This window comes from Sturnira hondurensis, unplaced genomic scaffold, assembly GCF_014824575.4.
Source record: "Sturnira hondurensis isolate 20B ecotype Veracruz unplaced genomic scaffold, ASM1482457v3 Scaffold0021354, whole genome shotgun sequence".
In the NCBI taxonomy this organism is placed as follows: Eukaryota; Metazoa; Chordata; class Mammalia; order Chiroptera; family Phyllostomidae; genus Sturnira; species Sturnira hondurensis.
In genome coordinates, this window is record NW_028093985.1 from 20087633 (window position 1) to 20159721 (window position 72089).

At 39.8% G+C, this 72089-nt stretch overlaps 1 protein-coding gene across 1 annotated transcript; it reads right to left on the reverse strand.

Annotated features, from left to right (window-relative positions):
• Positions 1 to 12005: 12005 nt before the first annotated feature.
• PCSK1 (proprotein convertase subtilisin/kexin type 1) lies at positions 12006 to 54305 on the reverse strand. Its single transcript, XM_037032278.1, has 14 exons — positions 53886 to 54305; positions 50435 to 50539; positions 46653 to 46763; positions 43763 to 43909; positions 42425 to 42501; positions 36187 to 36275; positions 33457 to 33629; positions 32251 to 32463; positions 29659 to 29759; positions 20844 to 21077; positions 19491 to 19648; positions 17755 to 17888; positions 15266 to 15427; positions 12006 to 14737 (listed from the first exon to the last, which is right to left on the reverse strand). The coding sequence occupies exons 1-14, from the start codon at positions 54063 to 54065 to the stop codon at positions 14360 to 14362; spliced, it is 2262 nt and encodes a 753-aa protein (XP_036888173.1). The 5' UTR covers positions 54066 to 54305; the 3' UTR covers positions 12006 to 14359.
• Positions 54306 to 72089: the final 17784 nt, after the last annotated feature.

Here is a 72089-nt window from a genome sequence, read left to right on the forward strand (position 1 = left end):
AAAACCTATTTGAAAAAATAAAGAAAACTTCCCTGATTTGGTGAAGGAAATATACATGCAAGTCCAGGAATCACATAGAGTCCTAAACAAGATAGATGTAAATAGGTCCACACTTAGGCACATCATAATTAAAATGCCAAAGGTTAAAAATAGACAATCTTAAAAGCAAGAGAAAAGCAGTTAGTTACCTACAGGGGAGTTCCCATAAGACTGTCAGCTAATTTCTCAAAAGAAACTCTGTAGGCTAGAAGGGATTGAAAAAAGATTCAGTCATAAAAAGCATAGGAAATGGAGTAGCCAAAGAATTTATATGTATGACCTGTGGACATGAACAAGGGTGGGGGATTGCCTGTGGGGAGTTGGGTGTGCTGTTTGGGGTATAATGGTGAAAATTGGGATAACTGTAACAGCACAATCAAAATATTTTAGAAAGAGAAAAACATGGGCTAAAATAACTTTCAAGTTCTACTCTCCAAGTAAGGAGAGGTAAGAATGCTGCTACCCAATGAGAATACTGTTCCAAGCCTTCTTTTTGGCCCATCATATTATCCACTTTAATCTAAATAACTCATGTGCCAGTGGGCACAGTAGGCACCTATTGATTCTCAACATAGTTTGAAAACACTCTCTTAGGTCTTCATAGTTTCCATATTTTGAGTCTTGCAGCAAGATACCATGCAAAAGACTGCGTCAGAATCCCTTGTTACTTAAGACACAAAAACTCATGACTTAGATGGACCCATTTGGAGGTCCCTGGACAAGATATGGATGAGTAAGGGAGCAATGTTAGGATGTGGTCCTGCACAAATCCTGGCAAGTGTACTGGCACAGGGGTTCTGGTTCTTCAGAGTTTGTGGTGGCGCATGTCTGGACACAGGGGTACTTGAAGATAAGCAGTGGGGATGGCAGAGCTGGTGTTTTCAATAAGACATTTCCCCACAGGTGTGTATGGGCATCGTGCTTTATTACTAGCTACTTAGCCTTTTAAGTCTAGTTCTTTGACTCTCCTTGAGATTCAGGTGAAGTTCTTAATACACTTTCATAAATATTTTGTTTAAATTAGTTAGAAATCACCTTGTGATTTACAATTAAACTCCTGACCAGAACAATGGAAACAAAACATGGTAACAGGGAAGTAGTTTAATTTCAGCTATGATGGATAAGAAGGGCATTGGAAGTAGAAGCTTCAAAATCTCCATAGAATAAAAGAATCTGATAGATTTCAGGGATCTTTAAATTTGGAATTTCTTCTTCTGATTAAATATAGGATTTCTCCCCTTAACTATCCCCATAGCTATACCAGAAAAGGCACTAAGGGGGGAAAACATGAGTATTTTCAAGAATTTGTAAAATAGTATAAAAAATAAACATTTTCCCAAATCATCATCTGGGAAAACTTATTATTAGCTCTCCCATCCCCAGGTTTATTGAGATATAATTAATATATAACACTGATTAAATTTAAAGTGTACCACGTGATCATTTAATATGTATATATTGTGAAATGCTTCCCACAATAGGGTTATTTAACACATTTATCACATTACAATGAATTATCCTTGTGTGTGTGCATCGTAAGAATTTTTAAAGTCTACTCTTCTAGCAATTCTTCACAATAAAGTACTGTTAACTATAGTAACTACTTGTGCATTCAATCCCCAAAACTTACTTATAACTGGGAATTTGTACCCATGACCCACTTTTACCTATTCCCTCCTTAACCCTTCCTCTCTCTAACTGACTTCACTTAGCATAGTGGCATCCGTGCTCATCCAGACTGTCACAAGGCTGAATGATTATGTACACACACATGCGCACACACACTTTCCTTCATCCATTCAAGTGCCAATGGATACTTAGGTAGTTTCCATGTTTTGATTACTGAGAATAATGCTGCAGTGAACATGGCAATATAGATATCTCTTCAAGGTAATGATTTTATTTCCTTAGCTATACTCAGAATTTCTAGCTATTTCTTTTAGCTATACTCAGAATTAGAATTGCTGGATCATATGATAGTTCTTTTTTTAATTTTCTGAGAAACTTCTATGCTGTTTTCCATTGTGGCTGCACCAATTTACATTCCCACCAGTAGTGAATAAGGGTTCCCTTTCCTGTATATCTTCACCAGCACTTGTTATTGCTTGTCTTTCTGACAAGTATTCTATCAGTTGTGAGGTGATATCCGATAGTGATTTTGATTTGCATTTCCCTGATGGTTAGTGATGCTGAGTATCTTATCATGTACCTGTTGGCCATCTATATATCACCTGTGGAAAAATGTCTGTTTGATTATTTTGCCTATTTTTAAGTCAAATTGTTGCTTTCCTTTTGCCTTTGAGTTGTATAAATTTCTTATATATTTTAGATATAAACACCTTAATCACATATATGATTTGCAAGTATTTTTTCTCATTCTATGGTTTGCCTTTTCAATTTGTTTATTGTTTCTTTTGTTGTACAGAAGCTTTCTAGTTAGATGTAGTTTCACTTACTGATTTTTAGTTTTCTTTCTGTGCTTTTGATGTTATGTCCAAAAAAATCATTGCCAAAGCCAATGTCAAGAGGCTTTTTTTCAAAGAGCTATTTTTTTCTAGGAGTTTATGGTTTCAGGTCTTATATTTAGGTCTTTATTTTAAGTTAGTTTTTGTGAGTGGTATAAATAGGAGTCCACTTATCAATAAATATGTTATATAACATTAATACACTGAAATATTAAATATTTAAAGCTATAATTATCTCAATAGATGCAGGAAAAACATTTGACAAAATTCAACATCCTTGCATGATAAAAACTCTGAACAAACTGGGTATACAAGGACCATACCTCAACATAATATAGACCATATACAATGAGCCCCCAGCTAAACACAAAGCCAGGGTGCCCACTCATATTACTCCTCTTCAACACAGTACTGGAAGTCCTAGGAATTCTCTCAAAGTATAGTCCACAGACACCTGGGAGTCCCCAAACTCTTGACAACCTTTAAGGATGTCCGCAAAACCAAAACTGGTTTAATAAAAAGCCTTTTCAGCTTGTTGATATTTGCAGTGATGATGCAAAAGCAGTGGTGGCACTTTGTCAAGAATCAAGGAAGTGGCACCAAACTGCACAGGTAGTCGTTGTGTGCTTCCCCATCACACACTCACAGCTGAAATAGACAAACACAAACCCAACAGCACTCAAGAATGTCTCCGGTGATGCATTAACAATTAAATGCGAACACTAGAATATGTACCTTTTAGATAATTTAGGTGGCAAAATGGGAAAACATCTATATACAGTACTTTTCTGTGTATGAAGTTATCCTTGTTGTTTTGAGGAAAAGCATTTGTGCAATTCTTTGAGTTGCAAGTTGAACTAGCTTGATTTTGGGGGGGGGTGTTTTATTTTTCATGGCATACCATTTTTACTTGAAAAAATGCCTAACAAACTACAGTTATTCTGATCTAGATATTTGGCAGAAATTTTCTTGTAAATGAATAAAGTGAGCCTGTCATTTTAAGAAAAACAACTGAGTATTTCTTGCCAATAATAAAATAATAAAATATGAGCCTGCAGGAAAATTNATGCCTAACAACCCTGACTGGTGTAGCTCAGTGCATTGAGCGCGGGCCTGCAAACCAGAGGATCGCGGTTCGATTCCCAGTCAGGGCACATGCCTGGGTTGCAGGCCGGTTCCCTTCAGGCCAACTCCCAGCAGGGGACCCACGAAAGGCAACCATACATTGATGTTTCTCTCCCTTTTCTTCCCCTCTAAAGATAAATAAATAAATAAATAAAATTTTTAAAAAATGCCTAACAAACTACAGTTATTCTGATCTAGATATTTGGCAGAAATTTTCTTGTAAATGAATAAAGTGAGCTTGTCATTTTAAGAAAAACAACTGAGTATTTCTTACCAATAATAAAATAATAAAATATGAGCCTGCAGGAAAATTAAAGTTTTGGAAAACGTATCTCTCATCATGAGCTTGACAACTTCTTAACACTTGAAGACTTTTATGAGATTGGTGATGATATTAACTAGTTTGCTTTTTAAAATAATATTGTATGATGAAATATGTCAACATTTGGATTATCTACATAACTCATTGAACCAATATTTTCCAAATAATAATGCATGCTATTACAAAGTTATGCATGGGTAAAAGTTCCACTGAAAAATTCAAGATATTTTGTCCTGGCTGGTGTGGCTCAGTTGGTTGAGTGTTGTCCCATGTACTAAAAGGCTGTGGGTTCCGTTCTTGGTCAGGACACATACCCAGGGTGTGGGTTTTATCCTGGTTGGGGTGCATACAAGAAAGCAACTGATGGCAACCAGTGGCTGTTTCTTTCTCACATCAATGTTTCTCTCCCCACCTCTCGTCGTCTTTCTCTAAAAGCAATGAAAAAAAAATGAAGTCGAGTGAGGATAAAAAATAATGAAAGAAAAATCAATGTATTTTTAACAGAACAATATTTTAATGATGTTTTGTAGCACAAAAAAATATTAAACTGAGGTAAGAGAGATGTGAGGGAATCTATAAAATCATAAATTATATTGCTTTAAATCTTGACATAACTTAGATGCTAAACTTAGATGCTGAGAATGATCAGGTCTCCTAGTAGCAGATTTTCATTGCTTTCCCAAAGGCACAGTCTGGGTGATACATCCAACAAAGATATCTTTCTTGGACTCCAGCCCCCTGACTTGTCATTTACAGTATTATAATGTTTGAGACTCCCCATATCTGTAGATCCAAATGACAGTCTGTCTGCCTGAAACTGACTTCAGTTGCTCCTCAGGCCCTATTAGGGAGGACTTCTGATTTCTTTTTTCTTTCTGACCCTGAATTCAGAAGAGCTTCTTCCTGAGGTCCTTCTGTCATTCCGTTTCTTCCTGCTGCTTCACTTTGAAATGTTTTGATTGCGCAGACGCTATTGCTCCTTGGCCTTCTTCATGTTCTTACAGTGCGCTGTACTCAGAGTAGGTCAGTGGATGATAGTTTGAGAGAGTGCACGAAGTTTATTGATACGGTTTTAGAGTCTACATTGTATCTACTCTTTAAGAAACGATTAGTTGAGCCTTTGTGTAAGTATACTCCTTCATTTTCTGACTCTGTCTATGTGAGGCTACATTTTCTTTATATGCTTTTACCAAAACATTCTGTGGCAGGTTGATGCTGAAATAGATAACGGAATCTAGCTTTTGTCTATTACGCCAGACATGAAGGATATTTGCAAAAATATAAAAGCAATGCCATTGTTCTCATTAACTTTGTTATTTATATTAGTATGCAATTGGGTTATTATTGTGATTTTGAAATAGTAGATATATATTTTTTAATTTTAAAATGTTTTAGTAAATGTAACCCACATTAACAAAAGTTCTTTAAGGTACTCAATAACATTAAATATAACATTGATTCAAAAAACTTAAGAACTGCTAACCTAATAAATTATTCTTGGAAACTGTTGCATGTGGATACCAAGCAAATTAGTATGTTCAGCAATAGATTGAAATGACCTCCTCATTTGAATGTGAAATTGGGTGTAATGACCAATGACGGTACCATAAATAATCGATTGAGAGAAGTCAGAAAAGGAAACAAAGTTTTAAGAAGCCTCTGTGGTACTCTGTTCATGTGCACAAAGACTCTGACCTTGGTTCCTGACATGTGATGGTAAGTAAACACAGGGCTGGTCTCCTAGCTGAGCTATTGGCTTTGCCATGTCACACACACACTTTTTGTTTTTTTTTATATCTCAGATATTATTCTTCTGTCTAGCTTCCTTGTGTTTAGTACATCCGACATATGGCTTGTTTCTTTGTCTGCCTTTTATTATTTTATTTCATCAGGGTACTTCGAAATTCGTGTAAGGAATAATCAACAGATTACAATTCAGTTTTAAGTGCCTTTTCTTATCAAAATACATAGAATTACATGGCAGTCTTAGGATTCAGTTCTTCAGCTGGTGACATATAATGTTGAATAAAACTGTACAGCCTGACATAGTTAAGCCTATTATTACCTGATATAGAATATAAAAACAGAAGAGAGAAAAAAGTGGAAAAAATCTTCATAGATAACTAAGCAGCTGGATGAAAAGATATTTTCCTGCTTCTTTCCTGATGCCAGTGTTTCCCTTGCTGAGCTTTGAGTGTTTCCTCATATCCCTTCACCATGGGACTTGGGATTCTCAGGCTTTGACACAACTTAAGGTGATGTCAGTATAGTGAGGTTACCCTCATTCCAATGCATTGTCACCGCCTACTAGCTGTGACCTTGATCGAACAACTTCAGCTCTTCGAACTCTGTTTTTCTTTCCATAAATTGTGATAATAATGAGTGGGTCTGCATCAGTGAATGAAGATTAAGTGAAACTATCCAAGTACCATGCTCAGCCGCCTGCCTGCCGCCCAGTGTGTCCTCCACAAACATCAGCTACAATTCCTCTCCACTTTCACTCATTGTCACTTTTATCTTAATTGGGTGCTAAACAAGTGGGAAAATAAAAAGCTGTATTGGCTAAGTCAATGAATATATATTAAACTCTTATATAGCAGGTACTGTGGCAGGACTGGGGATACAAGATGAACAAAAGAGAGTGGAGGCCGCATCCACTTAGCACATTACTCCATCCCTGGTTGAATGTACATGAATGTACATTGAATGTGAATGTACATGACCAGGGAATCCTTATCTACACACATACATGCTCCACTAATTGGTACGCTGAAGGACACACTTTGGGAAATTTAAAAAAAAGAAGAAGAATCAGACACATTGGCATGAGGCAGGAAGACCAAGCAGTGGAGGGAGAAATAAAAAGACCCAGCATCATAGGAAACTCCTGCAGTTGGTACCCACACTGCAGTGTCCTGACTCTCAATATGTTTCTGCAGCCCTGAGTCTGCCCGGCACACAAATTCATATGGGGTTGATTACCAATCCAAAGGCTGCCTGAGCTATTGGGTTGGCCTGTTGCTTCCTTAAGAGAAGAGCTTTTGTGCATTTCAAAATAATCAAGCAGCAATGACTAATGAAGACAACTGCCTCTCTTACTTTTAAATTTCAAAATTTGAAGTAAAGAAGCAGTATAAAATCTATTTTGTTGTTCCTGGAAGTGTTAATTACCTATTAAGATATCAGTTTGAAAAATTTGAGAGTGAGGCTAAAAAGTGAGGGAGTGACATAATGAAAAGACGGGGTCAGATAGACTAGTTTTGCAATCCTGGCTTAACTGTGTGACCTTGGGTAACTGACTTGACTTCTCTGAACCTCAGTTACCATATCTGTAAAAAAAAACCACTTCACTTGCAGAATAGTGCCAGCATTAGAAATAAGACATTATTGTGAATTATTATCTCATTATTATGAAAAATATGTATGCTTAATATGTAGTAAATATTCAATTAAAAAACTATTTCTGTTATTTCCATGAGCAGAAAAGAATTGGTAGTTTAAGGTAAACAGTACTCATTTGATTCTCACACTGTAAATATCTTCTAATATTAGTCATTTTTTTCATCTTGTTAATGTAAAGCATGGCCTGGGTTCCAGAATAACTCCCAGTTTAAAAATCTCAACTCTATGATGTGCTGTCTGACCTTGAACAAAACCCATTACCTCTCACTGCATCAACTTTCTAATATATAAATTGGGACAATAATATTATTTATTCCCTATTTTTTTACAGTTCTTGTGAGAATCTAGTTAAATTGTACACGATGCTGTGGATATACTTAAGAACTCATTGATTTTCGTTGTTGTTCATATCAACATTTCTCAATTCCTTATAAAATGTTTGCATTTGAAAAATGGTACCCCAACAAAAAAAGGATTGGACGTAAGACCAAACCAAACAGATGATTTTCTTTTTTATTATTTTCCTCTTCACTCACCACCTCTGGCATTCCTCGGCCCCAGGTAACTGCTCTTCGAGTCTCAGCTGTCACTCTGACTACTCCTTCCTCATTGAGTCTAGTCCACGTGAGCTACACTGAGATGATTTCCAGTGCGGCCTTAGGAGGAGAAGGCTCATGTCGGAACAACCATTCCCAAGGCAGCACCATCTTGACTAGTGACAGTTTATGGTATTTCCATCTTCTTCATTGATTGTAATATTTTCTCCTTTGTTGAATTTGTAGATAAGAGCTACCAATTCAAATCTGTTTGGCTCTAAATTCCATTTTCTTTTACAACATAACAACAGCAACAATCTCACTAATAATAAAAACTAACATTTATTGAGTATTTACTAGGTACAGAAACCGTGCCCTAAATTACCATAATCATAAGTTATTTATTTGCATTATCTTATGTAATCATCACAGCAAACCTATTAGTGGTAGACGTCAGTGTTCTAGATGAGGAAACAAGGCCCCGGAGGTGAAGTGAGCCGTTCAAGGGCACACAGCTGAGAGATGGTAGAACCAGGGTGCACATTCACTTGGGGCTGATTCAGGAACCCACACCTCTTGCCACTTTTTGTTGCTGTTATGTTTTCAGAACTTTTTTCCTCCTTAATGATTGGAACGATATAATTTATATCAACTGATAAGCCTAAATCTCATGTGTTTTTTCACCTCTGTAAGTAAAAATGGCATTATGACAAGATTGCAGCAGCTTCAGGGCCACACATTCACGTCATGAAGGCTTAGTGAATGCTGGTAAATTACAGCCAGAGCCAAGGAATGGATGTTAAGAAAAAACAAGTTGGGCTCTTTCCACTCGGGGGGAGCTCTGTGGAATGGATACACTCTCCCAGGTGGGCTTTCTTCATTCCCGCTCCCTCGGACAAGAGAACTTAAAACAACCCATACATTTCTCTTTCATTACAAATCCCCCTTATTTTAAAAATTTTGGTTCAAAATTTACACTATCCCAGAAGCATTTTGTGATGACTGTAGTCACCTCCTTGTCTACCCAATGATGACAGAGCCATGCTTATGTAATGTCTACATGGAACAACATACAGGCACTATACATTGTATAGATGTACAAATTGCAAGCCAAAACTCAGGCAAAAGTTGCTTCATTTTTTAATTTAAAAAATTATTCATTTATTTATTTTTAAAGATTTTATTTATTTATTTTTAGAAAGAGGGGAAAGGAGGGAGAAAGAGAGAGAGAGAAACATCAGTGTGTGGTTGCCTCTGACACGCCCCCTACTGGGGACCTGGCCCTCAACCCAAGCATGTGTCCTCACTGGGCATCGAACCTGTGACACTTTGGTTTGCAGGCTGGTGTTCAATTCACTGAGCCACACCAGCAAGGGCTTTAAAAAAATAATAGCAGAACTTCGTTCTGTTAAAAGTTGCCTTTCTAATAAATGTTATGAACTTGTTATCAACCAATATGTTTTCTTCCCTTACCTGCAACCAGTTAGATACAACCAGTTAGACGGTTGCATCTAACTTCTGAGAGAAGCTAATGGAAGTGTCAAGGCTTTGGATGGGGTAGAGATAGTGGAATGAGGAAAGCATGTCTGTTCTGAGTTATCTTCTATGAATGCCATCATTAGGTGAAATACCCATTCCAGTCTTTCTTAAGTCTTGTGCTGATCAAGTTACTCCATGCTACTCATGAGCGTATGTGAATCACTTCTGCTCTCTGCTGTTACTTATTAAATAGACTGCCTGTATGCAAGTCATTCATTGTCTGAGACTCTGCTTACAGGAGGAACTAAGCTAAGACAGACCTTTAAAAATAGAAATTTCAAAGCCTGGTCAGGATCTTTGTTTAGCTATAGGATCAGCATTAAGAAGTGTATGATTTAACACTGGCTCCTTTTTTTTTTTGGTATTCTAGGCTCTCAACAAGCTACAATTTGAAAGGGGTGGTATTAGTAGTGGAATGAAAAAATGGAACTTTTATTTTTTAGTGAGTTTTGTTGACATAGTAAGGCTATGTAACAAGACACTTCAACACTCAGGTGCTAACAACACGTTTGTTCTCATTCTTATAAATTGGCAAGATAATAAGTTCAGCTTATTTAGGCTGCACTTACCTGGGCAGCCCTGTTTCATGCTGTAAGTTGGCTAGGTTTAGAATGTGGATCTACTGCCTATATATCTGTTCTAGAAACAGGCTGAAGGGGCAGCAATTATCTGGGGCATACTCCTCACATAGCCCAGGGTCACTGAAAACAAGAGGCCAGCCAAACTATGCAAGCACATTTAAAGCCCTTGCCTGCATCACATCCACTGATATTCCACTGACCAAAGCAAATCACAGGGTCAAGCTCAACATCAGTGGGCCAGGAAAGTACACTCTTCCACAGGGGGAGGGGGAATGGAGTGGATAATTGTTACCATGTGCCTTAGTGCTCTCACCTTGCAAAATTATGAGGCAGTTACAAAACCGCCTTCCTCCTTATGGATTTAGATTTGTATTTAAGAATTAATATGTATCCTTGGAACATGTGTGTGTTCGTGTTTGTACTCGAAGCTTGCACATGATTTATCCAACCAGTACCAAACAGGCATTCAAGAGAAAACAGGCATATCTTGAACCATTCTGATGGGAAGACTTTGAAAATTGTTTGATGTGAAGGACAAAAGCTGCTTAGAAGTCTTTCTGGAATTCTTGGGAAAATATTTTAGTTTGAATGAACAGTTATGACTTAGGAGAAAGACGGGAGTCTGAAGGAAAACCATCCACCCTTGGTGGGAAGGTAAGATTCTGAAAAGGTGTGTTGGAAGTTCGGGGATCTAGAGATGAAGATTTGAAGCAAGAGAGAAAATTGGGCCTGAGGGCAGGTGTCAACCCTGGGAACTGGGGCTTCTGATGAGGGCCTTCCTGGAAGGATTTAGTGCTTAGCTGTTATAACCGGGCCTGTGAACAAAGTCATGTTTAACGAACTGCTGCAAATCATTTCTCTCACCTATAGTCAGTTCCTTCAGGCTTTTTTTCTCAACACTTCAGTTAAGGCTCAGTCATACTTTTTATGCTGTCAATAAGTAAATGACTGAGCTATTAGAAAAAACAAAATATATCTATTTAAGTAATTCTTAAATTGCCTTTTAAAAAGCCCATTTTTCTTTTTAAATTTATTCTTATTGTAGTTTTTCCATTACCATTTAGTCCCCTTACATTCCCTGACCCCCACAGTCACCACACTGATGTCCATGCGTCCTTTTTCATTTTTGCTCAACATCTCCACCGGCTAACCCCATCCCCCATCAGAGCTGTCATCCTGTTTTATGAGTCTCTCTCTATTTTGCTTGTTAGTTCAGTTTCCTCATTAGATTCCACATATGCGTGAAATCACATGGTATTTGTCTTTCTCTTACTTGTTTATTTCACTTAGCATAATTTTCTCCAGGTCCAATTATAAGGTTACAAAAGATAAACATTTTTTTTATTATGACTGAGTGGTATTCCATTGTGTAAATGTCCCATAGTTATTTTATCCACTCATCTGCTGATGGAACTTGGGCTGCTTCCAAATGTTGGCTATTGTAAATAACGCTGCAATGAACATAGGGGTGCTTATGTTCTTTTGAATTTGTGTTTCACATCTTTCTAAAAAGGATTTAACTTCTTAATGTAAACCTTGAAATTTTCTTTTTGGCAGTTCATTTGGGAAACACAATAACTAAGAGGAGAGCCTATTTTTGTTGGAATCATGAGCTTTTTTCTCTTTGACTTAGTGATAAATCATTTATTCTTCTGATTTATAAGCATATTTTACATATACTGATTAATACATCAAATGTATAATGTGGGAGCTCCCTTAAGAACGCTAAGACCACATATGTTAAACTCAGCTACACATTATATTTGGGATATTAGACAAATGTCAATTTAATACAATACATACATATTATGCTTTTTTTTCACTGACAGAAGAACATGCCTTTCAAAAAATATTTTATTGGATGAAACTTTCTTATTCTCATGAAACTTTTGGTTCTTGAATATAATTTATTATGCCTTTTAAAATTGTTTGATAAAAGCATTGGTACATTATAAATACCTGTAAAGAAAATATAGTTTAAAATTTTGAGGGAAACATTATATAATTTTTCTCTTTTACATTTTCACAAAAATTCACACAGGCACTAAGAAAGACTGACAAAAATAGTTTTTGTCTGAACAATATACTCCAAGGCTGGAAACATTCAAACATGACTTGATTTAAATATTAAAGCTTCTCTAGAGTGAACCTTTGGCTACAGTCCAATGAGCTGTTTGGGTTTTTAACCAGGAAAAGATACTGAAAAAGAAAGCTTCAGACAATTAGCGGTAGGGTAGGAATGAGGAAAGGGTGAGTTTTCATTTATTATTTTTATTGGGCTCTCTAGGCCTTAGCTTTGTTTTTAGTTGAAAAATTGTCTCATAACTCCCTGGTCCTTTTCAGCTTTACCACTTTGGATGTGCTGCAGTTTTCAAAATTCTATCTCACACTCCATACCAAGCAGCATGGGAAACTTCCAAGAACATTGTGATGCTAGTTCTTGGGGGAGAACATTCTGAAAGCTCCATGAGAATTGCTCTGGAATAAGCCTTATTCTGCACAAATTCGTATGGTAGAACAGGGGGTGAAAGTTCGTCTTCTAACCACATTTCAAACCAAAGCAAGTGACAGACTCTAGTGTTCTCTCCTTAGTATGTAGGAGAGAGGTGTTCTCTCTTTCGTATGTAGCCTGACAAAGTTGAGTCTTCATGGAAGAATTGCAAACAGCACATCCAATGGGAGAATGCCACTGCAGGTGACTGGAGCTTTTGTGAGCACAGAGTGGGCAGCTAGTGGGTTGGCAGTAATGAATTAGAAGAAATGGGCATCCAGGGATGGTGAGATTAAATGAACATGTCAAACTAGTTATCAGAGGTACTTTCAGGAGATGAAAATACCATTTGGGGGGCCAACAAATTAATTAAGTCATGGAAAATTCTCATAATCATACAGATCCTGTCTGAAAGAAGTTGAAGATTTTTTTAAAATGCATTTACACTTTGAGCATGTTCATTTAGTGCAACAGCAGGCAACATAAAATGTCTATAGAGTGCTCACCAGGGAGGTGGCTGCCGTAAGCGGCAGAGAGCAGAGCACATTGGGGACTAGGCATTCAAGGCTAGCTGGGCAGCTGCTATTTGGCTCCAAGCAACTGTTGCCACAAGGGAAGATGGGCCTGTGAATCAGATTTTATGTAAAATCTCACATTTTCACTAATCAGTGTTTTAAATGATTTAAAAAACATTTTACATGCCAGGCAGAAATCTACCTGAAGAACAAATGCAGCCTGTGGGCTGCCAACTCGTGTCCTCTGAGTAAAAGCTTGAAAGCAATTTGACAAGAATTTGGATACTATTCAGCTGTAAGGTTGGGGAGCAGCCTTTAGTGTCAAGGAATGATCATGAAGTTTCGAAGATCCTGAAAGACCTATTCTAATGAATACGATTTTAAAAATAAACACCACCTCCTATTGGCTCTTCCCATATGAATATTTTCCTGTTATCAGCTTGGTTCTCTGTGTTATGAGTGGCTTTCTGGTATTATTGCTAAAAAAAATATGGCTAGGAATTAGCCAAGTCCCGAGTGTAAGTCTGTTCTAAGAATGTAGTGTAAATTAATTCTCTCAGTATTTGTTAATAGTTTGTTGCTAAGACAAGTGAGGAGAACCTTGAGAAGGGGAAACAGGAAGACCAGAGCACAGAGGGTGAGCCATAGTCACCATCAGGCCCGTGCAGGCCTGCCGTGTGGCACACCAGGCAAAGGGTGTTCCAACACCACTCAAACCAGGTAACACAGACTCTGATGCCTGTTTATGGATCTAAGTAACCCAGCTCCCCCTCCCCCACAAATGACCATATGGTCGTGTTATTCAGGTCATGCCCTGAATAAGTAGTACTTTGGAATAGAAAATGTAGGGTCTTAGTCTAATTGTAAACTCTTTGATGAGACTTTCCAAAGCCTTCTGTGGCATCAAAATTCAAAGAATCAGAGGGCAAAGACAGAGGACAGCTACCAGAACACGTTCCTTACTCTTGTTCCTTGAAGATTACTTTTTAAATTAATCTATTGCCCAGATTAAGACTTCTCTTTTGAGATATGAAATGGGAGGGCCCGAGAAGGTGGTCTAATGTGGTTTGAGGACTGCGTGTGAACTGTGGCTCTATAAAGAACAAACACTTTACTTGCGTCAGCAGAGAAGAGGTGCTTTGAAAGAGCTGTGATCCATTTGGGAAGTTGGATTTACTATGTGAGCTCATCTCTTTCAAATGTCCAGTTTAAGGAGAAAAAGGAAAAGTGTCACCAAGGATATTATAAGCATAAGACTCAATGACAAAAACAACTACTTCAGGCACAGGCAAAATCTAAGGGGAAGAAGCATGAATATTTCCAACTCAGGACCCCAGACTTATTTTAATTTTCCTCCTTCAGAATGTCCACCAGAGCTTGCAGCAGGCGGTCATCTCTGTGCTTATAAGGTTTGGTGTTGTAGAAAACATCGACGTAGTCGTTATATAAACTGTCCTCAGCGTCTTTAAGTGGGGAAGGTTTGTTCAGCTTTTCCAGGGCTTCGTAGAAATTTTCATAAGGGATGTTGAGCTTTGCACTTGGAGACTTTGTTGGTGATTGCTTTGGTGGTGAGTTTTTGCTGAAAGCACTTTGTAGGAGTCGCAGCATGGCCTGGGAGGGGGCACCCTCCACCAGCTCATCCCTTCTGTTTCCCACACCACTGCTGCTGCCACTTTTTGCCGTCAGGGGCATTTCCTTCAGGTTCTCTTCCATGGGCTGCTTCTAAAACACAGAAATACACCAACACAGGGAAGAAGGCTTATTTTCAGTGCTGGGCAGGCCTGCTGCCCCTGCTGCCCCTTGAGAGGTGGTTGAGGGGCAGAGAGAGTGTGAGGCTTAGGGTCACACTAAAACTCAGGTACCCAGGGCACTTTTTAAATTGTCTTTAACCTCACTTGTAAAAGGGGAGTACAAATGCCTCCATTTCTGGTGGATTTGAAGACTAAACTTAGGTTATGAAGCGCTCCTATTTATTGGTACCCTTCTTTGATAAGTGGAGTCCAAGTTAGGGAATGTAATAACTGTGAATTGATTAGTTTTAACTTCTAAATTCTAGATGAATTAATACATGAATAAAACAGTACAGTTTTAGCCTACAGAAAATAAACAACTTACCACACCCACTCCCTTTCTTCCTTACTCATGTTTAACTCACTCTCTGCTGAAGAGTTAGGGGCAGCTTCACTCACCACATTGTCAATTTACAGGTCAAAAAAAAAAGCATGCCAAGAAGAAGGTAGCCACACAGACCTCCCCTGACTCTGTCATCTTCTCCACCCCTCTTCTGTCGTTCTGCACGGTGTTATAAGAGGTGTACACACGAGGCTGCTTCATGTGCTCTGGCTGAGAGGAGGTCCCATGCAAAATCAGCTTCCAGCTCACAATTCTTCCTTCATTTTGCATTCTCCCGGACTGATGGATAAGCATACATAACTTTAGTGTGTGTTCTGAGTAACATAAAACAAGCTCCTTCAAAATATCCATAAAGGATTTTAGAGTTAAAATCTAATTTAAAATTTCTGTGCATTCCATGTGTTGAGCTCTGTGCAAAAAGAAAGAAATCACCGGGGAGGGGATAAATGGTAGTAGAAGGAGACTTGACTTGGGGGGGTGAACTCACAATACAACATACAGATGGTGTGTTGTACAATTGTGCACCTGAAACCTATGTAATTATATTAAGAATGTCACCCCAATAAGACAGAAGAAAAAAAGAGCCCTGACCCAGTGGCTCAGTTGGTTGGCATGTCATTTCATACACCAAAAGGTTGTGGGTTCAATCCCTGGTCAGGGCACATGCCTAGGTTGCGATTCCATCCCCATGTGGGGTGTGTGCAGGAGGCAACCCATCGATGTTTCTCTCTCACATGGATGTTTCTTTCTTTCTCTCTCTCTGTCTTTCCTTTCCTCTGTCTCTAAAATCAATAAACATGTCCTCAGAAGAGGATTTTTAAAAAAGATAATAAAAAAAAAACAAAGGGAAAATAAAGAAATCACTGGATTCACTCCTGGAATGAAAATTGACAGTTGACAGGCTTGAGGATTCAAAAACCAATTAATTGCTTCATTTAATTAAAACAGCAGAACTCTCAGGGGCAGGGGTGGCTGGGGCGGGGGAGAACAATGGGGGAAACAGGGGCAACTGTAACTGAACAATAAAAAAAGTTGAATTTAAAAATTAAAAAATCACAACTATATTAACCTCCTTTTTTAAAACAAGGGTTTTATTTATTTTTAGAGAGAGGGGAAGGGAGACAGAGAGGGAGAGAAACATCAATGTGTGGTTGCCTCTCACATGCCCCCAGGGGACCTGACCCAGAAAACAAACATGTGCTCTGACTGGGAATCAAACCGGTAACCTTTGGCTGGCAGGCCAGCTCTCAATCCACTGAGCCACACCAGCCAGGGCTAACCTCCTTTTCTATATGAGATGTGCTCTTAAAAAGTTGACCATACCTTCTATAAACAGAATTATGTTTACCAATTACCAACTTGTAGAAACATTCCATTACGGAAAAAAGTCAGCCTCTACAGAGCATTACCAATAGCCTTCAACATCAATCAGCCCTTAAGAACTGTGCATTACAGGAACAGTAATACTTTTCAGAGATTCGAATGCTATAAATAATATGCTGAAATCTAAAATATCTAAAAAAAGTATTATTTAAAAGTACAGAGTCAACTTCTGCAGACTTATCTTGGTAAATAGGCTTTCTTAGTTTCCTGGTGGTGAAACTGAGTTAGAATGGAGGCCATGTTCATGAACAGGCCTGCCCACCTACGAATAACATTTTCTTGTTCTCCCTGAGAGTGGGAATTTTTACCACTTCCATTTTTAAATTACAATTTTAGCTGTCTTTAGGAGAAAGCTAGTCTCAGAGAAAAAAAGTAACAATAACTGTAAGATTTGTATTAACTTAATTGATATCTTCAGGAATTTAAAATCATCTCTTTTTTAAAAATTACTTAAACATTGAAATCTGGGGCTTCTGATACTTATAGCACATCTCTCACAGGAGAATTCAGACCAAAAAACCCTTTTATTTATATGCTCACCTATAGAAAATGCTGGAGAAGTGATGCAAAAATAAATAATTCAGCTGTGTAAGTATGTGGCTTTTTGCTTAGACACTCCTTGCTTTATTTTTAGGACTGTATGTTACAATTATAGAGTGTTAGTAAACAGAGTGAAAGAGAAATGCTTTTTACTTTGTTTCATAACTGAAGAAAAACAAGGCAAAGTCATGTTAAATGAACTGTCTTGTCTAATAAGTAAGCTACTTCTAAACAGCCACTGCAGTAAGTATCTGTAAGGGTTCCTTCATGGGACTCCAGTGGAGTGTCAAGAGCAGACCGGTCTAGCATTTAACTGTGTGTGTGAGTATAGCTCATCCTCAAGAGCAGACCGGTCTAGCATTTAACTGTGTGTGTGAGTATAGCTCATCCTGGTGAGTAGGGCGTGTGGCGGGCTACGTTCTAACATGGGAACACTTGGATCTGTCCCACAGCCTGTCACATTGTAGATCGGGGTATCTTCTCTTCCTTCTTCTGTCCCTAGTGCCTAATCTTTTTTTTTAAGTCTATGTAGCCAAGTAGGCAGGACTTGAAACACTACATCTTTTCCTTACTTCATCTAAGGGGTAGTCAAAGTTCCTTGGAGGCCTTATTAATGATGACCCCAACCTTAAAACTCCTTCAAAGTGTTTAAGCTTGTGATTCTGTAGCCTTTTCTTCCTTACCATGTCTGCAATTCGCAAAGTCCAGGTGCCTATTGGATTCTCTCCCCACGTGTGAACAGACATGAAGTCCCAATTTTTAAAGCCATTAGGAGAAGTATCCCGCTCTCTTTCAGCCAACAGAACAGTGTTCGTTCCTATTTTCATACAAAAAACACAAGTTAATAAATGTCCTAACAGTTCTGATAGCACACACTCTAGCTTCTGATAACTGAAAATGACAGCTGGGAGAGATTAGCCCTCCAAATTTTCCTGTTGAGTATAAGACCAGGAAAGAGACATTCACAAGAAAAAAAAGGTTTTTGTCTATAGGACTTTGCACATTATCTGACATATGTTCTCAATAATGTGGAAAAATAAATAATGAATGACTATATTAAAGTTTATTTGCATAAGAACTCAGAACCACATGTACAAACTATTGTACATTAAATAAGAGAATCAAAGACCGAAAATACATTTTAAGGCAACTATCATTTTGAAATTTAAGAGGAAATTTTGAAAATTAGTAGGTAACTGCATCTTGTATATACATAAAAATGAAGCTATATTAATTTAATAATCTTTTATCAAAACTAGTTTTCAAATTAAAACTTTTTGTAGATTAATAAATACTATTTCTAAGTAAAAGGGTCAAATGAAAAGGCCATCAATGAAAAATCATTACACCAATATTTCAGGCCAATTCCAAGATATCTGGAAAGTGCAACTCCAAAATTAACAGAACCTACTCCAAGCCTCTAGGAAGTTCATATCCAAGAAGATTATGGAGATAGCTCATCTTTCCTCACATATCACCTATAGACATTGAATTTAGTCAGAGATTGAATCCTACAGAAACATAAAAGTGTTGGGATAGTTTCTCCTGGCTGGATTGTGGTTTGTGTTCACCCCTTCCCATCCAAGATCTCATTGGAATTAATACCCTCTCAGGAAAAGTGAACGCCCCCCCCAAATCGTATTGTATGGCCTTAATCATATCATTATGGAAAATTTGTTAGTGTTCTCAGCCCTCTTTCATGGATCAGAATTCTCAGTTTTTCAGTTGATTCCTTGGATGTGTCTGATGTACCTGCCAGCTTTATTAATTAATTATTAGAGTAATTATCACTAACATGCTATCTGAGGGAGAAAAATGACAGATTAGTGATCTAGAAAAATGAATACAATTTGAAAATGAGTATTAAGGTATTAATTAAACTCCAGAAAGGCTTATTAATTAAAGGTATTATTTGAATAAACCTGACTCTTTGCTTATCTAAAGACCAGTGGGAATGAGCAGGGCAGGATTCTGTTGTTAAAAAAGCACTATATATATATTCACACACATATATATTGATATATTGTGTGTGTGTGTATCTTTTAATCCTCACCTGAAAACATGTTTTTATTAATTTTAGAGACAGGATAAGAGAGAGAGAGGGAAATACTGATGTGAGAGAGAAACATTGATCAGTTGTCTCCTATACATGCACCTACCAGGGATTGAACCAGCAACCTAGGTATGTACCCTGACCAGGAATTAAACCCACAACCTTTTGGTGAAGGGGATGATGCCCCAACCAAGTGAGCCACTCAGCCAGGGCATCAGCAGCAGCATTTTTTTTAAGACCTGAAAATATCTACTGGGAGATAGTTCTATAAAGAAACAAACTCATTCAACGGAAATAATTTAGTTTACAGTTACAAAGTTACAAATATGATTTAAAAGAAATTTTTGAAGATTTAAAAATCTTTACCAGCAGCAGAGGTGAGTGTGACATGAAGGTCTCCTCTTCGAGAATATTCGATTGTTGCTTCAAATTGTACATGTTCCAGGGACTTGATAGCATTTTCCTGTCCTTCACAAGCTCTTGTTGGAATCTCAATGATAACTTCTCCATTAGCTTTCAGGGCTCTAAGTATATTAATGAATCATCACTGAATAAAGTATATCTCTTCTTCCTTGTATTTTATGCAAATATGTACACATCAGCCTTGTCTAGATCTCAACTAGGCTTGATGTTTCTCCCAATTATGAGTAGAACCCAGTTCAGGACTTTAAATGCATTTTAATGCACAGAAGATGTAAGATTTTTAAAGAAATAGAAAAAAACCTCAGCAATTCTATAGTTTTTATGGAAACACAAAAGATCACAGATAAGTAAACCAATCCTGAGAAAGAAGAACAAAACTGAAGGCATCATACTTCCTAATTTCAAAATACATTAGAAAGCTACAATAATCAAAACAGCATGGTACTGGGAAAAAAAATCCCAGACATACAGGCTAGTGGAACAGAATAGAGAACCCAGTTAAGTGTACTTAACCACAATTAAATAAAAAGAAAAGAAAATGATAAGGAATACAGATACTTGAAAAAAATGCTCTTTACTATGGAATCAAGGTAGGTTTGCCTTGGACCTATCAAAAAATAGCCTATTATTGCAATAGACCCTCTTAAAATATACTTTTAAAGATGATTTTATCTTCCTAATGCATGCCCCTGGTACCTCCCATCCTTGGGTATTTTGTGTGAGTGGGTCTTCAATACAATCATGGTTGTCATGACAGAACCAACAAAACAGACGTAGCATATTCTACTTTGTGGCCAGATGTGTTGGGACAGATGTGGTCTATGTAAAAGCAGTATGATAACGGTTCCTTCATGGGAGAAAAGTCATTATTCACCTCGCACTGTGGCGTGAAGTGAGGCTCTTGAGTTCTGAATAATACTGGCTGACAAGTATTGTATTTTATCAATCTAAGATGCATATTTAAACATTTTAACATCTCTGAATCTGGTATAAATCTTAAAACTGATGATTGATAATAGTTTAATTAGCAATAATTATTCTTAGTGCTATATAAAACAATGGTCACCTTAAACTTAATGTTGGATAGTAGGTTGGCTATGAGAGGAAAATGCAAATATGCCGATACGATTTGCAGCTCTTTGATCTCAATATTCCCTCTGGACCCACAGGGAACACTAGCAAATGCTACCTCTATCTACTTCAGAAAGGTAGGTGAGAAAAAAACCAGGCAAAATGGCAAACATTATGGCAAATAATGCCATGGGAATGCTTGTTCAAAATTCCTGAGACACCTACCTGGGCTCAAAGTCATTATCTTTTACAACACACTGTTTCTTCTCAGGCACACTGTTCCAGGTTCTCGGATCAGCTAAGTCCACCAGAGCTTTGGCATTTAGCAACCCAAATCCAAATCGACTATTCACCATCAAGCCTGCTCCATTCTTTTTCCATCCAGGGTTATTAGCCAATGGATCATATTCAGAAGTCCAGACAACCAAATGCTGCATATCTCTCCAGGTGAGATTTGGGCTGGATAGAAAGTGATCCAAAATATCTTTCAGTGACAAAATGAAGTTTCCTTGTAAAAGCAAGTGCTGAAAACAAGCATCTCCATTTGGAAATTATGAAGTACCTTTTGCAACTGTACTTGTGTAATTCTATTTTGTGTTACTATGTGTATGTCTTTTCATTCAATTCAAAATATGGTGTGGAAAACTTCTCCCATACCATGTAAGTTAAGTTCTTACTGTGGGTAAAATTTTGTGTTCAGCATTGTAGAAATGCAGGACTTGGCTCATGATTTCTAATTAGTTAAAGTTAACTGGAGCAAAACTTTAAAATGAGAGCATTTCTGAGACAGGCTAGTAAGCCACCACAAGTGGAATAGGGAAACTGAGACATAGCTGAACACACTGGCCAAGCAATTTACAGCCAGATATAAAAGTTTACCTCCCTAGAGATAGCATCTGGGCCTCAGTTGTATTTCAGCTGCAAGCCCAGAAAAGCAGCAAAACCTGGTGAGTGATGCCAGGACCAGCTGCAATGACCAAGACCCCCTTCCCTGGCACTGATCAATCAGTGGAGACAGTGGCCCTGAAAGGGCCCACCTGAAGAACTGAGGAATATTCTACTGAAGCCTTCCCCTGAGACCTCCCCTAAGATTCCCACCTACAAGAGAAAAATAGAAACTAAAGATGAAGGACCCTGGACAAGCTCACCCTCTGGGGAGTAGCCTGCACCAGTCCCTTCCCCTCTCCTTCCTCCTCTCCTTCCCCTACAGGCACACATCTAAACTCTAAGGTTCCCCACCAGACTGAAGCCAGGGGAGTAATGGGCAGTGACAGTTGGTCCCAGGCTGATTCTGTGAACTCGTCTCCAAGGTCCCCTTTCCTCTGACTGTCCAGGGAGCTAAGGCAGCCCAGCCTAGGCTCTCCTGTTGATTCTTCTATGCTAGGGCCTTCCTTTTTCACCGTCCTCAGCTTCAGTAAATGCACTTTTATAGTCAAGACTTGCGCTGTGAAATTTTTCTGTCATGACATCAAGAACCTGAACACTTCTGGCTGGCCCTGGGCAGATGCACTCAAGGCCAGGTGTCCTGTCTGGTAACACTTCTTTTGTGCCTCCTAGTCCTCAGCTGTAGGCTCTGATTTCCTTAAGAAGACTCAAATTTTAAAGACACGGGCTGGCTTCCTACTCAAATACTTTTTGTCTTTTTTCTTCATGTATCAAAAGTGTCGAGAAACTCTTAGCTGCTTGAGATCACTCTCGCAAGGCACTATGCTGAATACTAGAAGTATATTTGAGGAGGTGTTTATTGTTTTTAAGAAGCTTGCAATCCAGTAAAAGAACTAAGTTTTTTTGTAATTATAATGTAGCTATCGAATGCTGTGTTTATGGCATAATGCATTGCAGAAATTTAGAGGAGAGAGAATTCTTTGGGGATAGGAAGATCTAGGGAGGCTTTGCTGGAAGGAAATAGTTGAGCTGGACTTTGAAAAATGGGCAGAATTCCACCACTTTGTCAAGTGGTGGAATGCGAGGAAAGAGGGCGAGGCAACAGCAAAACCCGTGAGCGGGGGGGAAAGTACAGGATGTGGCCTAAGTACTGTGGCGGTCTGGTTTGCTGGAGCAGGAAGAGGAGATGAGGGAGGCGTAGGGGCCCAGACAGTGAGGGCCTTGACTGCCATGAGAGGGGCTCACACGTTATCGTCTGGGCAATGGGGAATCAGCGAGAAATTTTGGGCAAGGAAATGGTATAATCAGAAGTCTTAATAAAATTAATTTAACAACAATATAAAGATACATCAGAGGAGCACAGGAGTGTTGGATCTATTATAATGCATATGAAACCTTTCCTGATGACCCTGTTTAAAATTTCCATTCTTCCCACATGCTCCTGAGCTCTCTGATCTTGCCATACTTTTTTCTTTAGATAGTATTTATCACCTTCAAACATACAGGGCAATTCACTTGTTTTGTATATTATTAGTGTCTGTCTCCCTGCTAGGATTAGGCATGAGAAGGGCTGAGATTTTAATCAATCTTTTTGTCTGCTGTGTGCCTAGCACTCAGACGAATTCCAGGCACAGAGTACCTGCTGAGTAAATATTGGTTGGTTGAATGATTGAATGTGACCATGTGTTAACAAGCCCCAGATATAATTTAAAAACTAATTGTTATTAGTCATTAGAGTTATTAAAGATCTCAAGCTTTCCCTTATCTTTGAGACCTGCACTGTTTCTAGTAAGCCAATGAAACATAATTTAATAAATAAATGCCGGAGTCTTTAGTCCTCAAGGTTTCTATCTTATCACTATGTTGTGAAGCAACCCTCAAGGGATTATGGCTCAACTTACTATTTTCTCCCTAGAGCAGTAATATATTGGTTAAGTTGCCCCTGGTATGTACTGCAAAGGCTACCTGGCAGGCCTCACAGGGAAGCTCCTTCTCCACACCAGCCCAGGTACACAGCCTACCTCTAGGGAGTCGCAGTCAAGGACTCAGCCCCCTTCCTTGGTCAAGCTCTCCCCATATGTATGTTCCTAGCCCCTCACACCTTCATTCTTAGGTCTCCTTATCTGAGGCCTTGGGCAGCGATCTGCTCTGGTGAGGCCTCCTTGTGGGGGGAGTGGGAGAAACCTTGAGGTCATTTTCCCCACTCTGACCACCCAGAACTTCTCCACTCCTAGCCTTCCTCCAGGCCCCACCCCACTGCAGAGTCCATAAAACTGCCAGAGCCTTTTGTTGGGGCTCCCTCAACAATGAAAAGATGCCCATGAATGTGGTGCTCCACTCGACACTTGACTGGTGCATTATTCCATGGAGGGAAATGGATCGGAAGGAGTCAGGGTTTCCTCTTGTTTTAGACTCTGGCTTATACCATCACAGTAAGCAACTAAAGCCTTAACTCTTTCATTTTTGGTTTGTTGCTTTAATCGGCTATTGTGACATCCAGCAGCTCAGTAAGCTCTCAGCTCAGCTGAGCACCTAACAAACACACCACCCAGAGAGCGACTGATGGAGGCCTTGGATAGACTACAGGCTGACGATTCCCACGGGGCCCAGAATGCACCATAATCACCTGGTACACTAGTAAATACTGATAATTCCTGAGTCCCATCCTAAACCTATGGAATCAAAATATCTGAAGGTAGGGCATGGTTTTACATTTATATTTGAAAAAGCTGTCTGACCAGTTTTATATTATAGCTAAAACAAGAATTGGAAGAAAGAATACAAGCATATCACTAAGACAGTTAGAAATCAATTCAAATCATGGAGGTCAGAATAGGGAGTAATAAAAGGTATATTATACTATATTCTACTACCAAAGACCTGTGTGACCTTAAGCAAGTCACTTCATCTCCCTGGGCCTGAATTGACTCATTTATAAGAATAGAGGGATGAGTGTGATCTCCAGAATTCCTTACTATTCAGACTCCTATCTGCCCAATATTGTAAATACCTCACTACAGATCTTGTCTCCACACTGGACATCTCACCACATTCAGGAATAATTAACTAGCAGAGCAGAAATGGCTGTTTTCTTAATGTAGAAATAAATTCTAAACGATAAAATATTTTACTGAAATTCCTGCATCCTTCTGGTCTTTTAAAGGGTATTTTAGGCACAAGCCTCTTAACAAGGTGGTCAATGGGCAACATGCCACTTTCCTAGTTAGACCATCAGTGTGAGCAGGTGTACAGAGGCTGGACAAGGAAGTGCACTGAGAAAGCATAAGGCAGGGTGTTGGTAATAAAACACAAGGCGTAGACTGCCTGTATTTCTATAATAGAGCATTTGTTTTACACTTAATTGCATATTTTATTGTTTTTAATGTTACTTTACCTATTCTTCTCAAAATATTCAAGGGGGCATCATTGCCATGTAATTTGGAAAATTAAGCCAATTTTCCTAACAGTTATTGTTCATTTGTGTGACTGAATTTCATAAATAGAAAGGAGCTGCTAATAATAGTACATCTCATTGCTGACAGCCTCCCTTTGTTAATTAGTGCTCACAGCATCCACAATAATTAAAATTTTTAAAGCTGCATTAGGTTGCTAATCAAGGATATGTTTATAGAAAATAAGGACCGTGGAATTAAACACCGAAATTAAGCATTGCTTCTAATTAGAGAGCATAGGTAAAGTAACCTGGAAACAAAATTATAAAATGAGAGAGAGTCTTAGAGGTTACCTGGTTCAGCCTCTAATCACACCTACATAAGCCTCTTATGTTGAAGGTTTTCTAACCTGGAGACTCTCCAACATTTCACAACCCACTAAGCCAATGGTTTCTTTGATGTAATTTATCCAAAGGTTCCGTGCTGTATTGAAAGTTTATTTTCCTTTCTCCAGCCTTTACTGAAAACAGAAAATTGGTTAATCTGTTTATTTAATACCTCCAAAGATATTTTAAAGGGATTCAACGTTTCACTATAGAATTTGTGCTATTAAAAATTATTCTGATTCCTTTGCTATCTCCACAGAAGACTGAGGTTACTGTCTGCCAGCTTTCATATGTATACTCACTGCATAATAATAACGTGTCATAGGCATTTATCTAAGGAATTTCTGTCTTTTTAATGCCTATTAAGTACCTGAATGGGCATCTTCATAATTACAGCTATATGAGGTAGAGGAAAAAACAGTTGTAAATTAACTCTTTATAGCACTGTTCCTCTAAATTTGGTTGAGATAACTACCAGCATTCAAACTGCCTAACATATATGTTTAAAATGGGGATTCCTGGGCCAAATATTAGAAAATTCAGAATCTGAGTTGATAATAATGAGGCCTGGGAATCGACATGCTACATAAACTCCTAAGGTGGTTATTATTCATGTTGGTGTTTGGGAAACTCTGTTCTAGGGAAGAAAGTTCCTCTCTCCATATTTGAGCCAGAGACCATTCTTTCTCCTTCTCTACTTCCCATCCCCTACTGCTTCAGCTAACTCATAATTAATGCAACATAGTAAGAGTAGTTTGCTTGTGACAAGGTGTCTTTTATGAGGAACTCATAAACACATGAGCGTTATGATGTTCCTTTATCAGTCTCAGTCTTTTTAACTCCCCTTTGTCTGAGGGCTTCCATTCAACATTTCCACTCTGTCAGGCCCATGGGAGGCAGCAGAGTGTGGAGTTGCTGACAACACAGGCTTTGGTGTCAAACGCACCAGAATTTGAATCTCTCTGTGGGATGCTAGTTACATTCTCAATCTATCTAAGCCTCAGTTTCTTTGTTGATAAAATGAAACTAATAATTCCCATGCCACAAAGACGTTGTAAGGATTCAAATCAGCCTTGCATATAAAGAAGTTAGCACAGTGTCTGGTCCATGGTAAGAACCTGATAAATACTGACTGTTATTATTCCCAATAAATTTAGTCCATAGTTTTACTCCTATCCCCACAGTTGTTCCTGGAGGACCATTGCATAGTTACATGATTCTCCCAATCTTGACTGATTAGGGAAACTTGTAGAAATTCTGGCATTCAGATTTTCTGAAATAATTGTCTTGGTATACAGACAATTGAATATAGTTCATAAAACTATCTATTTTGGAAAAGACATCTCAATAATCTCTCTGTACTTTGGTAGAATGTATATATAAATGTTAAGATAGATTATGTCTATCATACTGATTATCGAATCAAAATAAAAGGAATTCAATTCTTATTATGTGTACCAGGAAGATCACAAACTCTTAATGTCTCAAATTATGAACAGTGTGGGAATCTGACGGACCTACAAACCGTTCCCCTGAAAAATGCCATGCATACACTCACAAACAATTCTGCTTCTAGTTCCAAAAAAGTTCATGGACCCCTGGAAACTCGTCCACATATTTGCTAGCAACCCATGGAGCCCCTGCTTTAAAAATAGTCCATTAGAAATGAACTGCAATGAACAAGGCTAGATCACAGTTAGCTCATTTTCTCCTTATACAGAAAAAGAATTTTAAAAGTTTACAAAGCAGATGTTAAGACTTTAAAATTTCAAGTTTAATGTAAAATTAACATGACATTTTTTTCATGTAGATGGGTGTTTCTACTGTACTGGTCATTGGACAAGGATGGGTCAGTTCTATTTCCATGTACCTTATAGGTATTAGGTAGAAAAGACTTAATATTTTAAGGATGGTTTTCTTCTAACAGGTGCCTGGAGCTAACAGCTTACATCCTGAAATGAATATCGTAGGCCTGTTATAACACCTGGGTGTAACCACTTGCCCTCACAGGACCTTATTTTTTCCATTCAGAACTGCTCGCCACCAACCTCAACAATACCTGTTGGGTGATCTATGTATGCTGATGCCTTGTATTTCAAGTTGGAGAATTTTATATAGGGAAAAGGTTTGAAACAAACCATCTGATCTGACCCCTTCACTTTATAGATGGTAAATTGAACCCTCACGTGGGAATTAACTTGCTGAAGGTCACAAAGGAGTGGCATGCCTAGAAGTTGAAACTAGGTGTTTCTCACACTTTTCACTGCTTAGATGATTTTTTTTCTCAAATTAGGTTTGGATCTGTTGATGCCAGTGTTAGCTTATGTTCATAGGCTTTGGCCTCTGTCCGTCCCCTTCCTGTTACACGTGAACTCAGATTCTAAACATAGCTCTTTTCTTGGTCCCAAGAGTTCTAAGTATTCCTCTGTTTCTGGTTGAGCTCTTCCCACGTTTGCTGCTCCCTTACCAGACATCTTTCCAGCCCATCCAAGGAGGTGGATAGACTCCTAGTAAAAGCCTCACTAGGCCTATCTCACTTAGCCACTGTGGCCGTCTCTAGCTACCAGAGACAACCTCATAAGTCCACAGGTGGTCCCGGGGCTCCTGGAGCTACTCTGGGTTCTCTTGGACAAAGACTGAGCAGCTTCCAGACTTGTCCAGCTGTGGCATGAGCCAAGGCGTTCTTCTGTTGCTCCTCTGAACCTCGTGTACTGAATGTGACATGAGGGGACTGCTGTGTCTTCTCTATAGCACATGAATGTTCTAGGCTAACCTCCTTATTAGGAAGAGTAATAGTAACCTGCAAGTTTAATCACTTCGCTTGTCAGGTAACCATATCACCTGCCTTGACATTTAAATATTTCTCACCATGCAACATTAGAAACTAGAAATAAGGAAGAATAAAGAGTTGTAGATATATAGTGTGAGACAGTTGGATTTAGAAAAAAATGTTAAATCCCTCATTTCTTGAAGATTTTTTATTTCTTTTTAGAGAGAAGGGAAGGGAGGAGAAAGATAGGCGGAGAAACATCGATTGGTTGCCTTCTGCATGCCCCCAGTAGGGTACCTGACCAGCCACCCAAGCATGTGCCCTGACCAGGAATCAAACCAGTGACCTTTTGGTTTGCAGGCCAGTCCTTGGTCCACTGAGCCACACCAGCCAGGTATAGATCCCTTTTTAACATCATGCACTAAAGTAAATTCCCAGGAGATTAGGACTTAAATATGGCAAACGAATCATAATAAAAACCATATACATAAATGTTCATCTAGTTTTGGGTTGTAAATATTTATCTGAGAGTAAAAACAAACAAAAAACCCTTAAAGAACAAAACTGACAAATATAACCATGCATACATTAACTTCATTACATTAAAATTACATATAAATAAAATTAAAAGGGAAGTATCAAATTAACCAAGCATTAACAGCTTTTCTAAACTAAGGCCATAGAACAAAATCAAGGCCATAAATAAGCAATCACAGGTGATAAATGGCCAAAGAATATAAAATATTGAGCTTCATTAGTAAAGACACAAAAGTATGTAAAGATGAGATACCATGTGCATGTATCAAAATAGCGAGTACTTTAAAAGATGATAAAAATGGCTTTAATAAGAGTTTAGGAAAATGGCACTTTCACACATATAACGATCCTGGAAATATAAAATGCTGTAGTCTTTCTAGACAGTAACTTGTCAGTATGTATCAAATCATTAAAACACATATGTCCTGCAACCCAGAAATTTCAACTGTGAGCATTTACCCTGAGGAAATTATCAGAGACGACAACCAACATTTACAGACAAGGGTGTTTAAGCCTGATTAGATAACTTTCATAAAATTTGCATTTATATACTAGAATAGTACAAAGAGATTAAACCCTGTTCTTAATTCTCACGTCCCCATGAGAAGCTGATATGTTATATCAGCTTTAAGACTCGGTTTCTATCACATGAAAAAAGGATGTTTTGGAAACTTGTCATTCCTAATGGTACCCACAAGAGATGATCTGGATGAAGTCCTCCCTGGCGGTAATAAACGGAAGTGAGAAGGCTTTGCAGCTGAGTGGGAGGAGAATTGGGAGGAGAGCATCAGTTTTTGAAGGTCAAGAAACGTTGATTTAAACATGAAAAAGTGCTCTTAACATATTATAGGGTAGATTAAAAAAATCACAAAATAATATATATATTAAGATCCCAATTTTGTAAGATACATGTGTGTACTAAATCCATGTGGAGATGTTAACAGGAAGAGAGCTTACTTTTATTCTTTTTTGTAGCTTTCTACTGCAAACATGTATTTAGAAAACAAGATATGTTATTAAAAAGAAGATGCAGGCTTAGTAATGGTGACTCGACACTTTCTGGGCCTTACTTTGCTTCCAGGGCCAGAGCGAAGATGCCAGCAGCCAGGGGTGCCGAGGCCGAGGTGCCTGTGTGGGTCTCCGTGCAGTCGTTGTGCAGGTCGGCGCTCGTCTGGGTGGCATCAGGAAGGAGAGAAAGGCAGGAGAACGCGTAAGGAGTGTGAGCCCATCCCTGGGGGTGAACTGCACCTAGGCTGCACCTGCTGTGATCAGGAGGCTCCGCTGACTCGACTCCCGACTTCCTCCTCTAAACCACAGACGGATGTTTGCCATCTGCTGATATTTTAGTTCACTCTCCTCTATATGCAACTTGTCTATAATTCTGGCATCAGGATGCCTTTTCGCGGGATGAAGTTCTCTCACTATGAATATTTTCTCCTCTGAGATTTCCAAACGAAGTGCTGTCTGAAAAAAGGGGGCTGTTTCAAAGTCATTGTGAATCATGCTGGCCAGTTAATCATCAGGTCCATTGTGTGTGGCCGGGCATATTTAGAAATTCTGCCTCATGCAAAATCCCCTTTTGCTTTCAGATTGACATTTGACTGCCTCTTCAGTCCAAGAATATTAAGCCATTCTGATTTTGGCCACTTGAACTACTTGTAAAAACATGTTTAGTGTGCAGTTTGCACTTACTGTTATAATTTGATGCACATAAGTTAGTGTCCACATTTGCACAATCATGAAAATGATGAGTTTTTCAAACAAAATGTACTGAGCTTCAATCTGGGTCCAAATTCTAACACTGCTATTCACTGGATGGGTCTCAAGGGCAAGTCCCTTGGGTTCCCATTTGGAAAACAGGGTTGACATTTCCCAACTCATATTCTGAGGCTGGGATGAAATCTATCTGTGAAAGGATTTTTACACACTATCACTGGACGTAAAGAATTACCCAGGCTAATTATAGCTTAATTGAAGAGGTTGCTGAGATGAAGGGAGGAAACCGAAAAGACTTCCACTCGTTCTGTCTTGAAGACCATGGTGGTTGGACAACTAGTTGGGCTAAAGGATTTCTAATGAGACACCCACTCAGACTCTCCCGCACTATGGTTTTTAGCTAGGCATTTCAATGTGTGGGAGGGAGGTGCAAAAAAATAATTTGTTCTGTTATCACCTCCTTTGGCTTCCCACCTGGAGGCGCTGAATTTCTCAATTCACAGTGGCTCTGCTCCTCGCTTCTCGGAGGGCCGCGGAAGCAAGGTTGCCCATTTTACCTGCTGACGCAAGTAAGCCCCCAGAGATGACTGCGCTGAGGGCGAGATTCGCATATGACAAAGGCTATGTTCTTGCTACTGTCTCAAATAGAATCCACCAGCTGTCTCTCCTGTGGCGTATTTACCTAAGGAGGGATCTTTGCAAAGATGGAAATTCTTCCTCCTCCTTCAGAGCAGGGTAGCTCAGATGAGGGACAGTCTATGAAAGAGTGACTCTGAAATGTGTAATAACAGGCCATTTCCCCCAAAGCATCTCTGGACACCCATGGGGGCAACAACCAGGGGCTCTCAACACAGGTAGACACATGTATGATAGGCCCCTTTCTAAGGCTATGAAGTACGTCCACCGTAAAGAATCCCCGAGGAGAATATCACTATTTGTGTAATTGAAGATACGGGCATGAGAGGGAGGGAAGCCAGTGCTTTTCAGTTGAGGCCCCAGTTTTACTGTCTGGACTAGAACAGGTTAGAGAAGCAGGCAGAGCTCCAGAATAGTGATCCTGTGTGAAGAAGACAGTGGTTCTGACAATTTTGTTAAGATGCTATTAATATGAATTTTATGAACATTTTAAGTTCTAATAATTATGGGGTTCACCCACAATCTAATGGGATCATGACCTGCTGTTTCATTGAGCTTAGGATACACATACTTTAGCTAGTTGGTTCTTTCTGTGTCAGAGTTAAGTTTGGGTCTTTAAATTTTTAAATTAAAAGCATCTCTCTGTTCTTGAAGCCCTCAAATAGCCCTTCCTCATTGTGCACTTAAAGGGAAATCCAATAATTACCCTTGGCAGTCTGACTCATGAAAGCCAAGGCACAGCCACGCGTGGGCCAGAGATGCTCTCTGAGTAACCTTTCTGAGTTGCTTATTTGGATGCTGAGAAGTTCACCTCAGGGGAAATCTAGACAGTTATTTCCCTGCAGGTGGTTTGTTCTTGGGAGATATAGCTGGTGTCGGCTTTGTATTTTTATCATCTGCGAAAGGGCAAGCCAGACCATATCCCTGCTGTTAAAGGAATCCACCAGCACAGGGCGATAAAGCCCATGCACCCCTGAAATGTCCCTAAAGGCTGTTCTCAAGGAGTCATCACACAAGCCGAATAGACATTTGGTGTCTTGGCCATATGTAGTGACAGATTGGTGGCTTCTCAGGGCTGAGTTTAAAAATGACTGAGAGGCAACATCATCTTGGCAGAAGCATCATTGTTCCAGAGAGAGAAAACTTCCCAATATATTCCAGCCTTTCAAGTGAGTAAAGGATGAGTCTCCCCAAAGGAGACATCAAGCTTAGACAGATCGACTTTACCAGAGATACTGACCAAAAGATTCTCTAGAATGCAAGCCATGCTCTTTTACCTAAGCAGAGAGAGTTAGACAAAAATAACATACGATCCGCTGGTCAGTGTAGTCTCCGCTGCTGTACGAAGTGGCCAGCGTGGAGGAGCACTTCTCGGCGTACCAGGGGGACAGGCCCTGCTGCGAGGCACTGCTGATGGAGATGGTGTAGATGCTGTCTGTGTACCCATCACAGTCACAGTTGTCTCCCTGACGCCCCCCATTCCCAGAAGCCCAGACAAAGATGGAGCCCTTTCCTTGTCTCCCCTAAAAGAAAAACCAAATATATAACATCTATTGCCATCTGTTGGGGATACTGTCACACCCCAATAAAAATCTCCAACAAATACATGCATGAAGTTCTCAGGGACAGTTATTTGCAGGTCTGTTTCAAGTCCAGGTCCTCCAGCTTCAGGGCTGGAAATCTCGTGATATGTCACGGATTGAGTCACTGGGTTTTGGGTCAGCCAGTGTGCTTCCTCTGGGCCCAACTCTGGGATGGGGCTGAGCTGATGCTTTTCTCTTTCCTTTTTTGTGCAAATTTAAAATCTGGCCATTAGCACTTGCTCATATTTTTTCACTCTTCCCTTGGCTTATGTCACTACATTTGAATCTTTGAACTTCCTTTCTGATTGAATCTTGGTTGACTAATAGAATGACAAAATCAGGCATTATTCAGATCTGCTTTGCAGCTGCATTCAAAGGGACTCTTCAGTTAAACGGAACTCATCGTCAAGGCTACTCTTTCTTTGACTTCAGTTTGTGCTCTGCAGAGTTCCTACTGTTGTTTCATCCTCTGCAGAACAAGGCCTTAGACTCCTGGCAAGAATGCCATAAACCCAGTGACAGAGCAATACAACCAAGGCACACGTGTTCACCAGGCATGTGCAGAGCAGGAGGAAGCCCCCTGCTGTCTATATATAAGGATGTGTTTTCAGAGCATTTGAGAGAAGTCTGGATAGTAGTTTAATCTAGAGCAAAAATTCAAAAGCAGAAAGGATGTAATCCAGAGTATTTTTTAAATATATGTTTTAAGAGTAATGAATCTCTGTTGAACGTCAGACCCAAATGGGGAAAAATCTCTTAACCCTTATCTTCCATCCCTCTGCAGAATGATTTGGCTCTAAATGCACTTCAAATTGTAAGCAACTGTAAGAAATGCACAGCCATTTCTTTCCATGTAAGCTAAATGTTCTTCCCTTCTCCATATATCCACATAATTGGGTTGCGTTTCAGGTGGGTCTGCGTTAAGCATCTCACCTGTTTAACACCATATTCAAAAGCCTTCTGGGCTAATCGGCCAGGCCCCTCCACAGTTTTCCCATCATCATTAGGGCCCCAGCTTGCACTGTAAATATCCACATGTCCAGGATTGAATCCAATTGAACTGGCTTCAATAGCATCAGTCACAATACCATCCAGCATTCTTATACCTGTAGAACAAAACAAACAAATAAGCTGATGTCAGCATGCACATGGAGAATGGCACAGATGCTCTGAATATAATTCACTTTTTGAAAGGACTCTCAAGAGTCAAAAACAGGGTAACAACTGTATGTCCCAAATGCCCATGACCGGCGGCTGTTAGGCTAATAGCATAACAGATACAAGTCACTGCCTCCGTAAACTCTTATCTGCACTTTAGAGAGAACTCTATGTCCTCTGCAGTGGCCATGGGCATTGTGCAATGCAGAATGTGCTCCCTCCCTTCACAAGTCCAAAACCTAAAAATGACAGAATAGCTTTTAGAAAGGCATCAAATAGCCCTCCCCTGATAGATGCACTCATGACTATACCTCGGATGGCTGTGGCCCAACCTGTGCCATACCAATGACTCCGTAGTGGAAACGGTGCAGCTTGGAAAGGTCTACTCACAATAGGAAACTAACAAACAGGGATAGAACTATTGTTTCCAAGCACTGATTAAAAATAAGCCAGAGGCCATTCTTTTATGTGTCTGCTAAGAAACATTTTCAAGGAACATGCTTCCTTTTCTTCTAAATAATCTCAAGGATGAAGTCATTGCCATGGAGTTTGCTCCTGAGGGAGAATCATTTTTCAGCAGGAGAAGGCAGTAGCTCTTCATGCTTTCCAACAGGCTGTCATCTACCACCAGAGTCATGTACTCCCAAGCCAGCAAGGCAAAGCAACTTAGGCAGTTAGAGGCAGCTACCTGGTTAGTCCTGGCTTCAGGCTGATAATGCAATGGAGTACACAGACTTAGATTTTCACACCGTTATTCACAGAGGAGCATTGGTAAAAGAACATGTAATTGGCATGATTAATGAAAGACATATTTATTTCTTAAATTGTTTAAAAGTACATTTACTGGGGTTGGAATCCCAGCCCTGCTACCATACTGGCTGCATGATTCTGAGGCAAGTCACTTCTCTGTGCCTCAGTTTCTTCAACTATAAACTGGAGATAATAACAGCTCACATGCACTGAGACTATACTATATTCAGCTACCATTTTTCAGACCTGAAAGTTTTGAACTCACTTATCCTTATGACAACCGTTTGAGGTGGGTCTTACAATTCTCCCCATTTTTAGAGGGGGAGAGACTGAGGCCAGAGATGAATAGTGACTTGCCCAAAGCCACACTGATGGAAACTGCAAAGCCAGGACTTGAATCCCAGAAATCTGGTACCCAAATACATCCTATTAACTGCAGGACACACTGCCTATAATGGGTTGTAGGGTAAGTTTTGGATATATAGTAGGTGATTAAAAATGAAAATTATTATATAAAACCACACTTAGAGCTAGGGTACCAAAGGGTGGAGTAATAGAAAAAAGTCAGTAGACTTGGAATGAGAAGTCTTATGTTTTAATTCCATACTGCCATACACTGTCACCTTGAAAATCTTGCTTCTGATTCCTCCTTTATAAAATGAAGGGATCAAACGATTCTCTCATAAGCTATAGCTACTTAGTTCATATGACTTAAAAAGTGAATTCTGTTTCTAGGCAATTACATAAATTGTACTTCTTTCATTTTCATTAAATTAACATGGCAGTTTGATGATGCTAGCATCAAAGTCATTGGGAATAACAAAATCTAAGAGTGCACTGTATTAGCAGATTGGCATCACACATTACAGGATGACTGCTTATTTGTTTTCTAAAAAGGAGTACAGTCCCTGTGAGGCATATCCAGTCCCCGCCACCTTCTCCACAGGAAGTGCACCAGCGGGTTTTCTCTCGTCTTCCCACTGGGTTCAGCCAACTGAGGACAGCAGCAGGAGGTTGGGGGACGAGGGGAGAGTGAGGTGCTCATTGTCCTGAATCCTCTTTGCCTAGAAATAGCTCAGTTGTTGCAATCAAGGCCACAGCTCCCATCCAGTGATTCTCTCTGTGGCCTCAGCTCTCTCTCTCTCCAGTTTCCACTGACACCTCCAGTTGCTCCTGTAGGCCTAAAGGTGGTAACATCTGTCTACATTTGTTAGCCCTTGTTGGTTTCCTTGGAACTCTCATAAATAGTTTTTTTTAATCTAATTGTCCTGATGGAACTTACCATATGTTTCCCTATAAAGACACTGACTGAAACAAGTCAAGATTCTAAATTCTTGCTATTGAAGATAACCTTTGGCTTCTTAATATAACACATATGTAATTCTTTTCCTTTTTAAAAACTGTTCTTTGCTATGAAATGAAGAACTGCAGAATTTAGAGGCAGGGAAATTCTTCGCCTATATTTACCTCCTCCTTCTGTTCCTTGAACAAGCACTCAAAACCAAATCCTTCTAAATCAGAGCAGAGAAAATTAGATTTGGTTTCAAAGCTATTCAGCGTTTCCATATACCCCTCCCCCATATGTATGGGTTATCTTCAGTTATCATTTTCTAGGACTCCAAATCCTTTGACTCATTTGCAATTCATACTCAAGTCATTCACCAGACTTCTCATGGAGTCCGTTCTTCTTCTGGTTGTTGAAAGGCCACCTCATTTACACCAAGTGATGCAAGGCTCACATTAAAAGTGCTTTACCTCCGACTTTGGAATTATATGCAACTCCGACCCCACACTTGCGATTATTTGCTTGCATGGCAATTTCTCCTGCACATCTGGTCCCATGTCTGAGGATGAAAAATTAGGAATTACAAAACATAAACAAAGACACACATTGGTCTTGCACATGAATCCATGGTACATGGACACATTAGCTATCTGTCTTCCTTTTTTCTGGTTTCTTCCCATCAGCGTTAGATGAAGTGTAGGTATCACATGGAAGGCACAAGTATGGGAGCCAGAGTATTTGTGTTCAAATTATAGCTTCTGACACTAACTAGTGGTGTGACCTTGGGTAAGTGTCCTCAAAGGGTTGTGACATCGCATGAGATACTGTGTGCGGAGTACTTAGAACAGTGGTTGGTATATGGTAAGACCCCAGTAGGTGTTAGCTATGGATAGTATTATGAGCAACTCTGACACTCAGAAATTGTTTCCAAATAGATGGCTCTGCTCCATCCCTCCCAGTAGTGAAGTGGCTTCTCACTTGCCCCCGCCCACTAGGAACTTCCTTGGATTAGGTTATCTTGGACCAGCTCTAGGAGAATATGCTGGAGCAAAGTCCCCTCTCCAGATGTCCTCCTCTCCGCTATTCATACATCAAACCAAAACATTTGCAGATTTTCTGGTACCAAGAGGAGCTTGAGATTTTTAGAAGACACTACAGACTAATTGAAAAACTCTGATTGGGACCAGAGGCCTGAACAAGATTGGGTTTGCAATCAGGCAAAAAGGGTAATTCATGATTTCAGAGTATTTAAAGAACAAAAAATCCATCTCTAAAACAGACCAAAGCCCACTGTTAAAGCATCCATTCTGAAATTCTGGGGATAATAAATTGTTTTTTCCCACCACTGCCCTGAGCCAAGGAAGGCCTGTAAATCAAGAGAACTTTAATGTAAATCTGTTTATCTTATGACCCTATTGCATCGTACAAGCCCCTGGGAGTATGGTGAAGGCTGTTGGGACCTTGGAGGAGCTGTTCCCCAGACCTGCTGACACAAAGAAGGGAAGGAAGGTTAGCACAGAGCAACTCTGTTGGCCAGCTACCTTTAGAACCTATCACTCTAGCCATCTATTAATTTAGCCTGGTAAGGAATATAAAAATCCCAAATTAATTGGGTCATCTAAAAGAATTGTTTCACTTCTCTGGTTTTCCTGAAGTACCAGAGATGATTTCCCACTAAATGATATTCCTGCTTCTTCAAAGTATTGGATAGGAATCCTGAGTCAAAATGATATAATTATCTTTAATTCTCAAGGTCTTTCCTAGTGCAGTGAACATCTGCTTTTTGTTTCCTAGAATTTTCCCCTTTTGGAAGTGGCCCTCCCTCACTCTTTGTGGAGGCTCTTTCTCCCAGGTAGCTGTCAAGGATTAATGCAGATTCTGGGGAAGTGATATATATTTTTTATCCAGAATCTTCAGCTTTTAAGTTCCATCTCAGCCATACAATCTTGTTGCCAGATAAGATTCTGTTGAGAATGAAGCTGAGTTGAGGAAAGCAGCACTGGGAGTTGGAGACAGAGTGTTTGGTGTCTTGATGGCATATTACTGAGCTCCTGGATTTTACAGTGCTTCTGAAGCTAGAGCATCTCTTGAGTGAAAGTGTTTTTTTAATCCTCATCCAAGGACATTTTTTCATTGCTTTGAGAGAGAGAGAGAGAAAGAGAGAGAAGGAAGGAAGGAAGGAAGGAAGGAAGGAAGGAAGGAAGGAAGGAAGGAAGGAAGGAAGGAAGGAAGGAAGGAGGAATTGAGGAAGGGAAAGAAAGAAAAAGGAAGGAAGGAAGGATGAAGGAAGAAAGGAAGGGAGGGAGGGAGAGAGAGAGAGAAAGGAAAGGGAAGGAAGGAAGGAAAGAAAGAAAGAAAGAAAGAAAAAGAAAAGATGCAAGAGAGAAATAGTGATCAATTGCCTTCTTCATACATATCCTGACAGGACCAAACCTGTGACCTGACCAGGAATCAAACCTGGGATCTCTCAGTCTACAGGATGATACTCCAACCAACTGAGCCACACTGACCAAGGCTGAAAGTTTGTTCGTTTATTTTTAATCCCCAAATTACTTAACTTTGTTAGGATTCTCTCTCTTGGAACTGAAGCTAACCTGATCAATACACCCATTTTCTAAGAAACATGTTCACAATGAATACGTAGAAAACAACTTCTTTGATGGATTAGCCCTCTTTGCCCTTCCAGGAGAAATTCAGTTGCCATCCTCTGGGAAATATACTCCCCAAAGTCACCAATGCCTCTATTTCCATTTAAATAGTATGGAAGACAGGGCCCAGGGCAGCAAAATCTCTAGGCTGAGCCAACAGAATCAACCTGTTGGAAAACATCCCCAGCATTGTACTGCTGTCCTAAAAATGAAGCCATGTGACATGACCTATTACTTATCTCTTTCTATATACTGAGGGCTATAGTCTTGAAAGGTGTGGTGGGAACATGCTACAAATAGAGGATGATATTTTTTCTTCCTCTTATCCTCAGTTCCAGCCTTGGGAAGAAGGGAGACTTTATCAGAGTGGTTCTCTGTCATTCTTTATAGACCTGTAGCTTTTTTCACTTTCCTTAAATCAGGCTCTCAGATCAAATAACCCTCTATCATCTTAGAACAATGGTAGTAACTGGCATTTAAACATAATGATTTTTAGAAAATTATTCTACAAGATAGTTTAAAGACTACTATTATACTGGTTAAAACATCCCTGTCACATATATTATTTAACTAGAAAAATAATCTGTAATTGGTATTGAAGTACTGAATACAGATTCATGCCAACCTAATAGTAAGAGTTACCCACACTTTTAAGATTTTATTATTTAGTGATTCCTCTTTTGATTTGCAGAGGAGAATTCAAGTGCAGCTTCTATTAACCTCATTTACACAGTAATGAAAAACAGCAGCAGAACAGGTAGTTCAGAGCAATAATTCCCTGGGGTTGGGAGATAATAGGTATCTGTTATAAGGCTAGGTAAAATGGGGCCATTCACTTTCTAAATCTGAGGGATTTCTGACAACATACTTGAAGGATAATTCTATTTTTTTATAATACCATTTGCTAAATGATGAAGCAGCTACTACCTTTTTGGTTGATAGTCAGGAGGACCCTGAGAAGCAGTTGCTTATTCTGTAATTTTTGGAGAGCAGATTCTGAACTGGCTAAGAAAACTGACTTGTCTCAGTTTCTGCTCCTATCTATTGCATGGTATAATTCTCGTCATGCTGATTTTTCACGGAAAAGAGGTCCCACCTTAGTTGTTAATGAATGAGAAGCCTTGGTCATCAGCAGCAGCAGCAGCATTGCCATTATCATTATCATCATGATAGCAAACACTTAACTTTTTTAATGTAGCAGGAACTATTCAAACCAATTACATATATCAACTCATTTAGCCCCCATAACAACCGAGTGAAACAGATAATGTTTATTATCCCTTTTTCATAGATGATAACACCGAGGCACAAAGAAGCTAAATAATTTGCTCAAGGTCACTTAACTATTACGTGGTAGATCTAATGTTTGATCTAAAGCTAGCTGTGAAGTCTGTACTCTTTTAACTGTCTACTCCACACTAACTGTACTATGTGGGAGATACATGGCAGGCTCTGCTCTGAAGCTCAGAATTTTCAGGCACGAAATAAGCACAATTATATAGGCTGCTTTCTTAGGGGACTTTGGAGCTCTGTGAGTTGGAAGAATTATATTGAATTGGCCAAAAAGTACATTTGGTTTTTTCCCATAAGATGGCTCTATAGTGCTTAGTTGTCTTTAACTTCATTTGAAACAATTTTGTTAGATAATATTGTCATAGCTGTCATATCAGCATGCATTTTAAAAAGATAATTAGTGAATTTTTGTCTAGCCATTTTAATATTGAAGATGGAAGAAAATATGCAACATTTTGGGCATATTATGTTTTATTATTTCAAGAAAGGTAAAAATGCAACTGACACATAAACAAAGATTTGTACAGTGTATAGAAAAGGTGCTGTGACTGATAGAATGTGTCAAAAATGGTTTGCAAAGTTTCATGCTAGAAATTTCTCATGGACAATGCTCCAGATGGGGTAGAGCAGTAGAAGTTGACAGCAATCAAATGAAGACATTAATTGAGGACAATCAACATTATACCACGTGGGAGGTAGCTGACATATTCAAAATATCCAAATCAATAAAGTTATTGGTGAAAATGGAAAATGTTTTCTTTATTTTATGGAAAAAACTAAATTGGCTTTTTGGCCAACCCAATATTATAAACACTGTGTTTATTATAACACTGCGATGTGAGAGTTCCCCTTTTGAGAGAGAAAGAGGGAAGTCTGAGTCCCTTTTCTCATAAGTAGAATGACACTAGAGAACAGCAGTTCACCAGATATCCATCTACGTAGCTGTCACCCACATTGGATCTGGGCACTGACGCCTCCAGCTAACAGTCTCCTCTGCTACACCCATGTGGCTGCAAGCATTTTCCCTCCGACTCTTGTCCAAGGGGGTAAGGTGAGGGTTGTCATTTTTACTTGATTCCAAGACGGGTGCCCCTTTCTTTCAAGCACTTATTGCCATTTTCTTAGGAAGTTCTTTCCAGGAGAGTAGGAAATGGATGTCCTGTCACGCACTTTAAGAGACAAAATAAAAAATAGAGGCAGAGAGGGGTGATGTCCTCACGACACTCTCTGGTAATCTGCAAAGCGATGACTGCCAGCCGAGCTCACGGCACGGGGCTGTGCTCCAAGAGTGGACATTGCCCCCTGTGCACCGCCCTGGCTCAGAAACAGCTGAAAGTTTATCTGGGGACTGTGCTCTAAGTTCCTTAGACATCCCACTTTCCTCCAAGGGCTCTCCCTCACCATTCTTGTTACACTGTTACTGGAAAGTTCCAACCTCTACTGGGCATTTGCAGTTAACCCCTTTAAGAAATGAACCCTGGAAAAGTCAGTGGTACTGAAAGAAGCAGTGTTTTGGAACCCTCCCAAGTTTCCTCTTCTCCCCAAGGAAGAAATAGACACCCAGAAGTTGAAGCCAAGTCCACGAGCCCAGCTGCCCTTCCTGGGGTTTGTTGGCCTTCTGGTGGGGGTACCATCCAAGAAACAACAGTAGGTCAATTACAGCATCAGCCACATGGGAACTCTGAGAGAGAGAGAGAAAAAGGGAGAGGAAATAAAGGAGAAAGAAAGTGAGAGAGAGAGGGAGAGAGAGAGCACTTAATTGGCCTGAGCTGGGTCATAGTCCAAGAGAGAGAAAGCCATAGGGAGAGCAAAGGGAAGCAGTATACGTGGCATCCACAAAGAGTTTTTTGTTGCTTGCTGTTTGCACCCCCACTTGTAAGCAGCAAGCCCTGATTTTTCCTTGGCTTTGATCTGTGTTACTGCAAATCTCTTCTGGGGGAAACGAATGAAGAGGGAAGTGTGAATGTCTCCTTGAAGTCTGAGATATGTCACCGTGCACAAAGATGAGCTGCAGGTGGGCACAGAGACCTGAGGCCACCTGCCTGTATTTACAGGACGAAGCTTCTTTGGGCTTAGGGGAGGCTAAACAGTCTCGCCTCTGGGTTTTTATTTGGCTGCCTGCTTTGGCAGGTCTGGCTCTCGGTCTCCCTCACCATCTCGTGGCTGCTACAGAGAATTAATTTAGGAGGCAGAAGTCATCTTCTCTTTCTTCCTTTTAGTGTTAGAGTACCCAGCAGGGGCTCTGGAACAGGTTGCTAAGTAGTCCAATGCCCCAGAGACTGTTGAATTTGAGAGCCAGGCCTTGGGCTACCTTTCTCTATCTGGTGTCAGGCCATGCTCTTCTACCGAAACTGGTGAGCATGGCTGTGGCTACCGTAGGCAGTTGTGGGGATCTCTTAACTTGGGCATCTCTATTTCTTTTCATGACCAACATTAAACACATTGCTAACAGTAGAAAGTTCATAGCAGATTTGGAGGGCAAGAGGGTGTGCTGAAGGTTTTTAGTTTTTATGTCCCAACACTTCATTCCAAAGCTATAACCATTCAGTAACATTTGAGGGGAGTGTTTTATAATAAAAGAAGAAACTTTAATTGAAATATGGTTCTATAAGCCAAAAAGAATATAAAAACAGAAGTTTGGGTTTCTGTTTTAAAAGCTGCAGAATATTGTGGTGTGGATGGTGTGCAGGAACGTTTCTGAGAACTCAAATAAGATAAAAGCATTTCAAAGTATTAACCCCCCCTCTCCCAGTCCGTGTTTACTCACTTGTTCTCATTTGTGGGATCATATCGGGGAAATGGATCGTGGTCATTATCATTAAAATCATAGCTAGCCTCTGGATCCTAAAGGGACAACAAAAATAACACTGCAGCACCATAAAAATGAAACAGCACTCCCCAAGCCTCCGACCCTATCCTATGTTCATCCAGGCTGAGAGCTTGGAAGTCCGCATATCAGAGTTTCTGGCCCCATGGCTGATCATTTATTACAGCCATAATCCAGGCAGAGACAGAAAAGTGAGCCGGCATCTAATTCTCAGTGAATGTCACCAAACCAATAGCTCACAGAAGCCCATAGGATGTTAAAACCAGAGGAATCAATTCAGTTAATTCAACCACATCGTGTCTGAAATGAGTAAATTGAAGTTCAGAGAAATCGAATGACTTAACCAAGCTACAAAGCTTGTTAGCAACACTTTGACACCCTTGTCTCTTATGAATATAGTGCAAAGAGGTGGTTCAGGCCCACAGTGATCTCCTTTGGCTTCCCCAGTTATACTAAATAAACTCGAAATCTAATTAAAGAGGGTGTGCTTAATATTTTAAACAAGCTTCCAGGCTCCACCCGCTTTTCCAACAATGTTGCTACACCTAAACATCTTCCACATAGGAATTCTATCACTGCTCCTGCCACTTCTCTGTGTTTTCCATATCTTTTAACGCTTCTTACGCTTTGTCTCTTCTCTTCCCTTTTCTCTCTAGGTGCAAAATGTGGATGAATGGAAAGGATGAGAGAAAGACGAGGGGCCATCTTAAAGACGAAACACTGATCTAATAAAGGCCCAAGATATTATGGAGAGCTTCAAATACAAGTAAATACTGTTCATTTACTTATTTCCCATTTCGAAGAAGCTTTTCTTTTCTCAGCTTGTCATTTTGGTGCAGTTCATTGCATGTTTTGAATTTGCATGTAAGGAATTACATTCACGTAACTCCGCAGTGTGAGAGGTACTGACCCATACGGGTGTGAGGAGGAAGACTGAAAATATCTCAGGCATCAGACTTGATTTGTTTGGTTTCATGCCACCAGTTCTGAGTGGTGCAGAGTCTGAATGGCTTTTAATTATTTCGTTGGTGTAAATGCCTTTTCCCATCACCAATGCACATGTTTTTGTACAGCCCTTAACTCCACTAAATTCTTTCAATGCTCCCTGATACAATGAGTTTATATGGGCTGGTGGGGAGGTGAGCAAAGTGGCGATACCTTGGCCCATCCTTCTGTGGGCCAACATCCAAGCAGCCTGCCGCTTCAGGAAAGGAAAGCCTGAACTGTGTGCCTGTGTAAACAACTTAAGTTGTAAGTCATGGGAAGGTCCGGACTCACATAATTGGCATAGATGTCTGTGTGATTCCACTCCAAGCCATCATCCAGTACAGTGATAACAACTCCTTTGCCTGTGATGCCTTTTTGCCAAACAGGTATCACATGGAGATCCAGCTTGGGCAGGGATGCAGTCATCCTGGTATCTTGCTGGTAAAGGAAAACAAAGAAGCATTGGTAAAATAATAATCAACTTGCTGCAAAATGAGAACTGAAGCCACAGTCTGGGGATCCATCTTTCTGTTTCCTAGGGTCACTCTCCTCTTTAGAAGAAGGAATTAGGTGAAATAAAAACAAAGTTGAGGATAGGGCCAAGTGAATCATCAGAAAGCTGCTCTTTCCCCAGTTGTTCCAATGGAAAATCACTTAAAAGAATGAATCACCCTTGTCCCTTCCCTTTGAGCTGCATGGCTTCACAGAAGCAGTTTGTCCCCAAGTTTCTTTCATATATAAAGACATGCTTGAGCTTTTCATCTACCTAAGGTTTATTGGATATCCTATGTTTCCATCCCCCCTCCCCAAATCCTAAGCGTCTGTTGCCATAATACACCTACTTTATATTGTCTGGTTCCAAATCAGATGGATGTTTTTTATAACTTTTCTAAAAGAAAAGGCAGAACCTGGAATGCCCAGGAGGTTATGGTCTCACTAGGGCTTGCACTTTAACTGTCCATTTACAAATATGAGTGGTTTAGAGAGCAAATATCTATGAGAGGAGTTTTGGAGTTTTCTTTTTCCAATAGTTACATCATGTGTGGCTGCAGGAGAGAAGAGCTACACAGCAAAGCATCTGAGAGAGATGCATTAGAAGAGAACCAGATTTCTGGGATCAATAAGGAATTGATAAATAACAACAATCAAAAGTGTTAGTGAACAGACTGCCCCCTGGCTGATGCTCTTCAGAAACAGGTGGGGGGAAATAACACTTTACTAACCAAAATGAATCCGAATTACAGGAGGTTGGAACTACACACAGATTGTTAGATAAAGCCAGGGAAGAAGGCCTTTATGTCTTCTTCATAAAGAAGAAGCCACAGGAACAATCATAGACTGTGGTTGTTTAGAATAGGGCATCTGGAGATATGAATTATGACCCCATCACTAGTAACCATGTGATTTTGGCAAGTTATTCAACTCACCAATGTGTCTGTTTCTTCATCTGTTAAATGGGCATAATTGCAATATCTACAACATAATTTTGTTAGAATTAAGTTAATGCACGTCAAAGACTTAGAATAGTATTTGGCACACTGTAAATGCACAGCTCGTAGCTAATGAGTCCTTCTGCAATGAGCAAGTAATGCTTACGTTGAATGGAATACTACTTGGCCATAAAAAAGAAGAAAGTTTTATGCTTTGTGACAGTATGGATGGACCTGGAGAATCTTATGCTAAGTGAAATAAGCCAGTTAGAGAAAGACAAACGCCATATGATTTCACTCCTGTGTGGAATCTAATGAACAAACTGAACTAACAAGCAAAGTAGAGACAGACTCATAGATAGAGAGCAGGGTAATAGTTCTTGGGGTGGGAGTTTAGGGAGTGGAGGGATTGAGCAAAAAGAAAAAAGGATTCATGGACAACAGTGTGGTGATTGTAGGGGGAGGGGAATATAAAGAGAATAAATGGTAATGGAAAATACAATAAAAATGTAAAAAAAAAGAGTCAAAAGGAATGGATCCCCTTCCTCATCCATTATGTAACAAACATGTCTTAGCTTATGGCTGTCCTCAAAATTTATCTTTTATAATATTCTTAAAACTTTTATTAACATATATTACTAATATAGAGGCTTTACATTAAAACAGAAGGGAGAATACTTTGCAGGCCAGCAGGAACACTTATAATTTCTCTACTCAAAACCCACCTTCTAATAAGGACTTGGTAACTATCTTAAAGGTAGAATGGTGTGCAAGAGTGGACATCTGCAAATATTTTTTGTTTTTCCTTGTGTTCACTGCTTTAGCTTTGTTAAGAAATTCTTACCTGTAAGCCTATAAGAATTGACACCCAGAGGTTTATATACTGAATCATATTTACTGTATTCTTTGGGTGATTTAGAGGGCTCTGATCAAATGTGATTTTTGACATGAATACTATTTTGGAACCCCTAATTTGCTATACACAATCCTTCTGCACTTACTCCAGGTGAGCTTAAGAAGAAAAGAAGGCAGCCCTGACTGGTGTGGCTCAGTTTGCTTGGCATTGTCCCATGAAGCAAAATATCACCAGTTGGATTCTCAGTCAGGGTCACATGCCTGGGTTGTGGGGTTTGGGACCCCACAGTCAGGATTCTCAGTCAGGGACCACATCCCTGGTCCCTTGTATTCATTTGGTGAATACAAGAGGCAACCAATCGATGTTTGTCTCTCGCATCGATGTTTCTCTCCCTCTCTTTCTCCNTTAAGAAGAAAAGAAGGCAGCCCTGACTGGTGTGGCTCAGTTTGCTTGGCATTGTCCCATGAAGCAAAATATCACCAGTTGGATTCTCAGTCAGGGTCACATGCCTGGGTTGTGGGGTTTGGTCCCTGGTCCCTTGTATTCATTTGGTGAATACAAGAGGCAACCAATCGATGTTTGTCTCTCGCATCGATGTTTCTCTCCCTCTCTTTCTCCCTCCCTTCCCCTCTCACTAAAAATAAATAAATAAAATATTTAAAAGAGGAAGAAGACAAGAAGGCAACAACCCCTCCTCTCATAGCATCTGGAGATCTGTGTTTCAGCCATCCTCACCTAGTAAAGAAGATTCAGATCCTGGAATAGCCCATCAGCCCAAATCTCTAAGTAAGATAGCCCTCTGCTGAATTTTTTCATCATTAAAAAAATTATCTACTGTGCAGATGTAAAAAAATAAATAAGCAGGGTCCTATGCAGTCCTTCTGCAGGGACTTACCAAGTACCACTGCTGATTCCACATGGGATCATTGAAGAGATTTAGTGCTGAGTCTCTCAGAATGGAACGTTTACTTCTCTCCTTTTCATACTGTTGTTCAGCCCATATCACCTATAAGAAGTTTCATAGCAAGAAAAATGAACAGTCAAGTAGCCACCTCTGCATCATGATCTTTCCTTCAGCACCTTTCCTATCAGAGTTCAGGCAGCTCCACAAAGTTTTTGTTTAACTACAGATCACACCGGCAGGTCGGCAAGAAGGGATTGCTCACTGGGGAGATGAACATTTCCTCTATTACAGTAAAGTGTACCTTTAGGGAGAGGAGAGGAGTCAGTGAACTGGTGATTGCCTCTAATTATTTGCACTGTGATTACAGTGGAAAAAAAAGTTCTGCCTGCTTTCATCAGCAAATGGACCATAATACCCATTTTTTATATTGAGGTTCCAGGGCTCTGTGGCTGAAAATTTGTCCATTTTCATGGAAGGAGTCAACAAGCTAAGAGATCACTGAGATTGTTGTTATGTTGCTCTTACAGCTTAATTTCTCTTTCTTTAAGCACAAAAGGTAGAAATCGCAAATGTACACAAGACAGGAAAGGTGCTACGTCTTTGCAAATCTGAAACCCTGGCTCCCCTGTGCTTTAACCTCCTGCTTAAGAGTATTTAATATAAGAAACAGATGCAGGGTGATGAATGGGCACTACTGGCCATGCACGCCACCATTAATTTAGTCTCATGTATTATGCAAAGAGATCTGACAGCACAAAAATTACCTGCCCCACATTTACGGCATAATCCTATTATACTTAAGGTCCTGAGAGGCTGAGGGGTTGCCTTGTGGTTATATTCATTATGAGACAATACCCTGCTCTCCTCTTGCTGGGCAAAATGACTGTCTCCTATCCTAACACACGAGGACAGTCCAATGTATGGTAGGGTATTGTCAATGTGAGGATACTTACGGATCAGATGCAAAAATAAAAACTGAACAATAATTTGCAATTAAAGGATAAAACCATCTACTAACACTAATTTTTCAATTAGAAAAACACTGGGAACCTATTTTAAATATTAAAGGGGCTTGAGAGCTAGAAATTAGTCACTATAATTTATTTTTAAAGTGCTTGTATTTTCAAGATTAATTGTTTTGGCTTAAAATACCCAATACCTGGAGTACACTGCCTGTATCTGAGTCCGTCTTTGAAAGTGGACTGCTAGGGAACAAGTACTGGTTTTTGAGGAAGAGAGTAACATACAGGTGGAGATTTCATTAATAGTCTTGTAAAGATGGAGGATGGCTGCATTTCAGAGGGTTAATTTGAAGGATGTTGTCACCATTAATAGAACCAATGAAATGACAATCAAAAGCAATTTTTACAAGTGGACTATAAGAAGAGGCATTCTGCCTCCTGATCACATAAACATCCAATTATTGAATACAGTGTTGCAATCAGTGTCATTGACTCCAAATCCCATATTAATCTCTATGAGATTAATGCTCTCTATGAGAGCAGACCAAATTGAACGGAAGAAATGAGTGGTGTCTTTATGTTATGTACATAATAGGTATAATGTACTTAATTGTAAAGAATCCTTTTGATTTGGAAAGATCATTAGTCCAACATTCCACTGGTCTAGGAAAGACCTAGTCCAACATTCCACTCAAGCTTCTATGGATTCTAGGATTTTTTCCCTACAATTAATTTATTCTGTGGATAATTTTATAGGATCTTAAAGACTTTTTTCTTATAAAGTTATGTTAGAGAGTAAATTCTTAGCTCTTCTTCATTATTTCTCGAGATATCTCCCAAAAATCCACTTCTAAGGAAATATCTAAAGAATGGAACAGGCATCTGTTCATTTTAGTGTAATTAGTTTGAGTAGTAACAATAGTTAGGTATGCTCCACTCTGTCCAGTTTTGCCCTGTGAAGATAAGAAGGGGGGTCAGCTTGATTCCTTGTGCATTAATGTCAGGCATACATTTAGTAAATGAGGAAATCCCTGTTGTTTTGCCCAAGGACTAAATCTAGCCAGAATCCTGGAAGCTGGCCTACTTTTCAGAGTCCACAGATAATAAACCATCTGCCTTGGGATGGTGAAGGAAAGACTTCACTGCATCAGAACCTTTTAAAGCAGTGTTCTGGGCTTCTGACTTGGTTTCCTGCATCTAGCTATTTACTTGAGTAAAAGCAAGCAATGGGTGTATATGACACCCAATGGGTTGTGGTCCTGGGACAGCATTCTTTGTCTAGGTATGGTATGTTTTTTTTTAAGATTTTATTTATTTTTAGAGAGAGGGGGAGGGAGGGAGAAAGGGAAGGAGAAAAACATTGATGTGCCAGAGAAATATAGATTGGTTTACTCTCACACGTGCTCAACTGGAGACCTGGCCTGCAACCCAGGCATGTGCCCTGACTGGGATTTGAACCAGTGACCCTTTGGTTCATAGGCCAGTGTTCAATCCACTGAACCACATCAGCCAGCGCTGATTGATTTTTTCACATTTGAACAGTATTAATGCAGATCAGGTCATTCCCTACCATCATAATCTCTCTTATTATTTTTTAAATTCTATACTTGCAGAACAAATAAAATAGCAAATTATTTCACAGATTTTGAATTACACAAACTTCACCAGTTCTATTACCTTTCTTTCACTTAATGCTTTATTTTCTGGGAAGTTGAAAGGTTGTGTTCTCTCTCCTACAAAGCTTCTATAATTCTCTAGATTGTCCCAGACAACAGAAATCATGTATTCAGGCCCTGATTGGTGTGGCTCAGTGCATTGAACACTGTCCCACAAACCAAAATGTTGCTAGTTGGATTCTCAGTTAAGGCACCTGGGTTACAGGCCAGGATTCCAGTTGTGTGTGAGAGGCAGCTCAATTGATGTTTCTCTCCCTCTCTCTGCCTCTCTTCTCCCTTTCTAAAAATAAATATATAAAATCTTAAAAAATAAATCATGTATACAGATATCAGGCCAGCCATGATAAATTCCATCAGTATGCACGTTTTCTAAATAAGGCAACATTGTTATGCAAATTGTAATGCTTCCAATATAATCAACATTTCTATCCATATATTTGCTGACCTTAAAAACAGACTTCAAAAATCAATAAATATATTATACACACATTCAAATTGTCCCCACATCATTTACCTATATTCATTCTAGAAATATCCTACTGTTGCCTAATCATTGAATATGTATTCAAACCAGGATAAAGAAGAGATCAAATGTTTTGGATCAAACAACATAATACTTATGATAACATCCTTCTTGTGAAGACATGGATTTAAACCTTCCTCATAAACACTGGTTTCCTATACAACCAAACTAAATATATAGAAATAGCAGAATGTTGTTTTCAATTATATTAAAATGTTATTAAAAGCAGGGTTCATGTATTATATTTCTTTGGCATCCACACATCAGATACTGAAGTGCTTGATACATAATAGGCATAAAATAAAAGGTTGTTGATTGATTGCATTGTCACATTTTTTAATTAGTGCTGCCACTCTATTTTCAATATTTACTTTCCTGCCCTTAGACTGGGTTTGTGAGCTCATATTATTTATACATGTAATCTTAGTTAGTTCAATCCAATCCAGTTATTATGTGCATTTACAACCCTATGGAAATAACAAGTAACACACAGATAAATAATCCTGATCACGATAAAGAAGGATCACATTTGTGAAGGGCTCTTGCTCTGGCCGGCAGTCCTGGAGAAAGCAGATTAGTCAGGTGGGTGTGAAGACAGTGCTCAACACTTACACGGTCATCATCAGATAATCTCTTAGTGACATGAAGGGCACTCCTTCGAGACCTTCGGGGATGGTTTTTATGTCTGAATAAGTAATGATTTTCAAGTGATCCAATCTATAAAAGAAAAAAATTAAAATTAAAATCTACTTTTCTGGCCCATATATAACATAAGTACATATGGGTCAGATTGAAACCCAACTAAATTAGAGACAGCTTTATCAAGCCCATTCCTTGTACTTCAAGTTAAGTGTTTTCCTCATGAGGAAGATACCGATAGAAGCCATTCCTCTCGTTAGCATGTTGAGGGGGACGAGCCTCATGAAGTTATCACTTGGGCTCCCATTATTTTGGGGGGCTGGCAGTGCTTCTGTTTCACAAATTTCAGAGGAACTCCACTTGTTTTTCTATGTGACAATATTGTATGGGTAGACATTTCTCTTTTAAAAGCCAATTTTATCAAATTCATTTTTCCAGAGAACACTAATATGCAGAAAGCAGGCAAACCTTTTGGGTACTATACGGTCAGGGCCACATTCAGCTACAATAATTTGTTATTGTTATAAAGTGTAATCATTGAATCCATAGTGATAATTCTTATAAGCTACGAGTAGTGACCATTAGACTTTTCACTAATTAAGGCTTTGGGGGGAAAACCGGCATGCAACACTTAGGACCGGTGTAAACTTCTCTGGGTGGTCCTGGCCAGGTAGCTTAGTTGGTTAGAACATCATCGTAATATGCCAAGGTTATGGGTTCCATGCCCAGTCAGGGCACAAATAAGTAGAACAACAAATCAATGTTTCTCTCCCTCTCTCTCTCTCCCTCATTCAATTATAAAAACAATAACAACAACAATAAAACAAACCTTTCCTGGATGACTGTCAACACCTTTGGTCCATTTAGAACTATATTTGTTATTTTTTAAGCTAGTGTCTCTATCAAAATAATACTTAATTTGAAGCTCTGTATTTCTTTTTAAATTAAAAGACAAGCCTTCTTTTTAAATTAAAAGACAATTAATTGACAATGGGTTATTTCTGAAGAATTATATTTTTCAAATTGTTGGTTCTCATCACCTAGAGAAAATTTTAAATAGAGATCCTTAGGCCCAGCTTGAAGCCTGAACCTCAGGGAGTAAATCTGTTGTAAGTCTTGATTGAGTTGGGGAGGAAAAACCCACTAGTTATAAATAAGATCACCAGTGCTTAGCTCCGTTCCTGTGATCAAACTGGTTTTCATGCCCCTCAATCCTTCCTTTATCCTGAGGCCTTAAAGAGCTCAGGATAGTGATGCTATTTGTGTGAACACAAGGAAAAATAAGCAGAACCAGGAAAGCATTGTTAGCTTTTTTTTTTTACAAAGAACTGTTATTTTTAAAATGTTTGTTAGTAATTCCATTTTAAATGGAAATGCCTAGAGAAAATTTAGCATATGCAAATGATGTGTGAATAAAGCCTGTGACTATGTCATCCCTTCCTGGAAGATCCTACCAAGAATACTGGCTTATTGTTTTTTAGTTTGTAGATTTATATTTTGAAAGGCAATTTCCATAATGAATGGTCCAGCTTTGATATATGCTTGGGGCTAGTAGGAGAGAAAAGGAAGTGGAATTTACCTTTTGATCTCTCCCACAATCTCCTTCCACACAGTTATTTCAAAGTGTTGTTCAAAGGATAAGAATTAAGTCCCTAGTTCCTCCCCACCCCCATAGGACACAACAGATTTCCATGATGCTCACAGCACACTCCAGTACAATTCCACCCACTATACCCTCTCTTCATTAGATACTCACAATTCCTTTCAGTTTCTAAATTACTACTGGCCAGCTTTCTTTGTATCTCCCTGTTTCCCACAAGCTGTTTTCTATGACTGGAGTGCCTTCTCCAATTTCATCATGTTCTCCCATCAACCTTGTACTCTTTTTCCTAAACACTGTGCAAAAGTTCCCTTCTTCCTACTGTCTTCTTTCACCCCTCCCCAATTCCCTTCCATATTCAATCCTTCAATCAAAAAATATGGAGACTCTGTGTACAACTATTACTAACACAAATTACATGCAGTTACAACCATTTGTTTCCAAACCAGTCTCTTCTAGATTCTTGATTTTTTTGAAAGCGTCTCTTCCTCCCATTAGTCCTCAGCCCTTTGCACAGCGACTGGCACAGAATAAGGTCCGAGCAAAAGCAAAAGTCTTGATCTGCTTCTGGGACACAGAGATCAATCTGTGTACTGACTTTCCCGTGGGGCATTTCAAAGGCAGTTTTGCTCATAAAGTTGGAGAACGAAGCCACTGGCAAACGGATAGCGCATTCCCCAGTGGATTCGATCTATGGCACAGCTTACACCCACACCGATTACTCATCTGTGACTTCAGCCGCGTCTCTATCACCACCTCCAGAAAAAAAGGAAGGAAAAAAACCGCGCCAAAATGTTTTACAACTCCCTCCTCCCCCGCTTCAACTTCCAAGGCAAGGGGTGAAGGCTGATTCTAAGCCAAGGAAAAGGAAAAATTTTACATTAGAACCCACAACCCCTGGGTTTCCACGGAATTGCACCAGCTAAGCAGCCCTCCCCTGGTCAATGCCTTAAAACCCCTGCCCTGCCCCCAGCTATCTAGTAATCTAGCCCTCACTTGGAGGCAATAGTTTCCCTCACAAGCTGAAACCCCAGGGAAGCAATTATGCATTTGGCTGAGAAACAAGAGAGAAATAAATCCTTTCCCCACAGTCAATTCTGCAGTTTGACCCTCTGGGGCGGGCGCGCTGACCAAGCAAAGTTGTGAAGCTTGGACTTTGCAAGTTTTGGGTGAAAACCTGGGGCTCCAGATAGAGGCGTGAAGAGTTGGTTTACGTCTTTTACCCACCTCTTCTCCCGCGGGCTCCCAGGCCACCCCGCGCCCCCCCCCCCAGCCTCTGGGTCACTAGGACCAGAGGTTGGCGCTCTTCCAGTGCCCTGGCCGCGCCCCCAAAGGCTTCCAGTGAACACCTCCAAACCCGTTTAGTCCCTTCCATCAGGACGTGGGTCTGATGCTGCCATATTGAAAAGAAGGAATCAGCTCCTGACGCAGACTAAGCTGAGTCTCAGGGGACAGATCGCACACTGCCGCTCTGGGGGCGCCTGGTTGGTAGCAGCCTGCGTGTCTCTCAAGTTCTGTGAATAAGCGTGGAGGGATTTTTCTTCAAACCGTGCAGGAACTGATTTCAATTCCAGAGCGCACAACAGCAAGAATAAGCTCAACCCAGCTGCAACGGCTCCGTTCAGCCTGCCTGCGCCCAGCCCAAACAATAAATAATGCAAACCTTCTCTCTCCAAGCCTGCTGGCGCGAGAGCCGAAGAAGCTACTGCTCTTTACCACGGGGCTCAGGGGAGCGCAACCTGGGGCTTACACTTGGGAGATCGTGCTCCGGTCCCGCCAGTCCCCTGGGGCCCCAGAAAGTTTCTTGAAAGTGCAAACTCTTACCTGACCCAAAAGGTCATAGCCCAGCTCCTCGGCTATGGCCGAGGCTGCTTCTGGTCCCCCAGGGATCTCCGCCGCCCATTCGTTCACAAACTGCCTCTTCGCTTTTACACTGTTCAGTGCACACCAAGTGCAAAAGAGAACGAAAGCAGTACACTGCAGAGTCCAGGCTCTTTTCTCCATGGCTCACACTCGCTTGCACAGAAGTGGGAAGGAGAGGGAAAAAGAAGCAAGATAGGAGAAAAGCCAGAAAGATTCACTCCTTCCACCCTCGGGCTCTGGCACTTCTCGCCCCGGTTGCTCTGCAAGGAGATAGGAGAGACTCGAGGAGAGGCTGGGCGGTGGCGAGCGCTAAGTGCAGTTCTTTCGTCTCCCGGCTGAGTGGAGCCCCAGCCCTTCCCAGCTGGAATGGAAATGAGTGTTTACACGTCAAATCTACGAAAGCCATCTCTTGACGTCAGATCTACCTGGACTAAAATCTGGATGGTATTCCTGGCGGGGTGGAGAAGCGGCTAAAATAAGTAGCGAGGGATTATGAAAAGGAAGGAACCGTTTGCTGGGATCAGTTAACTATGTCCCTGTCGTAAATTCTGTAGCCGTGAGAAACACCTTCACGTCTCAAAGAGAAGTGCCCCCACTTGAATGTAACTACCAAGAACCAGAGGCTAGAAGTGCAGCTCACTTTCCTTCCCTTTTGTCCGTTTTCTTATATTTACTTGATTATCTACTGTGTGGGGGAAAGGGAGGAGAGGGATTCTTATAATGGCCCTGGGGATGCCAACCAGCACCCGCTATTAAAGAGCAGGTCTGGTAAATCTTTCAAATCTGATTGAGGCTGGAAGGCGGCAGGAGGGAAGCTTCGACCCCCCAGATTCTGATCTAAATTGCCTAAGAAAATGAGCACTTCTGGAAGTCAATGTTAGAGCAACGTCTTTAAAAATGTATTTTAACCCATTCAAACCACCTTAATTAACAAGTTTACTTTCTTCTTTCTTTCCTCCATCTCAATCTCAGGCAAACAATATCCAAAATTCTATTCCAGACATTGCAGAGCCCAGTATCACCCAAATGATTAGGCACACGATTTTTTTTTAAAGAAAATTATTTTCTTATCAACCGGGGGCGGGGGGTCAAGGGATCCAAATGCTGTTGTGTTGACTCAAGGAGAGAAAGAGCAGGTTTCATTAACTCTGAACGTTCCATTTTTCCTACATTAGAGCATTTACTTTGGTGTTGAACTGAAGCTGTGCCATTACTTTTCCATAAAATGCACAATGTGTTTTTGTGGAAGGATGTCTTCCGTGGAAAGAGAATAAGCAAATGTATAAGTGAGCCCCGCACGCTAGGGAAATGAGTTTAGTCTGCATTGTTGGAGCCTATTCTGATCCTGAGCGGTTGAGCCTGGCGGGAAAATCCCCGGTATGTAGTATTCAGCACCGAGGAGTGGACAGCGCCAAACGCACTTGGTTAGGCGGGGCCCTTCCTTCGGAGCCCCAAGGACTGCCTCCGTTCTGCAACTGGCCAGAACCAAGCTGTGTTTCTTTTGTCCTGTGACCTTTTTCTTCTTTTAAATAGAAAACAGGAAATTGAACGCAGAGAGAAGTGTGGTTTAGATTCATGGTCGTGACTACTTACAGGGAACTCAGGGGAACGTGTTGGACTCAGCCCAAAAGTAAAATTGCAGAGGATCAATTCGCATGTGCAAACGTTTTATTTTTTTTCCTTAAAAAAAAAAAAAAAACTTCCAACCGCGGGGGGGCGCAGCCTATTTTAGAAAGAGAGAAGAAAAGGGATAAGATTAGGAAGAAGGCACATTAACTTGTAGAGAAAGGAAGCAAAAGATATCCTTTGCAGGAAGCAAATGAAACTACATTAAGTGGAGAATGATGCTGAGTAGTGCTCATTATTCATTTGCCTCCATGTTTGCAGAAATGTGGGAGATGATCATTTCTTTAAACATAATACTTCTCAATAAAAACAAATGCCAATGTTAATAAGCCACGTGATGCAGTTAATCGTATCACAATAATGTGAGTAACTCTCACATAAGATGTGGAATGGGCTCAGATTGATAGCTCTTCTGTCTGTTCTAAAAATTTACATGTGTGAGTGTTGAGGGCTGAGTGAACTGCCCTCTTTTCCCTTCGTGCCTCAGTCTCAAAAGTGGCCTCAAGCTCTCTAGGGTGGTTCATTCTCGCAGTAGATAGATGCTATGTGCAAGAGAAAAGCAAGAGAAACTTTGGCTAATGTTTAATAGTGGTAGGTATGGTTAGAGCTGGAATAGGTTTGCCCCTTTCCTATTACTGTTCAAGAAAATCAGTTTGGCACAGTGTTGGCAATAAGGCTGGTGTCTCATTAATGGACCATTTATCTTAAATGGAACACTATGTAAGCCTGGAATAAACATTTGGTTTATGTACTTAATAGGTTAAACTATTGTAGGAAAATTGTGTCTCCATCCAAACAATATATATCAGTAACTTATTCTGAAATTGACTGAGTTTTATGTTATGAACTGTATTTGCCACAATTTCTGGGATGTAGATGAAAAGAATGTTTGCTAGGACTATATATATATATATAAAGAGAGAGAGATGTAGGATTCATATTAACATTGCCATGTAAAGGGATAGCTAGCTCTATTCTGCTGTGTGCATCAGAGTAATAACTTCCAAGCCCATCAGTGTTTTAAATATATATATATATATATATATATATATATATATATATCACGAATTAGAAGACCCATTTGTCACTCTTAAGTTAGTTTTAATAGCATTACATTCATTTGATTAATTTTTATATAAAACAGGATAATTCAGAAACTAAAGAAGATTGTATTTCTAGTATGAATTACCCAGTGAGTATACTGTCTTGGAGGGTAACAGGAGCAAGGCCAGTATAAGCAGGAAGTAAGAATATGTTCAGAGATCTATAGATCACCATACTTCTTTAGTCTTAAAAACAATTTTAAACCTTTTGTTACTGTGAAATAAAATACAAGTGCACAAAATAATGTGCTCAATAATTTATCACAAAAAGTAAACACTGTGTAACCACTGAAGTCAAGAAAAAGAACTTTTGCCCTGGCTGGTATGGCTCAGTGGATTGAGTGCAAGGCTGCAAACCAAAGGCTTGCCAGTTCGATTCCTAGTCAGGGCACATGCCTGGGTTGTGGGCCAGGTCCCCACCAGGGGGCATGTGAGAGGCAACCACACACTGATGTTTCCCTTCCTCTTTTTTTCTCTCTCTCTTCCCATCTAAAAATATATAAATAAAATCCATTTTTTTAAAAACGAAGAACTTCGCCAGCCTTTCAGAATAATATTCAAAGATTTTCAAGAGGCACAGGAGGAGTGAGGGAATAGCATAGGTTTAACATTTTCCAATTGTGCAGACTTACCTGTTTCTTTGGGTAACAGCAACTCTGGATTAAGACAAATCTGTGATTAATTAGTTTGTAATTAAACTAGAAGATGTTCAATAACAGAACATAGTCTAGATGCAAATATACCTATAGCAGTGTTTCCCAACATAGAAAATAACAATATTTGTATGGCATGTGGGGGTAAACTGAAGGAAATTGGAAGACACTTATATGGGGCTTGGTAAAGAAATTCACTATATCTTCTTTATATAAAGCAATTTTGGTAAGAAAATAAAATACAATATTTGGGGAAGTATATTAAAATTGAATATAGAATACTTTAAATTGAGAAATATGAATATACTTCTACCCATATAAGTTTTTGCCTCAAGATTTATGTTTGAAAGCCTATATACCATTTCTTTTTTTAATTTTATTTTTATTTATTCTAAAAATATTTATTTATTTTTTAGAGAGGGAAAAAGAGAGAGAAAGAGAGGGAGAGAAACACAAATGTGTGCTTGCTTCTCATGCATCCCCCAGTGGGGACCTGGCCCACAACCCAGGCATGTGCTGTAGATGGGGAATCACACCAGTGACCCTTTGATTCACAGGCCAGTTCTCAATCTACTGAACCTGCCAGCCAGAGTGTATATACCACTTCTAATCAAACCATTTTAATTATAAGCTTTTCAAATTCTTGATAGTTGCTGTCAGTGAAAAATCTTATGTGCAGAAATAGTGAATAAATATTTTAAAACAATTTTACAGCCATTAAAACACTTGATTTTCAATATAGCAACTCTCCCTTTTATTATCTTACTAAATTTACCATTGGAATCTCATAAAAGGATGCTATAGGTTTAAAATTCACCTAAATTTTATATGTCAAGTATTACAACTTATATTAAAATTCTTGAAAATATATACATGCCTTTTAGAGATGTTGCTACGCACCTGCTTTGCTACAAATGGATATGCATTTGTTTAATGTATAGAAAGACAATAGTAGGGCCACACTTAAATATACATGGCTGACCTTCTCATTGCCTATCCTCCTGTGGCCAAATTTTGATAGGCATGCTATGCTAATTAAGCACTTAGAACATGAACTCCTCCAGCAGATTCACAGATCCTTTTCCCATGATAGAAAGGACATGCTTGCAGCAAGTTGATGAAGTAGATATCAAGGTGATAGACACTCATTCAACTTGATTGAGCCAGCTGCCATGAAAGTTAAATGTCATTATTATTTTTTTAAGATTATTTACTTAATTATTTTTAGAGAGTGAAAGGAGAGAGAGAAAGAAAGGAAGAGAAACATCAATGTGAGAGAAACATCTTTCAGCTTCCTCTTGAATGTACCATGAACAGGTACCAAACCCACAACCCAGGCATGTGCCCTGACTGAGAATCAAACTGATGACCTTTCACTTTGCAGGTCAATGCCCAACCAAGTCAGTCAGACTGGTTAGAGCTCTGTTGCTAATTATGATTGACTAATTGGTAATCTGGTTGGGTCTTCTTCCCAGGAGCCCAGGATCAAGCAATTTGCCTGGCCTTCACAAAGAATGAGATCACAAAATATCTTAAGGGACATCTATGATCCCACCGGTTGGGAAAGCTCTGTTCTATAGAAATGTAAGTAAGAGATTAATAAAGCTAAGTCCATACACTGAAAAGTTTTGAGATGGATAACTAATTTTAAAGGATTTTGTGAATGAACTAGACAAACACTTGAAGTCTTGAATTTAATATAAAATTGAATATTAGATTTGAAGAAATTGGTGCTATTAATTATAATTATTAAAATGATCAGTCATTTCTAATGAAAGCTGGTAATTAAATGTAGTCATATATAATATTTATTAACACTTTGTCTTTCTTTAGAACAGGTTATTTTTGTTTGTTTGGTTTGTTGCTTTTGTCATTTCATTTTATTTTTTATTGTATTTTTTTACCATTACCATTTAGTCCCCTTATGTCTCCCTCCATTCCATAATCACCACACTGTTGTCCATGTTCATGAGTCCTTTTTGCTCAGTCTCTCTACTCCCTCACTTCTTCCTACCCTTAGCCATCATGCTGTTCTCTCTCTATGAGTTTGTCTCTATTTTGCTTGTTTAGTTCAGTTTGTTCATTAGATTCCACATATGAATGAAATCACATGGTATTTGTCTGTCTCTGGCTGGCTTATTTCACTTAACATAATGTTCTCCAGGTCAATCCATATGTTTATGGCCAAGTAGTATTCCACTGTGTAGATTTTCCATAGTTGTTTTATCCACTCATTTACTGTTGGACACAGGCTGCATCCATATCTTGGTGGTTGTAAATAATGCTGCAATGAACATAAGGATGCTTGTATTCTTTTGAATTCGTGTTTTAGATTCTTTCAGATAAATCTCCAGAAGTGAGATTGCTGGGTCAAAAGGCAGATCCATTTTTAATTTTTTGATGTATGTCCACACTGCTTTTCCACAGTGGCTGCACCAGTCTGCATTCCCACCAAGAGTGCAAAAGTGTTCCCCTTTCTCCACATCCTCACCAGCACTTGTTTGTTGATTTGTTGATGATAGCCATGCTGACAGGTGTGAGATTGTATCTCATTGTGGTTTTAATTTGCATTTCTGTAATGATTAATGACACTGAGCATTTTTTCATATATTTATTGGCCATCTGTGTGTCTTCTTTGGAGAAGTATCTATTCAACTCCTTTTCTCATGTTTAAATTGGGTTGTTGGGGGTTTTTTGGTATTGAGTTTTATAAGTTCTTTGTACATTTTGGATATTAACTCCTTATCAGATGTCAGAGAATATGTTCTCCCATTCTGTGGGTTGTCTTTTTATTTTGTTGATATTTTCCTACGCTGTGCAAAAACTTTTTAGTTTGATGCTTTTTGTTTTGCATCTCACATGTGAGTGAAATCATGTAGTTCTTGTCATTTTCCATCTGACTTATTTCACTTAACATAATACTCACAAAACCCATCCATGTTGTACAAATATAACATGTCATCTTTTTAAAAGGCTAAGTAGTATCCCCTTGTACCATACCTTCTTTATCCAATCATCTGTCCAAGGATGCTTAGGTTGCTTCCATGTTTTTGCTATTATAAATAATGCTGTAGCAAACATAAGAGTACATATATATTTATGAGTAGTGTCTTCACATTTTTCAGGTAGCTATCCAGAAGAGGGATTACTGAGCCATATGGTATCTCTATTCTTAACTCATTGAGGGACCTCCGTCCTGTTTTCCACAGTGGATGTATATGTTTACATTCCTATGAGCAGTGTACGAAAGTTCCTTTTTCTCCATATCCTCTCCAATACTAGTTATTTCTTGTATTATTGATAATGGCCATTCTAATATGTATGAGATAGTATCTCATTATAGTTTTGGTTTACATTTCTCTTACAGGTAATAATGTTGAGCATTTTTTAATTCACCTGTTGGTCATTTATATGTCTTCCTTGAAAAAGTGTCTATTTGATTTTCACCTATTTTTTAATCAGCTTGTTTTTTATTCTTATTGAGTTTTACGAGTTCTTTATATATTTTGGCTATTAGCCCCTTGTCACAAACCTGGTTTACAAATATCTTCCTCTATTTGGTTGGTGGCCTTTCTGTTTTGTTGATAGTTTCTTTGGCTGTGCTGAAATATTTTTAGTTTGATGTAGTTCCATTCACTTATTTTTGGTTTTACTGGTCTTGCCCTTGGGGCCAAGTTCACAAAGTTACCTTTGAGACCAAGGTCCATAAGTTTATTGTCTATACTTTTATGACTCTTAATGTTTCAAGTCTTATATTCAAGTTTTCCATCCATTTTGAGTTAACTTTTTTGTGTGGTGTCAGATAGCAGTCTAGTTTTGTTCTTTTGTGTGTGGCTTTCCTGTTTTCCCAACACTATGTACTAGAGAGATTTTCCTTTCTCCACTGTATGTTTTTGGTCCCTTTGTTGAAAATTAGTTGCCAGTATATGTATGGCTTTATACAGGGCTCTCAATTCTTTTCCATTGGTCTGTGTGTCTGGTTTTCTGCCAATACCATACTTTTTTGATTGCTATAGATTTGTAGTATAGTTGGAAGTCAGGGAGTGTGATACTTCCAGCTGTGTAGTACAGGTTATTTCCAACCTGTACTACAAACACTGCCACTTTCATTTGGAAAGCCCAATATATAACTGTTTTCTCTGCTTCTGAAGTGTATTGTTTCATGAGGATTAGACACATGCAGTATTGAAAAGTGACTTTAAGAGCTATCTAGTCCTTGCTTCTTGAAGTGGGATCTACACACCAGCATGCTAGTTATAACTTTGGAGTTTGTTAGAAATTCAGCCAGCCTGTCAGCCCTTACTCCAGACCTACTCCATCAGAATCTGCATTTTTAATGAGTTGCTGGTGATTCATATACAATTAAATTTTGAGAAGCTTTGATCTACTTAACATCCTCCTAGATACAGGAAACTGCTTGGGAATATTCCTACCACTGGTTTAGGTAATTCAGGGTCTCTCCAAATGGCCCATTCTTTGGTTTTGATTAGCTCAAATAATTACAAAGTCCTTCCTCATAATGATATAAATATTCCCTCCTTGCCTGCCTTTCATCAGGCGTGTTAATTTTGCCCCATAGCACCACACTGGCAAACCTCAATCCCTTTTCTGTAGGACACATCTTTAGACTTTGAAGACATATTATGTCTTGCCTAACTTTCCTACTCTAGGTGAAACATCTTTTTTTTAAAATAACTGCATCCTGGTTACCCTTGACTAGACAGGATTTTTTAAAAAACATACACTTAAAATATGGCACTCAGAATTAAATGTGGTATTGTTGGCTAAACCTGTGCTGATTAGAGCAAGAATTTCACCTGATTTTGGAAACTACCCTGCCTTAATAGGCTAAAATTAAGTTAGCTTTATTTTTTCTCATTTAACTAATAGTTTACTAGAATCTTTATTTGTACTCACATGTGTTGCTATTAAGTCACATTTTCCACCCTGCCTTAACACTGTTATGTTTTGGTTATCTGCGTGTATGGAGACAGGAGGCTCAGTGTAAGACTAATTATTTTCCCTGCTGAATTTCAGCCTCTCAGGATTTCTGGAATCTTGATTTCATCATCCAACAATTTTCTCCTAGCTTTATGCTATACTCAAATGCAGTCAGCTTTCCACTGGTGACTTTATTCAGGCTATTATTTAAAAGGTCTATGAAGATAGAAGACAGAAACCTCCCCACAAGTTAATTGATTTAGTAATCATTATGCTTTAAAAACAATTACTAATTCACCAGTGACTGTTCAAAGACAGCAGAAAGACCCAGTCACACAACGTGCTGAAGTCCAGACATACAGTGGCCACAGGACTGACTCTCGCTGGCAATAACATGGCTTACTCTGTGCCATGCTGGGTGTCAGGAATCGATACTTGTTTTGTCAGTAATACAAACCAAAAAATCTTACACGACATTCTGAAACTGTAGTCCACGAATCTAGTTCACAGAACTTAACCTTCTTTTCATTCTTGCAACTGAGAATTTGTGACCATCTCTAGCCTTTCAGGGCTGATCCTTGTTCCGCTTTCTAATATTCTTCAGGGATGTTTGACACTGACTCAAATATCTCTCTTTTAGCACAAGTTTATCCTTAAATTAAAATTTACCCATATTACCTGCCCCCTCCTTTTGAATCAGCCCCAAGAAGGAGCAATATGTGAATCAAAAGTATTTGGTTTTAAAAGATAAAGAGCTGTATTCTAACTAAAACTGGCTGAATTAAGAAATGGGAACTTTATTGTCTTGTGTAATTAAAGCATACAAAAATATAGATCTGGCCAAAGAGATTGGACCTGAGACTTAGAGACTAAATAGCATTAGCAAGTGTTCTCATCCTCTCTCCTCACCTTTCAGCTTCTACATCTTTGCAGTTCTCATTTTCCAGGCTCTTCCACGGGAGAAGTACGTAACTATTGGGACTTCTGGGATCACTCCTCTCCAGTTTATAACGAAAAGGGGAAAAAGGACTTCCTTTCCATGCTCAATGTGAATATCCCAGAGAAAAATTCTAGGTGCAAGACTTGGCCAATATGTTCATCCTGGACCAATCACTGTAGCCAGAAAGATTTGGTATCATTATTGGCCGGATGTAGGCCACGTGTTCAACCTGGTTTTTGAAAATGGGGGAAGGGTATTAGCTTCCTACGACTTGCAGCCATCATTATTTCGATGTTTTCAGCAAGGAAAGAGCAATTCCCCAAGGAAATGTGGGGAGGAGGTCCCATAATAAAGGAAGCAAAGTGTTTAGAAATACAAACAACAATCACCATGCTCATTAGCAAACAGAAAGCAAGTAAAGAACAGCCATTGCCAATCTATATTTTCCTATTCTAAATATTATTTTTCCTGTAGTTTATGCATTTAAGCATCATTCAACATTTAAATGCAAATAGCAATATTGACTTAGTTAATTCAGACAAAATAATAGAAAGCGTGTAATTGATTTAAATCCTTTAAAATTGTTTAAAGTAGACAGGCAGCAGGGCAATAACAAAAGATAATTTCCTTTTCTAGCTTTTTATTTCAAATATAATTAGAGTATAAAAAGTTGCAAAAACAGTACACAGAGCTTTTGTACTCCCTTCACTCAGCTTTCCCAAAGGTTTACAATTATATATATATATATATGTATATATATATATATGTATATATATATATATACATATATATATATATCACAATTAGCTAAACAAGGACTTTAATATTGATACAATAATAGTAACTACACTACAGAGAGTCTTCAAGGTTTCTAATGATTAGATTGGAGGTAAGCATGTTTTAGCAAGAAGTGATGGTGTGTCGTTTTCACTGCCTTGACCCAGGAGGTATGGATATCAACATGTCTAATTATTAGTGATCCTATCCTTGATCACTTGGGTAAGGTGGCATTGGCCAGGATATTCTTCATTATAAAGTTACTATTTGAGAAAGGATATTTTAATTCAAAAACAGTTGTTGAAGTCATGATGAGAACACAGTATACTAATAATATCTAGATTTATATTTTGGGGAGAAAATGAAAATTTTACTTGCATGGACATTTGTGTTCTTGACCCTTGCTACTTCTCATGCCACATGTAATGAGATCGCTTTCAGTCTTACTGATTCTATTTCTTGCTGGTCACATCTGGGATCAAGGCTGACCCACTCTTTTAACCACAATTAGAGACAATTATTTGAAGTCTGCTTTCTCTCATCTGCTTACTACAGCTTCAGTACAATTCTTCAAGGATTACATTTATTTAAACAATAAGCAGATTAATACCAGCATTCACTAGAGAGAGATGAGAAGCAGAGGTAAGTTAGATCAGTCTGCTGTTGTTGTTTATCCCTCAGCGGTCCTGCTAGAAAGAAAGCCTCAGGGTGACCAGTCCCACAGCCGATGCTGGGAGGGGCAGGGGGCCTTAAGCTGAGGCTCCTCCCAGCACGGACAGCTCTGTTATCAGTTCCCTATCTCGCTGCCATTCTTCCTGGGCTTCTTTGACGACCATCAACTGGAAAGAGAAAATGAATCTGTAAAGGCAGAATGGATCCACAACACATTACTTTAAAAATCCTGAATTGGTTTCTGGTACTTATACTCGTGAGATGCCCTATGAAAGTCTGGACACCATTTTGAAAGCAGGGAGCACAGAGATAAGAGCAGACTATAGAGCCAAACGGCCAGGGTTTAAATCCCACTTCCGCTACCCCTTAGCTGGTAGGTCTGGACATGATCTCAACCCTTCTTTGCTTTAGTTTCCTCATTTGTAAAATGAGGCTGAAATAATAACTTGCCTGATGCAGTTATTATATGTGAAATACACCTACAACATTGTCTAATACAAATAAATGGTCACTATCTGTATTGAGAAAGTAGCACCCCGGGTACACCGCAGTGTGTCACCAAAGTGTTGTACCAGCAGGGAGCAGGTTGTGAGGCACACCGGATGGGGGTGATCTCGGAGCTTGAACCGGCTTAGCTCTGACACCCGATTGTCATCTCTCTCTCCCCTTTTGCCCACTCACTAGTTTCCAGTGTGCTCCCCTTCCTCTTTTCTTTCTTTCTTTCTTTCTTTTTATCAGACTTGCATATTCTCGGTTGGTTTTTCCCATAAGGCTCCTGAGAGAAGCAGAACAGATTTGATTATATCCAGTTCACTGAAATGCAGAATAATGAAGAAATTTACCCATGGCTCACACCGCTGACTTCACCAATTTGAGCAGTTGGATTTGATTTCATGGTAGAAGATAAATGGTGCCTGAGATACTAGGAAGACCTAGAGGGTTGTTCCCTCTAAACACACTCTCTAAAAATGGCACCTTAAAAAATAAAGTGCTATGTTGACTCAATATTATTATCAGGAAGTATGTTGGAAGAGTATTGTGTGAAAGCATGAATCACTGTGTCCCACAGCCAACGTCAGGAGTGGTGGCCAGATTTGGAGGCACACAGAGAAGATAGTCACAGGGGGGCACTTTAAAAACTTTTATGTCCTCCTCCACCGTGTCCTTGGCAGAAGCAGCCTGTAGATTCTACCTGTGAGACTGAATAGCAACACAGTGACCTCATTTGCATTTCTAAGTTTATGTGGGAATGTTTATTACATCCAGGGCCTGGGCACCATGATGATGGCAGGAGTATGAGGATAACTGATATTTATGTGGTACTTTATACTTTTCACAAGGATTTCACATCTACTGGCTTCTAATTACACCATTATTCCAAATCCCATTTCACAGACAACTACCCTAAATCCCAGGCAGGCGAGGCCATGCAAGTCTGCATAATGAATGTGACAGAACTAAAACTGAAACCCCAGGCCAGCAGGGCTTCTGTCTCCATTTGCATGGAGCAGTTTGATATTTAATAGTTTGAGTAGTTGTTGTTCATTAGCACAATTTACTTAAGCTGAAGTTGAAGCTTTTTCACCTGTGAAGCAGGGGCAATAATATGAACTACTATTTATGAGACCTGAAGGTGACTAAACCATGTAAATCGGTGAGAACAGGACTTGGCACATGGTAAGTGCTCAGAAAAGGTTAGCAGTCATGATTATTAGTCTGTCTCCTCTTGTCACTTTCTTGGCTTCGCATCAGAGGAACTGCCCATGGTTTGAAATTAATCCCAGAAGTGCTATGTCCCTAGGTTATAATATCTTAAAATATTATCACCCTTTGCTGCTTTGGTAAGACTGAAAGCTTGAAAACTAAATGAGAAATTGGATAGCACCTCGGGCTTTAGCACCCAGCATATTATAGGCCAATAATTTTCAAATGGTTTATTATGCATAAAACTCACCTGGGGTACTTGTTTACAACTCAAATTTCTAAGCATTACTCTTCCCATTGTGATTCTAGGGTAGTATGGAGCATAGGAATCTTTGAACTTTAACAAATGCCCTTGGACATCATAGAAAACTGCAACAGGCTCTGAAGTAGTGTTGGCTCCTACCCTACTCTGCTACTGTCTCTCCTCCTCCTCACCCTTCTCCTCTCCCTTCTTCCTCCTTTGTTGTTGTCATTTGTCATCAGCATCCTTTCCTCCATCTTCTCACTTCTTTCTTCTTCTTCTCCCCCAGCTACTTCCACATCTCCTTCTTCTTCATCCTAGCATTTCAAATAGACTGCCTGAGGTTATTTTCCACTATTAGGCAAGCTCTATTATTATCTCTTTAAGGAAATGCCACTGAGCCTAGAGGAAAAATACAGAGTAATTAGTGAAAGAAAAAAATGTATATATAACTTTCCTGAAGCCAATTAGGAGCACAATCATTGGCTGAAGTGAAAATCTACTCCCACATTGCTGTAGAGGTCTGGCCCTCTCACAAAAGTTCAGTAGCTCATATTTGTTTCCAGGGCTTATTTTTTTAAAAAAAGATTTTTTAATTTCTAGAGAGAGGGGAAGGGAGGGAGAAAGATAGGGAGAGAAATATTGATATGAGAGAGAAACAGCAATTGACTGCTTCTCATAAGTGCCCCAGACAGGGACGGACCCCACAACCCAGGCACATGACCTGATGGGAAATCAAACCGACAACCTTTCACTTTTCAGGATGATGCCCAACCCACTGAGCCACACTGGCCAGGGCTGTTTCCAGAGCTTGTTAATGTTGGAGCCAAATTTAATGCCCTTACTGTAAGTTTTAAAGTAATATATATAACTATATATAGGACAGATACATACAATCCAAGAGAAATTGTATCCGTTTTGCTTCAAGTCAGCCAGGTACTCTAAGAAAGATGTTATCAGCCCCCAGTCCCCATTCCAACCCCCAAGTTATTATACCTAGGTGCTGGGAAACTAGACAAGAGAGCCAAGTGCTGAATGGGAAACCACTTTAACATGGTACAGTCATCAATTTGGGTACTATGGGTACTATGTCTATGTAGCTTCAAAGAAAGTATGTTACCGAACAAAGGGTCCGAGGGGGGGGGCAATACTTGACCCACCGAGGGATGCCAAAAACTGCTGCAGAAAACATGGGCCCCTCCCAAGGACGATACACTAATATCTATAGGGCTCTTCTGTCCGCCGCTAATTGAAAACACATCTCTCAATGCCAGAGATTTGTGAAAAGGAAACAAAATGTTTATTTAATGCTATTCAGGCCTAATGCCTTCCTTAAAATATTAAAGTCTTTAAGGGTATACACCTACACACACACACACAGCGCTCCCTTCTCCCACTGTCCCAACTCCGGGTACCGTAAATCAGGAAAAGAGCACACGTCCGTTTTCAGGCCGCTGGCACGTGAGCTGCGTCGTCTGCCTGTCCAGGCAGGATCTCCAAGTAATCCAAAGTCATGCGGCACCTTCCACTGGCAAGAGTTCTTTGTACCAAGTTCTAGTCAAAGTCTCTCCTAGTTTCCAGGCTACTCAGCCAAAGGGAGCACGCCAAAGTTGCGTGGGCCTCTTCTACCAAAGCCACACTCCACCAAAAGTGCGCGTCTTTCTTCTTCACCTGGCCGCAGGGATCTCCATTCTGGCAAAGCTGCGTGGTCTTCCCTTTCACCTGGCCAAGAGGGGGTCTGCACTCTGCTGAAACTGCATGGCTCTCCCTCCTAATGGCTACAGGGGTCTACATCTTTCTAAATAGCATGGCTCTCCCCCTCATCTGGCCAAGAGGGGGTCCTCACTCTGCTAAAGCCACATGGCTCTGTCGCAGGCACTCTCTCCGAGAAGCAGCTCCCAATTCTAGCCTGGGTAGCCACTCACTTCTCCCTGGCCCAAAACTTGGCCACAGCTATTTAACATATCTATGAAACCAGTTAAAGGTTATAGATATGTTAAATGACCACTCCAGAGGTTAGCTGCAAAACTGTTGCTATGCAAAACAGCTCTCAATGGCCCTGCTCCAGTCATCCCTTCCCCCAACTGACACCTGGAGTGAGGGAGTGAGGACATCTTAATATTTCCTCCAATATTCCTGTACACTTTGCGTTCTGGACACCATTCCAAATCTTCTCTGGGCCCCCCCTTGGCTGCACCCTGTATCAAGTAGGCATTTTGCAATTACTAGCTTTAAAAAAATATAAACAGTCAATTCAAAGTATTATTTTGTCCAAATCATAGATTTGATTATCAGTGGTTATCCATTCTTATTGCACATAGAATCATTTGAGTAGCTTTTACACAGTACTGATGCCATGGCCAGACACCCCGAGACCGTGATTGAATTGGTATGGCACAGAGCACAATTGGGTGGTTCTCCTGGGCACCTAGGGATGAAATTACTATTGATCTACCTGAGTCAAACTCACTGGGCAATTGCACTTTCTGCATCCCTCTGCAAGGCAGAGGTATAGAGTAAGACTTAATGTAAGACGAAATGGAACATTTTAACCTTTTAGTGTCAATTCATGCATATGTTAAGGAAAGTGAGATGTAAGGTCTAAGATTTCTTTTTAATTGTCTCAATCCTCAATTTCACTTCGCTAGGGTATACTTGATCTAGTCAAAATACTCTCAACACTTAATAACATGTAGAACCTCAAGAACATTCCAAATGAATCTTACTGATATAAAAAATGAAAGTAAGAAGCAATTAAGCCTGCTGGTCAGTAATTTCTCCTGGCTGAATTAGAGTAGACGTAGAAGCAGCTGCAGGAGTTACCAGTTAATTCAGCCCACCTCACCCTTTCTGGAGCTTGTAGAGACTAGCTGGAAAGATTTACATAAAGAGAACGTTCTCTGCACTGATCTACATTTCTGGCTTAGGCCTTTTCAGTTCCCATGGAAAATATGTGCATTGAGATCATGATTTACCAGTAAGTGTCATATAACCAATTTTTTAGTTTGCTAGCGGTAGGCATAAAACTCGCTTAATTTAAAAAGATCACTCACTAATGTAGTTCTAGTACTTGCTGTCTGCCTAAGTGTTCTGGTACTGGGAAGAAATTTTTTGTTTCCTATTTTGAAGTTTAAAGAACTTTTAAAAATAGAATTCTCTTCTGATTCTATCTTTCTGCAAAATATGCTGGTTTAGTAATTTAAAATCTCTTTTCACGTATTTCCACAAAATCATTGTCTATAATAGGTAAAAATGATCTTTTCTCTCTTATTTGCAATTCTTTTTTTTTCTTGATATTATTTCTGGGAAGTTTTTCTTAATTTATATTCCAGCCCTTCTACACAGATTTTCAGTTTCATTTTTGCCATCATACTGTTAATTCCTAGGAAATTTTTTTTGTTTTACTGTTACCGAACAAAGGGTCCGAGGGGGGGGGGCAATACTTGGCCCACCGAGGGATGCCAAAAACTGCTACAGAAAACAGGGGCTCCTCCCAAGGAGGATACACTAATATCTATAGGGCTCTTCTGTCCGCCACCAATCGGAAAGACATCTCTCAATGCCAGAGATTTGTGAAAAGGAAACAAAATGTTTATTTAATGCTATTCAGGCCTAATGCCTTCCTTAAAATATTAAAGTCTTTAAGGGTATACACCTACACACACACACACACACAGCACTCCCTTCTCCCACTGTCCCCACTCCGGATACCGTAAATCAGGAAAAGAGCACACGTCCGTTTTTCAGGTCGCTGGCACGTGAGCTGTGTCACCTGCCTGTCCAGGCAGGATCTCCAATTAATCCAAAGTCATGCGGCACCTTTCACTGGCAAGAGTTCTTTGTACCAAGTTCCAGTCAAAGTCTCTCCCACTTTCCAGGCCACTCAGCCAAAGGAAGCACGCCAAAGCTGCGTGGGCCTCTTCTACCAAAGCCACACTCCACCAAAAGTGCACGTCTTTCTTCTTCACCTGGCCGCAGGGATCTCCATTCTAGCAAAGCTGCGTGGTCTTCCCTTTCACCTGGCCAAGAGGGGGTCTGCACCCTGCTGAGACCCGTGTGGCTCTCTCTCTCTCTCTCCTAATGGCTACAGGGGGTCCTCACTCTGCTGAAACCTCGTGTCTCTCTCGCAGGCACTCTCTCCGAGAAGCAGCCCCAGTTCCAGCCTGGTTTGCTGCCGCTCACTTCTCCCTGGCCCAAAACTTGGCCACAGCTATTTAACATATCTATGAAACAGTTAAAGGTTATAGATATGTTAAATGACCATTCCAGAGGTTAGCTCCAAAACTGTTGCTATGCAAAACAGCTCTCAATGGCCCTGCTCCATTCGTCCCTTCCCCCAACTGACACCTGGGGGGGGGGGGTGAGGATATCTTAATATTTCCTCCAATATTCCTGTACACTTTGAGTTCTGGACACCATTCCAAATCTTTTCTGGGCCCCCCCTTGGCTGCACCCTGTATCATTACGAATGTTCCTTTTTATATGTCTCTCCTCCTCTCCCACGGTTGCAATATTTTTTCACATCTTTGAGAATATCATGCCAAGCTTTTGCTTTTTGGTAGTTCTGCCCCTGTGCAGCCCACCCTGTTGTTTCTGCTGTTTGTCTTCAGTTCCCATCTCTGGTGATCCTTGGTTCCTGGACCTCATTTAAGAGCAAGGCAAAGAAGGGCTGATTGGAGGTTGTGCTCATTTCAATGGGGGACTGACAACTACGTGCTTTGCTGTAGAATGGTCTATCTGTGGAGAGTTGAGAAAACTCCAATTCCAGAGTCTTTCCCCTTGTTAGGTTCCACAGAGAATACTCTCCAACCTCCAATTTGAATGGAGAGGGCGTGGCTGCCAGAGGGAAAAGAACCCTGGGGGACTCAGCATCCATTCTGTCACTTCACTCCATATGTGACCTCCATTTTTAAATACCCCTGTGTCCCAGGTAAATCCCTGTTTCACTCTCACCAGGGAAGAACTTTTCAGTCATTGGCCAGGGGGGGCAAATGTGTGTGACTTCCAGACACTGGAGAGTGATGAGATCTAGGGGTATGGTTGCTTCTGAAGCAGATTTTCAGATAATCCTTTTTATTTTAGCATCTCTTTCATCTCACCTTTCAGAGCTATTTGGTGCAGCCCCTTCCTAGCCTTAGGGGAATGTAGGAGAGGCAGAAAGGGTTAGTTCTTAGCTTTCCCTGCTCTGAGTTTAAGATTCAATTTTCTTGGGTCTGCAAAATCATTCACTTTTCTTTTTCCATAATATGATTGCTATTGCTTCTGTAACAGGGCGCAGGCAAGAAGGGGGCACCAAAAAGGATTTGAAATGGGGTCCAGAACTCAAGGTGTCCAGGAAATATTAAGATGTCCTCCCCTTCCAGGTGTCAGTTGGGGGAAGGGACAAATGGAGCAGGGCCATTGAGAGCTATTTTGCATAGCAACAGTTTCAAAGCTAACCTCTGGCATGGTCATTTAACATATCTATAACCTTTAACTGTTTCATAGATATGTTAAATAGCTGTGACC

What these genes read in the sequence shown, in the direction of transcription:
- PCSK1 (XM_037032278.1), bottom strand. Translation starts at nt 54,065, where the DNA reads ATGGAGAAAAGAGCCTGGACTCTGCAGTGTACTGCTTTCGTTCTCTTT. An exon ending in GGAATCAGCAGTGGTACTTG is followed by an intron (nt 43,910 to 46,652) that starts GTAAGTCCCTGC and finishes TTCCTTTACCAG; the next exon opens with CAAGATACCAGGATGACTGC. An exon ending in CTTTGCGAATTGCAGACATG is followed by an intron (nt 15,428 to 17,754) that starts GTAAGGAAGAAA and finishes CTTATCCATCAG; the next exon opens with TCCGGGAGAATGCAAAATGA.